This window comes from Notamacropus eugenii, chromosome 1 (genome assembly GCF_028372415.1).
Source record: "Notamacropus eugenii isolate mMacEug1 chromosome 1, mMacEug1.pri_v2, whole genome shotgun sequence".
In the NCBI taxonomy this organism is placed as follows: Eukaryota; Metazoa; Chordata; class Mammalia; order Diprotodontia; family Macropodidae; genus Notamacropus; species Notamacropus eugenii.
This window is the reverse complement of record NC_092872.1, coordinates 754,905,866-754,977,954: the sequence shown is the minus strand read 5'-3', so window position 1 is coordinate 754,977,954 and position 72,089 is coordinate 754,905,866.

Here is a 72,089-nt window from a genome sequence, read left to right as displayed (position 1 = left end):
CTTTACTTCTCTGTGTGGCTCAGACAAGGCCCTTCCCTCTCAGGGCTCCAGTTTTCTTCTTTGTCAACCCAGGGGGGCTGATAGAGGCCAAATGAAGTACCTACCTAGTCTCACATGGCTCTTCTGAAGCAGGGTTTGAACATGGGTCTTCTTGGCTCCTGGCCTGATACACCACGGCACACAGGCCACCTTTACTCACAGCAGATATGGGTCTCCAGGATCCCACCTGTGAATGTCAGTGTGGATCCATGTCCCCTCCCTGTGCCCGCTTGTTGAAACCCCTTCTCCTCCAGGTGGCCTAGCTCAGGACCTGGCTGACTCCCCCAGGAGACTCCTTCCCTGATCCCTGCTCCCCTTTGTCTGCCCTTTGCTTTCAACTCAGTAGATGGTTAGCCCTTGGAAGACAAGAATGATTTTGTCTTTGTATCTTCGGCACATAAGAGGTCCTTGAGGAACATGGATTACATTAGCTCAGCCAAGAGGCCGAGGGCAACAGAAACCGCCAGCTGACCCCAACCAGCCTTCTCTGGTCTCCCCAAGGGAGAGGCTGCTACTCCGAGGCCAGGGGGAGAAAGAGGTAGGCCACAGCTCTCCCTGGTGACCCAGGCCAAATCCATTGTTTTCACCAGACCTTCCCTGATCACTCTGGTGCCAGGTTGTCCGTGGCCTGTCCAGAGCCTAGTTGTCTGCAGAGCGTGACCTTGGGAGGACTAGCTGAGCATTGAAGGGCAATTTCACAATTCTAGATCATAGAGAGAATGCTTATGAACCAGGAGCTGCTCTTGAAGCCACAGAACCTCAGAATCCGATGGGTCCTCAGCGGCTCCTCAGGTCAGCCCAGACCTGGGAAGGATCCCCAGCTCCTAAACAAGCCAGCTAGCCTCTGCTCAGACATGTCCAGGGAGGGGTAGCCACCCTCCATCCATCTCCTAAGGTAGCCCAGCTGGCTTGGAGGCAGCTGGGAATGTCAGCCACACTCCCTGATTGACCTCCAGTCACGATTGGACCTCTTGGTGGCTTCCCCCATTTCATTCAGGGTCCAAGGAGAACAAGGCTAATTTGTCCTTTCAACACTGGCATGCCCCCATGCTCATGGGCAGAGTGACTGACCGCTGATCCACTCACTGTCCCTATATACATGCCTGTGCTTCTCCCTCCCTGAAGACAACTGCTATGCACCCATGGGGTCTTCCCTCCTCTGATTCACTATCCCCCCTTCTATCCCTTCCTATGACATGAACTCACAGCTTGTCTCTGGCCTGGCGGACTTCTGGACTCCCTCTTGCTTCTCTGCTGGGTCCTTCCTCCTCAGTGGGAGCAGAACTCAATTCCCCAGGTGGGGGACGATGAGTGTACAAGGGGGGTCCTGCAGAGCAGAATAAATTGGTGACATTAGCTTTCCCGGCAACCTTACTCTGACCTGTAGCCCATTCAAAAAAAAAAAAAACAGATTATTTTTTCAGGAATTTTTGTCTGGTCATTTGTCTTACTGTGTATTTGTGAAGTTTATTATTTGGACCCAAGTCCACAAGTTTTTACTTATCTCTATTAAATTTCTTCCCTTTAGATCTGGCCCATCCTATGGCCATCCAAGATCTTTCAGGATCCTGGTGATCTCACCCAACAGCGGGAGCAAACCATCCCACCTTTGTGTTCCAAATTTGATCAGCTAGTCATCTACACCTTTACCTAAACCACTGATACAGCACTGGGCCAAGGGCAGATTCTAAAAGGCAAAGGTCAGGAGGGTGTGCACTCCAGGCAGGGTAGGTGAAGAGACAGCATAGAGGCAGGATGGAAGACGTAGAGATTGAGTAAGAGCTAGCCTGGCAATCTGGGCGCAATTTGAAATTGGTAGGTAAAGTCCCTGGGGGTCACAGGGAAAGTGCTGTGCAAATGTTGAAGCGCCGTATAAATCATCGTCATCGTTGTCGCCATCACCACCACTGTCATCCGCCAGTCTGGGATACTGGCGAAACCATAACTGTTCATTGGGACAAATGTTCCCCATTCTAAATACCCACCAGTCATTCTTTGAATAACATATCCTAGAGTTTTCCCCACATTAAAGCCCATTTCACCAGACTCCAGACTCCAAGAGTGGAGGCCCACCTTACCCCAAGCCCAGAAGGCAGGTAGAGTTGTGTTCACGCTATCCCTCTTGGTCCTGGTAAGTCTTGTCAGGTGAGAACATGCCTCTGCTGTTCAGTCACTGAGAACAGGACCTGGCTACCTCCCTAGAAGTAAGGTATGAAACCAGGGAGCTTGTTCGGAGCCCAGGGAATCTGAGCCAGAGGCAAACCAGGAGAGAACATTCTAGGTAATCTCCAAAAAGAAGTTGCTTAGAGGAGAGCAGTCTCAACCTCTTTTATCCCTTAATGTCATGGCTGGAGGAGAGAAGAGGAGAGGAAAGGAGAGGAGAGGAGATAGGAAAGGAGCCAATGAAACCCAAGTCAACTGGGCATCTTTTGGCCATCCAAGTTCTCCTCACCCTTCCCTTCCTCTGCCTTCCCCTCACCTGCCCTCCCCTCCACTCTCTCCTCTCTTCCTCCCCTCTCCAAAACCTTAAACCTACTACACTCTGAAACTGGGACTCCATTGGGGCCCTGCCTGAGGGCTCTTCTAGACCCTCCTGGCTTTAGACTGATTATCAATAGTAACTGTTGCTGTTTCCCTCCCAGCCTGCTGTCTTTCTTTTCTTCGCCTCATTAGAGGGACCATGCCCTGGCTTCTTCCTAAACAGGCCTATTCAATAAATGGGCGTTGCCTCACCCTACGTGAGTGCCTGCAAAGACCTTGGGCTAAAGGGCCCAAAGCCTCCCAGTGCATCCTGGGTCATCTCCAGCCATCCCGATGAATATCTGGTCACTGGATTCAGATGGCTCTGGAGGAGAAGTGAGGCTGGTGACCTGCACAGCCCTCCCTCACTCAAAACAAAGTCAAGTGCAAGTCATGTCATCACTTCTCTGATGGCGTAGTCTTCTTCAGCAACGAAGGACAAATATACGGCTGGAGGAAGACTTTGTGAATTCCCAAGAGTCTGAGCAATTTTGTCAATAGTCAATAACATTCAATACAAGAAGCATTTTGGATTTCTTGCTCTCAGTCTCAGCACATTGGTGGAACAGCCAACAGTCATCAGAGCCTGAACAAAGACCCTCGGCAGGACTCCAGCAAAAGACTTTCAGGAGGTACCTTCTATAACCGGTGCTTTTGAAACTGGCTCTCATCTCCCTGTGTTCTGTGTGGCCTGGTGGGAAACTGAGTCAAGAACTATTGGAGGGGAGGGGAAGGTGGTGTTCTACGCTAACTCCTCTGAAAAAAAGACACAGACAGACTGAGGGCTGAGCAAACTGCCAGTGGAGTCATCTAACTGTGGCTTTTTCTCCTCTCACATTACTCTCCCCCCTGTACAGCTGGGATTTGTCATCAGAATCTCCCAGCCTGGGGAATGATGGCACTGTGGTTTGAGGGAAGAAACAACGAGCTCAGCTTTGAATGGGGTGAGACTGGGAGCCAATGAAATGTCCACTGTTGGTCAAAGAAAGGACTTCCATCTCCTTACTGTACAATTAAGGAAACACACAGCACAGGTGATGAGGATGATAATTCACATTTTCTGATTCACAAAGCCCCTTCCTCACCATGGTGCTGTGACATCAGCACAGCAGACAGCATTTAAATCTGAGGACACAGGAGTTCAGAGACTCACTCACCATCACACAGAGCCCAGGAACACTGGCTAACAAGTCTTCTGACTTCTGAAGGTTCCATCTTGGGTGGAATGAGTGAATTCCCACAAGGTCTCAGACAAGCCATGTCATCAGAGTGCATTGACCATCCCCATGCTCAAGCTGTTCACTAATTCATTACTCTCAAACATCAAAGCTTTTATCCACAGAGATACTCCCTGCACTGATAAAGATAGCCACCCCCTCCTTGACTCTGATATTTCTGAGTTTCTGTGATCCAGAAAGTTCATCCCCTCTGGTGCTGAGCTTCACCAGACTTAGAGAACACACACACACACACACACACAGAGTCCATCTCTAGACCCATAGAAGAAGTCTTTCTAGCTTGATGGGACTTGTGATAGCTTACACTCTACTGGCAGATTTAAGGACCCCAGAGTCCTCTCTAATCTAAGGGAGAGATTGGAAGAGGACTTTGACCAAAGTCTTCGGTCAGTAGCATTCTCATAATAATTATCGCTACTCTGCCCATTCTCATCTTATCTTCAGCCACTAGCTTTCTATCATTCTTTTATATGTAATGTTCTTTGAAACATGGTGCTGGTGTGGAAAATGATGGGTTTTTTTTAATTGCATAAAAGGGTTGGGACGTAAGCTCAGCTTCTGTTGGCTCACTCTTTTGGTCCAAGGTAAGAGCAGTCAGGATCATGGGATTGACACATATTTCATCCTGTTCCCACAAGGTTTAACTTAGGGTTTTCCATCTCATGCAGAGTGGATGCTCTAAGGGTTCAGTATGATATTTATTCCAAGCATTCTTAAATTTTTACGGATCAAGGTCAACCAAGAGACAGAGAGTGACAGTTTTGTCCAGGACCATTTATTATTGAATTCTAAAGATATTTTGTGGATTTGCATTTGGAGTATGGGGACTTTTTTGTTAGTTACGGAAGGACCATCAGTTCCTGGGATACAATTCTAGCCAGCTGATGGTGTCCTGACAGGAAGGCGCTAAGCTTTGGTCACCTGCAGGAATTGGTTGCACAGTTTATGCCATTTTCTTGCATAATCTGCCTTGATGAACTCCTCAGAAATACCCAGGCTGTAATTTCTGGTGGCAATGACTTGATCCTGAATTGCCATTATTCGTTTTTGTAAATGCATCCACACGACTCACTCATGAGCTCCATACCTTTTTGTAGACAAATTGTTAGTTGAGTTCATGTGGTTGTTTCCCGTGGAAAGTCTTCTGGAAATAATGATGACAAGAACCACATCATTCTAAAGATTGAGTACGAAAAGATTCATTTGCTTGGTCACCAAAGGTCAGGAAGAATGTGTACCAGTACCCTTCTCCTATAGAACTGTAGATTCTTGAAACAGAAGGAGTATTTGTAGCCCACAATTTGCAAACAGTTTGATTTTCAGTTTGGGGAAAGAAGGAAGCTAAGAGATGATCACCTTTTGGGGTGTTTTGACTATTTGTATAGGGCCAGGCTTTTTACGGTTACCTGGTGACCAGGAGGGAAACTAGGTCATGAATTCAAACTTAATTCAGGGCTTAATCCAAAGGCTCTCCTCCAGAAAACAAAAGAGACTTCTCAGCTTTCAAACATGGAGAACTGTGGAAATGAGCTCCTAGTATGTTAGATGTCACATGGGGGCCCTTCATCTCTTAGCACCAGGGTCTGCTTCCCCCCTGCTCATCTGGGCTCCTTGCTGGGCTGCTCTGGTTTCCAGCCTGGGACTCCAACCACTCAGCAATTTCTACAGTAACATGACTCCGTTTTTCTCATTAAGATAAAAGAATGGTCCAAGATGGCAGACAGCAGCTGGTAAAACGAAGGCTGGAAAGATGCCATCACTCATTTTCTTGGTTTCTTGTCAAGGGTACGAGTGGCGCCTGGGGCCCTAAGGAGACACCAGAAGACCAGCTGAGATTTGTCAGAGAACAACCATAGCTTATCACTACAATGGGTCTGGAACACTATGGGGGCAATCAATATCCATGAAAGCCCAGTGTCCCATCTAGGAAAAGCTGATTTTAACTGAGCTAGCCACACAATGCTGGGCCTTCATCCCCACCCCCTTTCCCTAAAGGGGCATGATGAGAAAACCCCTCTGTAATTTTGTCTAACCAAAGATTGTGTTACAGTTATTGGTATCGCTTTCTTATCTCCTCTAATCACATGGGAGCTCCTCCAGGTCAGGAGTCTTGTCGGGTCTTCTTATCTCCTTAACTATGCCAGTTCAGGACTGAGCTCACAGCAAATTCTAGCACCAAAGATGCACCACAAAGTCAATTCTTTATGGGTTTGTGTCTTGGGTGTCTCTAGCACCATTGTAGTTCTTCATGGTATGATTTTTTTTTGGTCTTTGTGTGTTTATTTGCTTAGTCATTCTTCCACCCTTCTCAAATTTGGGCTTTATATTAGTCCTAGGTTCTGTGCATTTCGGGAGGAACTGCAGGGACTTGTTTGTTTTTATTCTATACTCTCTGAGGGCGTGGGTCTGCCTCTGCTTTCTCTAGCTACTGAGCCTGTGTTCTTCAACGATGTTAAGGGCATCTCAGGCCAGAGACCTGCAAATTATCCGTGTAGCGTAAGTGGACTGATCTGGAGCAAAGTTTAATCACTTGCCACCTGGTTAGATCTTGGCAAGCTTCTGACTCTATTTTGGGGAATGGGGGACACACCTGTAGGCTTGCTCCTGGTTGGAGCTCCAGTAGACTTCTGCTGGCTCCAGCCCCAGTCAGATAGCTGGAAGGTTTTGCAGATTCAAAGCAATGGAATTTCAGGCTTCTGGGAATTCCTTTTCTGGGTCACTTCACTGCAAGCTGCAGACCAGGCTGGGGACTGAATCTCACCTCACCCCTGTCAGTGTCACAGAGCTGCTGCTACTTCTGTTCTCACTCCTTGCTCAGGACACAGCCTCAGGCTATGTCTGAGATGGATCTTCTGCCAAGGTCACCTCTTTTTGCCCTGGAATGTAGCTCTAAGCCCCCTGTCCGGTCCACATTGAGTCTGCAGCTCAGATCTGGGGTAAGAGCCACACAGCTGTAGGCCAACTCATTTCCTTGCCCAGTCCCTACAAGAGCTGTGACTGCTTCTTGCCCTGGAACTCTGCAGGAGGTCAGTCTTGCCTGGCCCCAGGTCCCGTTCTAAGTCAAAGCTCAAAGCTGCAAGCCAGCTCTAGGGTCAGAGAAACACAGCTGCTGGCTGATTCCTGTTTCTGTTCCTTGGGCCAGAAAAATGGGCCACTCACAAAAAACTGTTTGGTTTTGCATGCATTTCCCAATCACGTTTAGTTGGGTGCCTGTCTTGGTGTTTTGTTGGAAGGGGAGGAAAAAGGTATTTATATAATGCCTACTATGTGACAGGCATTTTGCTAAGTGCTTTACAAGTATTATCTCATTTGTTCTCTGCTGGTCTCTACAAGATCACTTCCAAACCTGAGATTCCAAGGTTCTGCGATTCTAATGTCCTAGAGGCGTAAATTTTTAAAATTATATGCTTCTAAGATCCAGCAATCATATGGTTCTAAGATCTCATGTTTCAAGAGTCTGTGATTCTAATAATAAGATCCCCAAATTCTGGAATTCTCTTCTCCTAAGATTGTGTGATTCCAGCATGGCGAGTCCTTCATAAATGCTTTCTCTATTTATCCATCATCCTGAGAATCTGTAATTCTAAGATTCCATGATTCTGTTATAATGATGTATAGTCCTAGGATTATATGGTTCCAAGGTTCTGTGACTCTAATAATGTGACTCAAAAATACTCTGATTCCAAATAATCTGGAATCTGCGTGATTCCAGCATCCTAACATCCTGTGGTACTAAAGACGGCAGTTTCAGTGTCCTAAGATTCTCTGCTTCTAAGATTCCATGATCCCGCCATTCGAAGATTCTCCGGGTCCATGATTCTAGTATCCTAAAATTCTCCAGTTCCAAGATTCTAAGATTTCTCTGAGACTCAAAGATTCTCCAGTCTAAGATTCTGTGATTCTAGAATTCTAAGATTCCATGATTCCGGTATTCTAAGTTTCTCTGGCCCTAAGCCTCAACAGTTCTATGAAATCAACCCCTTTGAGAGCCCAAAAACACATCATAGACTTTTTTTTTTCCAGGCAAATAAAAACTGTGAACATTGGAAGCAGGGAGCAGGCTGCTTGTGGTAATTGTGGGACTGCTTACTTTAACTCTTTTTAAAGAAAATAAAATCTTTATTGTTGGGACCAAAAGGTCTTATAAACCATAACGAGTGGCATATGTGGAACACACATAAATATGTTAGTTGTTTAAAAAATATTTTCCAGCCCAGCTTCTAGAACATTAACTTATTATTCTAAACCTGAAGCACGCCTCACCAGACGGTCTGAACCAAACCCCGATTGGAGATAATTATCTTAGCAGAGTTCCCCAGGTCCCTGAGGGGTTCAGCTTGAACACATGTACTAACTTGGACTGCCTTTGTGTACATAACAAACATGAAAGATTGAGTTTCCGGAGGCAGGAGAATTCAAGCTCTTTCAACAGTGACCTCAACATTCGTTCCGGTGAGTAGGAGCAAGCGCATGGAGAAATATTGGGGACGTGCTCTGTGGATGCCACAGTCAGAGATTAAGCTTGTAAAACACCCATGAGGGAGACCCGGCACTTAAGTACAATTTGTGGCCAGAAGTCAAACCCCACAAATGTGGGAAGTTAGGAAATCTGGTTACTTGCAGATTGGAAGATAAAACCAACAGCTTCTATTTACATCCCGTTTTGTGGTTACCATCATTCCACCTGATCTTCCCCCAAAACCCATGAGGGAGGCAGGTGAAGGGTCATTCACCCTATTCTGCAAATGAGGAAAGTTAGCCGTGGAAAAGCCAAGTGGGTACCTGAAGTCACATAGATGCCAAGAGCTAACACAAGACCCACATCTAGGTATGTTCTGCCACCAAGTTCAGTGACCTTCATACCATGCCACATCACAGTGCTCAGGACTAATATCAACTACCCTTTGACTTGACTCTTCTCTTAGACCAAGGAGTCTTAGCTATGTAAGCCATTTCCTTTTATTTAGACTTAAGAGATCTCCTTTGGGATTGGGAGGAGGGGTTTCCTGATCTTTCTTATCCCATTAGTAGATGGGCAGATCTGTATTCACTACTTTGTGAATGTGGCATCCTAGCACTGGAGAAAGCTCAGAACTGGAAGTTGGAAGATGGAAGCTACTAGGTGACCTTAGACACAGCTCCTTCCACCAGATCATAAACATCATGAATGCAAGGTCCCTCTCTCTAGATACCTTCCTCCTGATCTGTGTCCTTCCTGAAGTGTGAATGCAATAAGCTACATAGATCCCTGAGATGGGCTGGGGTACAATGGAATCAGCAGGCCCTCCACTCTCCACCAACAGGACCACTTGAAAGACCTTGCCATCAGCTCTTTCAGCCAGCTCAAGAGTTCCGTCATGACAGTGGCAAGCACACGTCTCCCTGTTTCCTGCCTCAGTTGATTGTAATAAAGTGTCATTGAAGAAAGTCATCTCCTATTCGAGCTTGACCCCTGCATGAAAGGCTCCTAGAGGTAGGCAGACCTTTAAGGCTGAGCATCACTCTTTGGAGTGCATTGGCTTCCAACCAAGTCTGGCACATTTTGTGTGTCACTGGTCGTGCAGGAGAAATAGTTCCAAAAGTGTTTTGGTAAATGTTTTACAACTGGGCTGTCTGGGAGAAACATGTCTGCATGCCGCCCTTCTTAGTTTAATATGCATTATGAATATTTTCCCCATCACTTTCTAAAGTCTAGACAATTAAGAGAACAATAAGCCACTCCCTAATCTGTAGCACTGGCTGATTTCTGAGGTGTAAATTTAACAACCAGCCCACTTTGAGCTTGTTCTAGCACACCCTGGAGGAGCTCCCAGGTGGGGGAGAAGACCCAGGCAAGGGTCAAGGCTGGAGGCAGAGCTTCTCAAGAGAGAACTCTAGGGACAAAGGAGGGCCTGGGAGAAGAGAGAGACCTTGGAAGCTGCAAAGGGAAAGTTGACTCTTCCACAGATCCCCTTCTGCCTTGCTACCTAAACATTTCAGAGACTTTCTCTTGGCTAAGACACAGCAGCCTCTCTTGGTCTGAGTCAAGAGCTCATCTCACTCTGAGCTACAGAGTCCATTCACTCTTGTGCATCTACCGGTACATCCTAACCTGGAGAGTTTCTGCTTGGCTAGAGGGGCTTCCTGGCCAGTCACTATTGCCGTGGTCTTTGTGTAGCAGCGTTGGGTGGGAAAGTTAACCCAGTAAGTGTAAACCAAAGGGCCACCGTTCTCCTGAAGAGCCACCATGAAAATGACTCCTGCTTTGGTTTTTTAAAGCTCATATCCCCAGGTGAGTCATATTTGAAGGAATAGATCCAAATCTAGCCTGTGCTCCTCTGGGGCACAGGGTAGGGCAGAAGCCAGCACCACACTCAGCCCTTGCCTTGTTTCCTCCAAGGTAGAAATCATTCTCCCTTTGAAGGGGGTGGTCCGGATTCCAGAGACAGTGATCTGCATTGCTCAAGAGCCGTGTCTATACGTTTAGACAGCTCATAGACCGCACATCATCTTCCTGGGCATATATTTCTGCCACCAGTGAGATGCCTTTCTTTGCCCTGCTCACCCCACCTTCCAGCTGCCTCAACTGCCTCCTTCCTCCAATCCATCCTCCATTTGGCCCCCAAAGGGATTTGCCTAAAGTACAGTTGTGACCCTCTCATCCCCCACTCAGTAAGCTCTGGGGGTTCCCTACTGCCCCTAGGATCAAGTACCAATGCAGTTTGGCACTTGAACCCAAGGTAGCCCGGCTCTCTTCCAGTCTTCTTATGCTTCGTACTCTTCATGGCCCATGAACTCTGACCCAGGGACACTGGTTCCATGAGCCATCCTCCCCCAGGCCTGGAAATCTCTGCCTCTGCCTCCTGGCTTCCCTCAAGTCCCAACTAAACCTGTCTTCTGGAGGAAGCCTTCTCCCTCCTCTTGGAATTCTAGTCCCTTTTTTCTTTTATTATTTCCATTCATCACACGCACGTGTGTGTGTGTGTGTATGTGTGTGTGTGTGTGTGTGTGTGTGTGTATGTGTGTTGTCTCCCCCATCAAACAGTGAGCTCCTCAGGGCAGGGACTATCTTCTGCCTCTTCTTGCATCCCCAGTACTCGGCACAGCTTCTGGCACATAGTAGGTGCTTAGCACACATTTGTTGACTGCTTGACACAGTCAGAATCCTAGGTCACGCCCTTATTCCCTGCTCTCTGGAGGATGGCAGCATCCTTCTAGCTGCTTCTCCTGTCTCAGGCCTCTCCTCTCCTCTCTGCTGTCCTTCACTCCCTTGCCAAGGTGACTTTCTTAACTGATCAGTCTGATGGTGTCATCCCCTCCCTAATAAACCTCAGTGGCTCCCCATGGCCTTCAGGATTAAATACAAAGCTGTGCTGGAAGTCAGAGCTCTTCCCCTCCCAGTCCCATTCCCCATTTCCAGTCTTCTTGGACCTTCATCCACTCCACGCTTTCTGAAACCCGGCTGCATGGGTCTCTTGGCTGATCCTTCCACACAACACTGGGAGATGCCTCCCCTCTCTGCCCCTGGTGTAGTTGTAGCTCACACCTAGATGGCGGTCCTCCTGATCTCTGCCTGATCCACCTCAGGATCTTCCTTCTGCTGGAGACTTCTCTGGTTTTCCCAGTGCTAGTGCTTTCTCCTTTGAGATCTCCTTCACCTGTTTTGGAGAGGAAAGCAACAATTCGAATCTTGTCTTCCCTTTTAGAGGGGGAAGCTTGAGGTTAAGGGACCCATTTCTGCCTTTCTTTACTTGCCCAGCTCTTAGCAAAGTGCCAGGAATTCTAAGTACTTAGGAAATCCTCCCTCCCTTCCTCCCTCCTTCCTTCCTTCCTTCCTTCCTTCCTTCCTTCCTTCCTTCCTTCCTCCCTTTCCTCACAAATCTCTTTCCCAAACCAAACTGCTCTCAAAGCCTCCCTTTATAGAGGGCCCAGCACTTTCCGGCCAGCTCCTCATTATTTATCAGCTGCTCTGCTTGGTTGCCACTCCCCAGAGCATCATACTCCTTCGCGGAGTGTGATGTTCTCGGGTCTCTCCCTCCTCTCCACCCTTCACTCAATGCTGAGGTGACTGGACCATGCCAAGGCACTGACCATGTCAATCAACTCCGGTGACTCCCTTGGGCCTCCAGGAACAAGTACAGAAGGCTCTGCTTAGCCTTCCATTCCCTCTCCATTTCCCATCTTCTCAGCTTCCCTTCGTTGTCCTCCCCATTATATTGTAAGCTCCAGGGCAGGAGTCTTCTTCTTATACTCATATCTCCAGTGCTTAGCACAGGGCCTGGCACATACTGGGCACCATATAAGTTTATTGACTGTTGACTGACTCATCCTTATTGGCTAAGACTTCTCAGAGGCCAGACCAAGAAAGTGCTGAAACAGAGAGGCCTCCCCAGTCTGAGGAGAGGGCCAGCCAGTCCCAGGTGGCTTTGGGGAGCTGGGATACCCAGCCTTGAGGCAAATGGGGGCACTGACAAAGCTGGTCATCCATGAACATGATCCGTCCCAGCATTCAGCAATACCAGCTGCCTGAGGAAGACCAGGAAGATATAGAATGTCTCGGGGACAGGCCTATGCTTCTCAGTAAGATGGGTGCAGAAGGGAGAAGATGTTCAGGAGAACGTTCATGTCGGTTGCCATGGTGACAGACTCCCACTGCTGCAGTTTCATATCCTGCATAAGTACCCACAGCAGTGAAGATCAGAGTGGAGAAGGGCCCAGTACTATTCATTTGTCCATCAGGGCAGATCATCCCATACTGATCTCCCAAAGACAGAGGCTTGGATGGCATGAAGCAGTGTTGCTGAGCAGATGCAGCTGCCTCGCCCTTCACCAAGGGGGTCATTGGCTGCCATGCATCACAAAATAGGGCAGTGGCCCCCATGTCCAGACTGATGATGGGCTCAGGGTCCATGTCTGCTGTTCTCATGAGGGCATCATTCTTTATAGTAAACTTGGCAGAGGGTGTGTGGCATCTCTGATGGGCGCTGCTATGCCAGGCAAATCTCTGGACAGAGTGGGAGGGATCCATCAAACTTCTCCATTCATCCTGATCCCAAAGAGGAGAGTGAGCCTTTAATTTTCAAATCCCCTTCTTTCCAGGTGCCCAGACCACTTGGCTAGACCCATGGCTAGCACCAGGAACCAGCAAAGATAAAGATCTTTCTCTGGCCTCTTCCTTCTCATACTCCAGGCATGTGGCTCCTGCTTATTCCATGGTGAGGACTCTTTAGGAGTCCCATCTCTCTGAGTGTCCTTCGTTACTGAGTGAATGGCTGTCAAGGTTCAAGCACTCATGACTCCCACCCAATGGGCAGAGCCAACAAGGAACCCAGACACATGGAATTCCTCAACAACCAGGTCATCAGACATGTGCGAGCCCATTGGACTAGTAAAGTACAGAAGGCAACACCCTGGGTCTGAGACTAGGTATTTATATTCTGAGGAACTTCTCTGTTCTGATGTTCTGTGTTCTATGTTCCAGATAATAATTAACAGGAGGAAGGTGCTTGAATTAAGAGAGATTGGAAAGGCTTCCTGTAGAAAGAGGGATTTTAGCTGGATCCTAAAGGATGCTAGGGTGACCAAAAGGCAGAGATGAGGTGGGAGAGATGTCCAAGCATGTGGAGTAGTCAGAACAAGTGCCTGGAGTTGGGAGATGGAGTCTTGTTCCTGGAGCAGTCAGGAGGTCACATCACTGAACTGAAGTTGTCAAGGAATGAGGGAGAAGACTGGAAGGGGGGGGGGGTTGGGGTTGGTCTTTGAAGGCCTTTGAAGGCCAAGCAGAGCCATCTGTACTCGCTCCTGGAGGCCTGAGGAGTTGATTGACATGGTCAATGTGTTGGCATGATAAGACCTGCACCTGGGGAAATCATCACAGTGGATGAATGTAGGATGGATGGGAGTGGGGAGAGACCTGAGGCAGACAGAGGGGATGAGGACTTGCACCAGGATGGGCCAGTGTTCAAGGAGAGCAGGGGGCTCATCTGAAAGATGATGCAAAGGTGAAATAACAGGTGCTGACAACAGCTTAGATATGGGAGTGTGGGAGGGCGAGCGAGAGAGTGAAGAGTCCAGGATGAAGCTTGGGCTTCGTCTGAGGGACTGGGAGGGGGCTGTTGTCCTCGCCAGTAACAACGAAGGGGGGAGGGGGCAGGGCTGAGGGAAAGATCATGAATTTCAATTCAGATGTGTTGAGTTCTAGATGTCTGAAAGGCAGCTGGAGATGGGAGAAGAGAGGTCAGCAGAGAGGTGAGGGCAGGATGGGTAGACCTGAGCATCACCAGCAGAGAGAGGTAATTAAGTCCATGGGCACTGATGAGATCCCCAAGGGAAGTCCTGTAGAGGAGACAAGGAGAGGGCCCAGGACAGACCCCTGTGGGAGGTCTACAGTTAGAGACCATGACCTGGAGGAGAATCCAGCCAAGGGGACAGAGAAGGAGCTGGCAGAGGTTGGAGGGGAATCAGGAGAAAGAGAGGATGGACTGAAAAGCCAGAAAGAAGAGAGGACATTGTTGGGGGGGGGAGGTTTAGAGTGACCAACAGCTTCCAAGGCCTCAGAGAAAAGGTCATCAGATGTGGCACTTAAGAAAATCATAGAATATGAACAGCCGTCCAGCCCAGGGGTCAGCAAACAGTTGCCCACTGGGGTGCTAGAGTGTGTTAAGTCTAAAGCGGAGTGCCCAGGACTGAGTACAATGGCTCAGGTCTGACTTGGTCGGACAAGAGTAAAGAAGGACTCTCGCCTCCTTGGCCCTGGAAGTTCTGGTCCTCTACATGTAGTCCAAGACTCCATTTCCTTTTTGGCTGTTCTCTCATGTTGAGTTAACCCTGAGCTCTTACCCAGAACAAGCACTGTCTAACCATACCCCACCCAGCTCACTGGGGACCTTTCATGTCTTTGTACCCAAGAGCAAGACTGGACATTTCTCCCTGCTGAATCCTAATTGCAGTTTATCAGATTCAGCTCATTGCTTTGTCTAGTCTGTCAAGAGATACTTTTGGACCCTGACTGGCCTCCAGCATACGAATGCTCATGTCCAACTTGGTGCCAATGTGGTGCAGGTGCCTGTGCCTTTAAATCATTGATGCAAACGTGAAACAGCCTTTAGCCAAAAGGGCCTCTACAGTTCTCCTGGCTTTACTTAGGACCTTGATGTGTATGACTCCCAGGTTTGGAATCTTGCCCAAATCTTCCTTGAGCTCCCATCCAATGCCATTATCTGACTGGGACATCTTCACCAGGGTGGACTCTTGGCTCCAACTCAACCTCTCCAGGCTGGAGCTTGGTTTTCTCTGAGCCCCACATTCTCCAAACATTTTGCAAACATCCTGCTGAGAGCTCCACAAATCCCTGCAGTCATCCAGGTTCCCAATTTCCTTTCTCCTTCCTCCTCGACCACCACATTTACTTACTTGGCAAGACTGCTCTGAATTGGCCCAGCCTCCCCTGTCCTCCAAAGTCTTTCCCCTCATGCTGGCCCTGTGCAGCTCAGCTCTCATGGCTGCCAGGCCCTCCAAGACTCAAGGATGAAATCTGCCTGAGATGGGCGACCTGAGCTCCCGGGGCCCCGAGGGACAATCTTACTAACCCCTTACTTAGTATTGGCATGAATCCCCACTTGTCTGGTCCTTCCCATCCCAAGGTTATGCCCCTTGGCAGAGAGGACAGAAGCATACTGAGAGGGAAGCTGCCCTGCTGGCTTTCTGGGCCGGTAGGTGGCACAGCAGAAAGGGTGGTAGAGTCAGAAAGATGAGCTCAAATCCCACCCTAGACACTGATTGGTGAGGTGACCCTGGGCAAGTTATTCATTCTCTGCCTCAATTTCCTCATCTATAAGATGGGAATAATGACACCTCTCTTTCAGGATCATCTTTGGGAAGCAGTAAGCCTGGTTCTTGGCACAGAGGAAGTACGAGACAAATGCGCTATTATTATTTTTACTGTGTGCACTTCCAGGAAGATGCACATTTCAGATAATTTAGGATCCCTGACCTTGCAGGGAGCAGGTCAGACAGAAGGCTGGAGCCCCAGCGCACACTTAACCATGAGGAGTGCCCAGGAGAAGCTCAGAGCCAGCGAGCACCAGCTGAGGCCCAAGAGAGACTTCCCTGGCTGCCCTCCTCCTCCTCAGGCCGGGCCTCCTCAGTCTTCTTGACTGGATCATCATCCGCCCCTCACCCACTGAGTCCAAAGCTCTGTCCTTGGTCCCCTTCTTCTCCTTTATATCCTCCTTCTCACCAATCTCATTCGTCCTCTCTGTTCAGATTCCTGCCTTCAAATACACACACACACATACACAAACACACAGACACACACAGACACACAGACACACAGACACAGACACATACACACACACACATACACACGCACACTGACCTTGAACCTCAGTCCACCTCTGGGTGTCCACATCCCCTCACTGCCTTACCCTGGCCCCCCGGAAGCACCCACCCTCTTAATGAGGCTCGCCCTCGCCCTCCCTTCCTTGTAATCCTTGGCGCCCAGCAGTGACATTGATTTACTGGCCGGTGTTTGGTTCCCCAGCACAATTCAAAGGGGATTTATGGCTGGGGAAGTCCGGGCCTCCCCTTCAGAGCCGTCCTCCCTCCTGTAAATCTCCCCGATTCAGGCTGAGGGCCTTATTTGGGTAACCCTTCGGTGACCCTCAGCATCCTCCTCAGGTACATCACAGGACGGACACCTTGAAGCCAAGACAGGCCAGCAGAGACTCGATTGTTTTTCTAAAAATTCCAGCCTGACCGAGAACAGCTGCTGGAGAGAAAGGCTCCCTGAGCCACATGCTGGGACGATCTTTGCCAGCCGCTCTGCCAGAGCAGAGTCCATCTTTGATCAGGTCACAGGTTCCACTGAGGCGGCCCAGGGCCCAGGGAGGCATTTCCTTTTTGGAAGGGCAGGGGCATGGAAGAGAGAGGGGCAGCTGATTGCTTGTCCTTCAGCCCAGACTCTGGCTACAAAAGCAGAGGGGAAGAGCTGGGAATCTGTAAAGGGAGAGTTAAGAGATGAAAGTGGACTTTGGTCTAAATCTGGAGAATCACCAGGTCAGCATCAGAAAGTCACAGAAATCAGCTTGTCCAGCCTGGACAGGACAAAGAGGCTCCTCTGTGAAAGCTCTGACGAAGTTGTACATCCTCTGTTTGAATACCTCCAGAGATGGGGAGCTCACTCCCCTACCAGGCAGACTGCTGGACCGATCTCTTTGTTTTTTCTTTCATCATTTGAAATTTCTATCCGTAGCTCCTCATTCTGTCTTTTGGAAGCAAACAGATGAGTCTATTCCACTTTCCATTTGTCAGCCCTCCAGATATTTGAAGGCAGCATGTCCCACCTCCAGGCATGCTGTCCCTATTTCCTTTCATTGATCCTGACCCAGTTGTTTTCCTCAGACATAATTCATCTCATCCACACCCAGGACCCCAGAAGTGGGCTGATCAAGACCAGGGCACAAATTCTTCCCTCTTTGTCCCAGACAGCTCATCTCTCAGTGCACACGTTAATTCTCTTGGTTGTCATCCTCTCCCTGCCAGCCCCAGCTGCCAGCTAGGACCCGCAGGCAAGCTCAGGAGCTTGGGTTCAAGGAGCACGGCTCCCATGACCACCACAAACAGGAGCAAACCTTTCAGAGATGGGACCTGGCACAAACGGCAGCCACAGTTACTGGAGACCCAGAAAAGTGCCTTTGTGCCACATGAGTCTTTGGCTTTGCCCAAGGACAGCATCAGAAACAAGCAGTCCGAGAGGTGAATCTTCATTGAGGAAGAGGTGTGCCCATCAACCTCGCAGAGCCCTTCTCCTGATGGTGCCTCCCTTGGTGGAATGTGGGCTCCCGGACAGCAGGGACTGGACCCCTCATCCTGGGCACATAATAAATGCTTCCCACAAGCTTCTTCATTTATTTATTTACTCTGATCACATGACTGGGTCTCATGTGCAGGTTGTGGTCCACTAGGACCCCCAGATATTTTCCATGTGCCCAGGTGTCTGAATCATTATCAAATATCACTTGGGATCACAGTTATTTGTGAGTCTATTTATGTGGGATTTTCTCTCTCTCTCACGTCCCAGTTTCTTCCCATTGATAATAATTCTATAGTTAACCTTTATGTAGTGCCTACTGCATGCTGATGCTGAGCTTGGTACTTTACAGTTACTGTCTCTTCTGATTCTTACCACAGCCTGGCGAGGCGGGTACTATGATCATCCCTATTTTACAGATGAGGAAGGTGAGTCAAACAGAGGTGAAACGACCTGCCAAGGGTCATACAGCCAGGAAATGTTTGCGGCTGATTTGAACTCAGGTCTTCCTGACTTCAGGCCCAGTGCTCTATTATCCGCTGCACCACCAGTGAGGGCGTTGGACCCCAAAGGGACTCTCCATCTCTGAATCCTGTGGTCTCATGTTTTCCTGACTCACAATGAGATTTACTTATATTATTTGTCATGCACAAAGGATTTCCTGACTAAGAGGTAGAGAAGAGAACAAGAGTTGAGTTCGAGTCCAGGCCCAGATCATTTCTGACTGTGTAGCTTGGAGGTAGGCCCTGTCCCTCTTTGGGCCTCAATGTCTTCATCTGAAAACTGAGAGGATTGATCTAGATCATCCCTAGACTCTCTCAAGGTTGTAAATCCTGGGAGCATCTCTGGAATTGCAGGGACTGAGGGCAGTGTCTGCATTGGTCAGAGCCAAGGCCACACTGGGCACACCAAGGAACAAAGGAGGCTCTCTGAGGAGCCTGGTAGAAAACCTTTCCCATGCCTATGGGGAAGTTCATGAGATTCTCATGAAAGGGAGCAACAGCCTTCCAGGAATAGAACCCCCCTGAGTCTCCCTTAGCCGTACATGCCCTCTCCACTGAGCTCTGTACACATGTCTAAGAGTATGGGTCCAGACTCTTGAGGGATTGTTAATACTAACTCTGCTTATGTGACTTCAGTAAATACCTGTTTCTAGATACTAATTAGCTCTGGCTGCCTAGTTGGCATCGGCTGATAATCCACAGGGAGACACCAATGGGGGTCGTAGGCAATAGTACTTTGGAAAAGCCCCAGACCTTGAGGTTAACCCTAGAAGGCCTAGGGGAGAAGTAGCAGACACTCTCTGGGGACAGGCCTGCTGGTTTGAGTCATGGTCCCAGAGGCAGATAGGTAAAGGGCTACTAAACACCTACTGTGTGTTAGGCTCTCTGCTAGACCCTAGGGGTACACATACAATCAAGATGATCCCTGCTCTCATTGAGCTAAGGTTCTAATGGGGAAGATCACAGCTAGAGGGAATCTGGGAAGGGGTAAGATTGCGGGGAGGTATGGAGGGCATAGGCAGAGCTAGGGAGAATGAGAAACTCATGTACAGGGCAAAATAAAATGACACATCAGTGATCCATCAGACCCAGGCTGGTTTGAGGGGCAGTTTGCAAGCTACCTTCACCTCCCTTGGTTAGGAACTGTTCCTTGTGAAATGACCTTGGGTTGGTCTTTCTCTGTGTGCTGTGCCCTGGCCCTCAGGAGAGCAGGCACTTTCTGCTGGCAGAGACTTTGGCTTCTTGCCTGATACTGCCAGCAGCTAACCCAGGGTTTTGCATATAATGGGTGCTAGGTAAATGTTTGCCAAGCTGAACTCCCCTTTCCCTATGAACATTCTTGCTCTGGAGACTTCAGTCTCTGACACCCATCATCCCCATCCCTCTGGGGAGATTTCCTAACCAGATTCGCCTTCTTTTTCCAAATAAACTCTGAGCCCTAGGCTGATGGGGAGACTCAACCCTGGCCAACAGACTGTGCCCGAGCAGGGCTGCCTCCCAACCTCAGGTGAGGACGTCTCTAATCTGTCTCTACTGATGTCCAGACAAGGGTCCCATCAGCTCCAGGGAGTCACCTTCCTTCAGGAATGTCCCTTTTGTCTTCATGCTTTTCCTCCGGAACTTGGACAAAATCTTTCTTCTATGGGTACCTGCCTCTGTAGAATGGGAATAATCTCACAGGCTGGCCACAAATAAGCAATTTAGAAAGTAGGACAGGCTTGGGCAGGGCTAGTGTGTGGAGCACTCTTGCCTCATCTTTTATCTTTCCCCAAGCTCTTAACCGCCATGCTGGAGCTCTCCCAATATAGCCCTTGGATGGTCCATTCAGTGAGATAATGTCAGCTAAAAGCCCTGAAGGATCCTCAGACATATGCACAGAGACGAGGGGCCTTAGGACCCCAGCACACCAGGGTGCATGTACACACATGCTCTGAAGTGATGGTACCACCTGTGTGTGATTGAGGACATGCTTGGAGTCCACAGACTCGATCCTGATCACCTGCATGGCCTTGTGCCAGTCTCTCCCTTTCTCTGGCACCCAGGATTTTCACCTATAAAATGGGAGTGATGAACCCTGCCCTTACCTAGGGTCATTGTAAGGAAAACACCATAGAAAAGGAAACTACTCTTATATAAAGGGGAACCAGGAGAAGGTTCTTATTAGCCAAGTTGGTGGAGTCATGAGGTTGGAGTTAGCTGTGTGCAAGCTGGTGCACGCAGGCACACACACACTCACACACGCTCATACTTCTCATACATTCACACATGCCTACACTTACACACAACACATTCACACAATTACACATATACACACACAGACACATTCACATTCTCACATACTCACACATATACATTCTCATACAGTCACACATATACACACACAGACACACACAGAGTACAGTGTAAGTCCTCTGGGGGCCAAGGCTATTTCACTGTTGTCTTTGCATCTCTAGTGCTCAGCAAGGGCCTTGAACGGTGTGCAGAACTGGCTGGTTCATGGGCATAAGGAGTTCCCTCGTACGAAGAGTCTTCACAGACACAGGGCAGCTATACACCCTCGATTTAGAACAGGTGCTGTCTGAGGCACCCAGAGTCTGAGTTGCTGGTCTATTGTCACACCACCAGCTTTCATCTGAGGCAGGACTTGAACCCAAACCCAGGTCTTCCTGATTCCAAGGCCAGGTCTCTAATCACTACACCACACCGCCTCTGTTCTGGACGCTCCATTAATGTTTGTTGCATTTGCTGTGGACTCTCAGAATTGACAGAGAAAATCTCCACCCAGGCCATCCTAGTCCTCCTCCCACATCATTCATTTAGCATGAGAAGGGACTTTAGCAGTTGGCTCCCCTGGCAAGAGGTCACTCAGCCTCTGAGGAGGGGGAGCCATTCCAAGGCAGGACAGCTCTAACTGGCCAAGCCCTTCTTTTGTGATGGGGATCCTGAGGTCTCCAGAGGATGCCTGACTTGTCCAAGGTCATCAGACCAATCTGAAACAGAGCCAGGCCTCAGGTGCTGCCTGAGCCTTTCCAGTGTGTTCTTTCCCTCCACCAAACACACACTTGAGTGAATGAAGACAAGCCCAGGCCATGGCTGGCAGCGTGGTTTTCCAGCTCCCAGGATGTGCTGGCTGGTGAGACAGAAGGCCGGTGGGTGGGTGTGGGAGGGGATTTGCTTCCCTGAGGGACGGGAGGTGTCAGTGAAATGCCGCCCAAGGGAACACATTTGAACAGAAGGAAAGGGAGGGGGAGGAGGTTCAAAGCTCTCAGTAATTAAGGGAGAAGGCTGCTCAGGAAATTAAAAAATGACCCTTGGAAGAATGTGCCTCCAAGCTCCCCAAGGTGGACTGGACACGCCAAATCACTCCCTGATGTTCCTGATAATGGACAGGACCATCAACCATGCCAGCCCAGCCCTGTGCTGATCATTAACAGTTCTTGGATATGAGTTCTAACATTTGCCTCTAATGAGGAAGAGAGCACACTGGCCCTGGAATGCATGTCAACTCACCACAGGGAGGGCCGGCCCCAGGAAAGCCTTCTGGCCCTGTTCATGTCTGTTCAGCTCCACCACACATGTGCAACCCCTGCTGGGCCCCAGCCAACCCACCATGTCCCACGGCATCCATCCTTCCATCCCAGGAGGCCTCCACTCACTCCTCAAGGTGGGTACTATCTGGTCTCAGGATGCTCTGATAGAACACTGGGCTGTGGAAGATGCTTCAGACAGGCACCTCATTCTCTGGCACAGGAGGCAGGGAGTTTATGTCTGGAACACTCCCCATGGTTCAGTAGAATTAAGACACTCAACAGCCAGTGAAGGCCATCCTGGGTGGGCAACCTCGAGCATGTTTGCCAGCACTACCTGCAGGTATGGAGAAGCAGGGGAAAGGTGTGGGAATCCTCACTGGCTTTGTTAAGGAGTTGATGAGTGACTTCTCCTTCCTGGGCCCCAGCTTCTTTTTCTAGAAAGTGCTGGGAAATGGGATGGAGAGGATTTACCAGATATTAAAGACCAGGGCAAGAGTGAAGGCTAAGCCAGTTCTGACAGAGATATGGCCAATGTGGAGGTCAGAGGTTCCTTAAGTCATAGGATGATGAAACTGGAGAAGGAAGGGGATCATCAAAGAAACTAAGACCCAGAGGACCTAATTGATTGCCCAGGAATATGATTTAAACTCAGATCCTCTCACTCCAAATCTAGCACTTTCCTTTACATTTATTATTGGCCTTTTCAGTTGGAATTCTGAGCTAGCAGGGACCATGGAGAATAACCTTCAGCACTAAGTTTCAGAACTCCAACCGCACCGTCTCTGACAAAGAAGTTCTTACATAATCATCTCTAGCAATAGGAAGTTTGCTTTCTCGTGTCACCCTGGTGATTGCTAGGGTCAAGGTGCCTTGGGTTCTTGCAGGCAGAGAACAAGCTTTGGCAGGACATAACAAGGAGCAAAGGTTTCAAGTGATGAGCATCAGTCCTGGAATTGGAGCAAAATTCTTCTCATGAGAGGATGGTTAGAGAATCCTTAGAAAAGTCACTGACAGATCACAGAAGTCCCTGGCTTCATCAGGAACCATCCGTGCCAGTCTGATCCCTGTGAACAGGGTTAGTGGTCTGGGAGATCAGAGGAAGGCTGGAGACATTGCTGACCTAACTGTTAGCCAAGTCTCCCAAGATAATATTTTAACCTAGAAGTGCCTCAGGGATCTGTATTTAGCTGTGTCCTGGTGAACACTTTTGTTAACGACTTGGAAAAAGTCATGGTGTCATGCTGACCAAATTGAGAGAAGGCACTAAGTCAGGAGTGGTAACCATCATGCCAGATGCTGGACTTGAGATCTGCAAACATCAGGAGAAGCCAGACCCTTGGGCGGAGTGGAATAAGATGATATTCTAATAGAGATAAATGGAAAGATTGATCCCTCTGCCCAAAGCATCGGCTTCACTGACATTTCGTCCATGTCACAAAATGGGAAAGGAGCATTTGAAAAAACATCTGGAGATTTCTGAGAGCTGGAAGAGTCGTAGGAATCAACATGAGGAATGGAAGCCAAGAAGCACGTGATGAGCACCTTCTACCAGAGGTCAAGGGAAGGCGTCTCTCTGTTCTCTTCCCTGCTCAGATGATGTGTGTGGGACCATGCTTGCCTCTTCCTCCCCTTCTTTCTGTCGGTCTCTCTGCCTCTGTCTGCCTCTGTTGCTTTCTCTCTGCATGCCTATCTCTGTCTTTTTGCTTTCCCTTACCACCCACCCTCTGTGCCCTCCCTCCCCAGTCTAACATCAGCTGTCAGACCTGCAGCCCAGCTGGGCTCCATGTCTGTCACACACAGGCAGGGGACACAGAGACACTTATTGGTGGGAAAGCCAAGGCAGCTCCTGGGTCTTTCGGTAGTTGTGCTCTAGGATTAAATAATTCCTGCTTGGCTCGGTGTTTTCTCTTTGGTTTCTGTTGTGTTTTAGCTATTAGATACCATTACCTGAATAAATCTATATTCCCAATCAGCTCAAGCCCGTAGTAGAAAGAGCTCTGGTCTTGGAGGTCAGAAGACTTGAGTGTGAATCCTGCCTCATACATTCATTAGCTCTGTGACTTTGGGCAAGTATTTTAATCTCTCTGGGCCTCAGTTTCCTTATCTGTAAAAAATGAGAAGGTTGGACTCTAGCTTCTTAGGTCTCTCCTGGATCCAGATTCATGATCCCTGGATCCTCATTCTAACATTCAAGACTCTAAGAGATCTGACCACAGTGTCCTCCATTTTCATCACCAATTCCTCGTTGATCTGGCCTCCAATCAAACTGCTCGACCCTCCATTTCACCAAACATTTTGTACTGTCCTATGTCTGTTACTTTGGTTGGACTGTGCCTTATGCTTGGACTGTTCCCCCCTCCTTCAAGGCTCAGCCAGATACCCCCTCCTCCGCCCTTCTCAGACTGTGAGCCACATACACAGGCTCACCTGCTTTTCCTCTCCATACGTACACTTTGGAAAGTTGTTTTCTCTTTGCCCCTTGTCTGGCATTTCTCTCTGTGTCTCACCCTCTGAAGATATGGAATTAGGGTTAGACACACATGTTCCTCTACCAAGAAGCTCCAACCCCAGTTCCAGCCTCTCCCCCAGAACTCAGTGTGACATGCTGATCAGCATTCTCTCATCCAGTTTGGAGTCACGTCTCCCTTCACATGCAGAGCATGGCACAAATACCTGAGACTTGGTGGGAGGTCCACTCACCCCCAACCCCGCCTCCCATCTCTGTGCCTTTGTCCAGGCTCTCCTCAGCATCTCCACTGCTGTCCTTCCCCACCTCTGATGACTAGACTCGACTGGGTCGAGCATTCACACACAGGAAGCAGAAGAAGCTTCATCTAATCAAATTGCAGGAGTACAAACATAAACAACAAATCTAATGAGAGAAGGCAGCACCCAAGAGAAAGTGATGGGGCAGGGAGAGGTGGAATGTCCAGAGAGTTGGGGCTGAGTCAAGCGAGGATTCTTTCTCTCCCTGTAGAGCTCTCGGTGGGGAGGTGGTCCAGTGGCTAGAGCACCAGAGCTGCAGTCAGCATGACTCATTTTCCAAGGTGCAGATCTGGCCTCAGACATTTAATTTAATCAGAACCTCAGACCCTGGGCAAGTCACTTTACTGATACCTGCCTCAGTTTCCTCATTTGTAAAATGAGGGGATTGGACTCAATGACTGTAAGGTCCCACCTAGCTCTAAGCCTAAGATCCTATGATGCTCCAAACAGAGGTCATGTGTTGACTTGGCAGTCATACCCCAGAGGGCATCTTTGTTCAGATATGGATTGGGACAAATGCCCACCAAGGTTCCCACCCCCACCCCCACCCCACCAGCCCTGACGTCTGAGAGTTAGTGAAGCAGTGAAGCGTTCTGCTCAGCCCCCAGGGGCAGACTTAGGATTAATGTCAGGAAAGAATTTGAATCATGGGAGAGTGGAGTGTGCTGCCCTAAGAGTCCATGGGCTCCCACCTCAGCAAAGGCCAAAGCTCACAGAGCCACAGAACTGGAGAGGTGGACAAGACCCAAGCAGCCTTCTAGTCCAACCCATGCCCTACAAGAATTTCTACCATAACTTCTTGACCTCAGTGGGATGACCTCCAAGGAGGAGGAGCCCACCATCTCTTGAGGCAGACTGTCCCACACTGGGACATCTCTCTGACATCAAATGGTCCCTTTATCCCATTTCTGTCCATTGATCCTGGTTCAATCAACCAACAAAAGGTGAACATTTACTAGTCACTTTCTGTGTGCCATGCATTGTGCTCAGCTTTGGGGATAGAAATGGAATGAGTCTTTGCATTTAATCTCTCAGACCACCCGTGTACTCACAAGGCACATTCCCAGATCAGAGTTCCATCTCTCCCTCAGAGTTCTAGGGGACATATGCTTGAGGGGTTATGGGGTTTTGCACTGATGACACTGACGCCAGCCCCATTCCAGTGGGTTCTCCCCAATATCAAGCTCCAGTTGTGCCTTCAACATCATCTAATCAGGGCCCATTGATATCTGTTTAATAGCATTAAGGTCACTATGGATTAACACTCCAGGTCATTTAACCAATTAACATCAATCAGCTTTTACAAAAGAAATATTTACTGAAGCCTACCATGTCCCTCCAAACTGGAACTTCCATTCTAGAAAAAGAACAAATAGAATCCCTTTCTACAGGCCAGGCCTTCAAAGCCTCAGAGATGACCATCATTCTACCTCCCCATCTTCCCAATCTTAGCTTCTCCAGCTCCTTGAATGAATGTTCCTTGGCCTGGACTCAAAGGCCTTTACCCTCCTGGTGACCCTTGTCCAGACACTCTCCAGCTTATCCAGATATATGACACCTTTCAGACTATGCTTGGATTTCCTCTCCTCCCAACTCTAAGAAGAAAGGACCACCTTCCTCCAAAGTTCCCTTCATTTCCAACCCAGCAGCCATCTTCTCTTTGCTCATGAAAATCAGATCCAGGCAAGCATCTCCCCTGTTGGCCCTGTACTTCTGACTTACTTGTCAGTAATGCTGTAGGGGAGATGCTTGTCCAGGTAGAACTGGACTGGGTGACCTTGAGGTTCCTTAAAGGTCTGGGTCTCTGTGGGCCTGAGCTATTCTCCTCTGTGTGTCCCAGACCCCAGCATCTACCTCCCATCATCTCCTCTCTCCTCTCTTCCCCTCTTCTCTCCTCGCTACACAAGAAACCATGCTCTTATAGGGGTGGGACATTTTTAATCCATCAGATCTTGAGCTACAAAAATTAGTGAATCTTGAATTAACTTCCTTCCTTTTTTCTACCTTTCTATCTCTCTGTTTCTTTCTTTTTCTTTTTTCACCTTCTCCTTATCAAGCCCTTTCAAGTTGAAGGAAAAAGTATTTATCCTTTAGGAAGGACATACAGGAAATTAGGCTTATGTGTTTAAAATGGCATCACTTCCAACTTTCTTTAATACTAATCTTAATCCTGATCAGTTGTGAGCTGTGGGTTTTGACTTGAGAAGGTTTTTCTTCTTTTTTTTAATTCATTTTCAGCTGTACCACATGAAACATGGGAGTTGGAGGCCTTCCAAGAGGTTTCAACTTGTTTGAAAGTTGCATTTGTTAGCATTCCAATTGCCATCTTCTTGGCCTCAGAACTTCCTGTCCCCAAGGGGAAGCATGGTGCTTGGCCGATGCTCTTTCAGAAGCCCAAGGTAACAAAATGACCCTGCTCTTGGGAGGGCTTGCTTTGCTGAATCTGGGTCCTGTGTTGGCCTTTAAGGGCCTCCATGGGCTTGGCCAGCCAACTGTGTTCCTATGACCCTCACTGTGAGACTTTGGTTCAATTACAGGGCTGTTTTCTCATCTGTATGATGAAAGGCTGAGCTAGATGGCCTTGCTCAGCTCATGATTCTTCATTCTGTACACACACACACACACACACACACACACACCCCATACATACACATACCATACACGCACATGCATACATACATACACACATACATACATACACATACTCTATACATACACATAGACACATAATACATATACACAGAGACACACATACACACATATACATACCACATATACAGCATACATACATGCATCATACACACATGCATCATACATGCACACACATATACACACCATACATACACACACCATACATACACAGACACATACCACACATACACACATACCATACATACACATACCATACATACACATACCATATATACACACACACCACACACACCCCATACATACACACCTACCATAAACACACACACACATACACACACAAACACGCCCCACACTTGTCATTATCTGTTACCTTATACTGGTCTAGAATTGGTTCAAGTCTGTGTGTCTTTCCTCCCCATCTCTCTCTCTCTTCTAGCAGGGAGTGTCCCTGATTCCAGGCCCAGGGTTCCCAGTTGCCTTCTTCGTCTGTCCGCCCTCTGTGTCATACTCCTTCAGTGTAGTCCCGCCACAGCTGATTTGTTCATGTGTGGCAGCTATTTCTCCCACTAGACCAGCAGCTCTGTGAGGACAAGGACAGTCTTTGGCCTTCCTTTGCATTCCCAGCACTTAGCACAGTGACAGGCATGGAGAAGGCACTTCACACATGCTGATCTTCCCCCAGTCAAGCGTGCTTTCTCCCTCTTCCGTCTCCCAGAGCAGTTTATGTTGTTGTCTGTATATGTGTCTTTTCTTTTCCCCAAGACTGTGAGCTCTTTCAGGGCTGAGACTTTGAGGGTTTATTCATCTTTGTGTCCTTGGTGCTGAGCGAGGAGCTCAGAGCACAACAGTGGCTCAGTCACTGTAGAGAGAATGAATGAGGGAGGGTGGAGAGAAGATGCCATGCTGAAGATGAGGGGAGGAAAGAGAAGGCTGAGTCTGGCAGGGGGATCTCAGACTCCAAGGGAGATGCCCTCATCAAGTCTTCAAGGGAAGTGGGATGGGGCTGACCAACGGGGCCTGCAGGTGGGAGCAACCAGAAAGGAAGGCAAGCTAAGATAAAGGAGGAAAACCACAGAAGAAAAGATCAACGCACATGAGAGGAGGTCCGGAGGGATCAGCCCTGCATAGGAGAGGGTGCCATGAGCATCCCGGGTTCTAGTCCCAATTGTCACCATCTAGATGTGTGTCCTTGGCCAACTCGTTTTCCCTGTCTAGGTTTTAGCTCCCTTCTCTGTAAAATAAAGAGGTAGCACTGGAAAGTCTCTAATTTAGACCCTTCTAGGTCTAAATTCCACAACAGGGCTTTTTTCCTGGTTTCAAGTTTCAGTTTTGTCACTTCCTGACTATGAGACATCGGGCAAGTATCTTTTCCATTCTCAACCTCAGAGTCTACATCTGAAAAATGAGAAGTCGGACTCTAAGGGTCTCTAAGGTCCTTTATTTCTCACTGAGATTGCAAGTCAAGGTCACAGCCATGGTGATAGCTAGGACTGGAACCCACATCTCCTGACTCGCAGATCAGGGATCTCTTTTCTACATGTCTCCCAATATGTTTTTGGATTGTTCCAAAGAGCAGAACTTGTTAGCCAATGGGCTCAGGAGCCATAATCAACTCCAAGTTCAGCTTTCTGGATCCCAGAGATGTCAGTATTCTCTCCCTCCACACCTCTTCCTGGTCAGCTGGTACATCTTCCACATACTCTCCCTTCCTAACTCCCCTTTACGTTTTGTCTTATTCCTTCTAGTTTTGGCAGTAAGGACTATGTTTGCTTCTGTATTTGTACTCTAGCTCTTAGCACAGGGGAAGCACTTAAGAAATGCTCACTCCCTCACTCATTTACTCACTTGGTCTGTTTGTCTGTTCGATATATCATCTATCTATACATTTATCACTATCTATCTATCTGTCTATCATCATCTATTGTTTATCTATCACCTATCTATTTGCCTATCTATCTATTTTACTGAAACTTTCCAAGAAGAACATTTCAGGGGATCGATCCCTACATATACAGTGTGACCTCCAAGCCCTCCAATGTGGCGACATCTGTGGTTTTGGACAATGAGACATGGTGTTCAATAAGGTGCTTTTGAGACAGTCCCCTCACGATCTACTAAACCAAAACTAAATTAGATTTGCTCAATTTTGCTAAGATAGGAAAGGGATGCAGACTCATCTCTCCAGGGTCTCCTTCCAAGTTAATGTTCAGTGAACCTTCCCAGGCTCTGAATCATGTCTCATTAAATTCTAGCAGCTTGGAGTTGGCTAGAGGCTCAGCAGCTATGTGGTCCTCTCATCGCCATCACTGTGCCCAACACCTTTTCATTTCTTACCTGGGCTATTATGTAGGCCTCTGCTCTGCTCCTCTTTCCCTCCTGGGCTTTTACCCCTCCTTTATTTCTTAATCTTTTCCTTTTCTTTTTTTATTGAAGGTGCAAAAAGCCTGAACTGGGCATCAAGAGACTGGCTCCAAGTCTGTCCCTAGCTCACCCACTGTGAGACCTTGGGGAAGCCACTTCTACAGACCAAAGTTTCTACTTCTATAAAGCAAAGGATTGAGATTTGTGTGTCTCCAAAGTCCCTCTGAGCTCCGACGCTCTGTGGACCTACGGGGCTTGTCCTCAAGTTCAGTCTCATTGAATCAGAGAATCTTAGAGTCAGAAGTCAGGTCTCTGGTCTACTAGTCTCAGCCATGCCTGACAAAGAGAAGGAGAAAAAGAAAGAGGGGAAGGAGGAGGAGGAGGAATCCTCTGAATCTGTAACATCCCTGGTTTCCACTTAAGGAAGGGCCCTGGGAGCTCATTCGGTTTGGAACAGTTCTCATGGATAGGAAACCACCTTCTCTCTCATTTCCACCTTATTTTGCTGGTTCCATCATTCAGAGTCAAGTAGAATAACACCATTCCCTCTTCCCTATGATGATTCTTCAAATAAGTGACCATGGCTCGCATACCTCCTGAGTCTTCTTTTATCCAAGCTAAACTCCCCTAGCTCCTTCAGCTGGTTTTAATTTCCAGTCTTCACCATCCCATCCTCTGGACATGCCACACACTCCCAGTCACAATCAGTCTTTTTTTTTTTAAACATTTCAGCTTATTGGTTTTTTTCTAACATTACTTCTTTTTTATTTTTTAAAAATTAAATTATTTTATTTTTTTCAGTGTTCTAGAATCACTTAGTCATGATCATTCTTAAGATATGGGGCTCAGAATTGGATGGAGTCTTCCCAAGAGAGTCCATTTAGCCTCCCTCTCTCTAGTCACCATGATTTCCAGTGGAGTGTACTAGAATGAGAACTGTATTTGGAGTTCTAATGTTGACTCTCCTCGGAATTGTTATAGAAAATCACTTTCTGTCTCTGGGCCACCCTTTCCTCATCTGTAAAATGAGAAGACTGGTCTGTTTCTAAGTCTCTGCTCACTTTAAATCCCCAGATCCCATTAACGCAGCCAATAATCACATCAGATATCGTTGGTCACCATGTTGCATTGTGGACTCACATTGAGCCCACAGCCCGGATAGTCTGTGTTGTCTGGACATTTCTCCCTTAGCTTGTACTTAGTAAGCTGATTTTTGAATCTCTGTTGACTTTTATGTTTATTTGGCTTAGATTTCATCTTTTTCAGTTTGGCTCCAGCTTGACAATATCTTTTTGTCTTGCAATATATCAGCTGTTCCTCCCCACTCTGGGGCATCTGCAAATCTGAGAAGCACACCACCGATGCTTTGAAGCAAGTCTTTGTTAAAGATGTTCTAAGGGGCCAAACAGATCCCTAGGGCACTCCACTGGAGACTTCCCTCCAGGTTTATGTCGATTTATTCATCGCTATGTTTGGTGATTCACCAATCCTTGGGCCAGTTCCAAATCCACCGGACTAGAATCCAGCCCACCTCTCTTCTGGCTTCTTGTTGGAGAAGAGGTAAGAGAAGACCGAAGAACTTGAAATGAATTAGGAGAAGGAAATTGGTGAAAGTGATTTACAGAGGTTGGAAATATGCTAACAAAATTCTAGGCCTAGTCCTTATCTCTATGATCAAGAAGTGTAATTTAAAATTAATATTGTATTCATGCAAGTCAGACTTGTCCAAGCACACTCAGTTTGCCCAACTCTGAGCCCTTGGGTGGGGGCAGCCTCTGCTGAGACTTCATCTTTAAAGCTGGAAAGACTGGGCTAATCTTTTTCCTTTATCCACCATTCTGCATCACGTGCTTTGTCAGAGGATGAAGGTCCCAGCTGCCCACAGTAAGGATGCCATGAACCGAACCACTGAGAGAAGGACTTCCCTTCTTTTACTCTAGCTCCGAGAAATGATTTTGGGGGCCTTTGTCAACTCTATGCTGTCTGTCCTCCTCAGTTTCGGGTGCCAGAGGTGATCCCCGCCAGCCTCCGGAGTCTGAGCCCTGGTGACCTTGGAGCCAGGATTCCAGGTGGAACCATGTAGTGGGCCAGCCTGGCAAGGAAGCCCTAAGAAGCCAGGCCACCTGAAATGTGAGTTCTGTGACTTGAGACTCTGGTTGAGTGATGAACCTCCCCCTTCTTCTCCCCTGAGAGCTGAGTGACACAGGCTGCCCTGGCCCTCGTTGACTACCTGCAGTTAGGTAGGACTGCACTTTTAGAAGGACTATTTTTTTCAGAAGGTAAAGTCACAGATATTTAGTGCTCTCTCTCTCTCTCTCTCTCTCTCTCTCTCTCTCTCTCTCTCTCTCTCTCTCTCTCTCTCTCTCTCTCTCTCTCTCTCCTTGCTCTCCCAATATATAGGAGGCATAGCCCTCTCCTCCCCCTGCCCTCCCATCAAGTTCCTAGAGAGTGTAAGAGGAGGTTCCTAGCTTAGCTTGATTCCCACTGGGCACACAGCTCCCGCTCAAGGCCTGGGCACCTTGGCTGCTGAAGGCTGCCATGCTAGGCTGTCTGACTGCATCATCCTCCCTACAATTCTGGCTCCAAGGTCATCACGGCTCATATTCCCGGGTCTACTAGGGATCACCTCATGGGGAGGATCTGAAACTTCCACAAAACAGAAACAAAAGCACCCTGACCCATTTCTCAGACGTAAAGTGAGAGAGAGGGAACCAGGAGGAAAGTGCTTCTCCTTTCCCTGGTCCAGCTCATGGTGTGCATGCTTGGAGTGACCTAGGAGCTTCACCCTTGGGATGCAACAGAAAAGACTGAATGAAAAGAGGAGCAAGGAGAGGTGAGAGGTAGGGTCTCTGTAGCTTTAAAGACATGGGTAGCCCATTAAAGGAGGTCATTGAGCTCCCCTACCCATGTGGTAGAGGTTACAGAGTCTCCAACAAGTCAGGGAGGTGGGAATGTTATGGCGAGGCTTCTTTTCAGGAATGGGTGTAGTAATGGTGGTGGTGGTGGTAGTAGTAACAGTAGTAGCAGTGGTGGTGGTATCAGTAGTACTAACAGTAGTAATAGGAGTAGTTACTCCAGGCAGCCTTTCAAGAGAAGACCCTTCTATGCATAAGCCTCAGTTTCCTCCTCTGTAAAATGAGGGGGTGGAAGGAGACCATCCTTACCCCCATGGCCCAGGGTACAGTGGCTTCGAGGATACACTTGTCAGGTGGCAGAGTCCCCTATGTTCCTCATTCTGGAGCTGACACAGCACTCCCCTTCATCTGCAGCATTTGGAGGGGCTACTGCCCAGGTTTCACCCAAAAGAGATCTGACTGCCACGTTCCATTTATCGTCTTGCTCTTTTCCCAGATTGTTTCCTTCCTTTCCGCCAGAAAGCTGCATGTGCATCTCTCCCCAGTTATTAATAAAAGCAGTCCCATGGTAGTGGCTCAGGCAGACCGCTGCTGGCACACGCTGATGCCTTTCATTTGCTCCACGAACAGATGTTTCCACCCCAACCACAGACACGTGCCAGCCCTCACACATCTGTCCTGGCTCTCAACGAACACTCCAACGGGAAGCAAGAAGACAGATAAGTCTCCTTCCTTCTGAGCCCTCAGGCCAAAGCAGTCCCAAGCAGACCATCAGTCTGGACAGTTCCCAGGGTGTGAGGAGCAGGGAGACTGCTCTAACGGACCAGAGTATCCTTGATGTCACCGTCCTCACATGGATCATCTTGTTTGATCCAGTGAACTCAGCAGAACAGGGGGTATTATGTCATGGAGGTTCAGAGTTGTTAGATGGCTGCCTTAGTCAGGACTGGAATCCAAGTCCAGGGCTCTGTTGGTAGAGCCTTGACATTGGAGGGCTCACCTAAGTGATGCAGAGGTGGTGCCGTACAATGAGAAGGCTGGAGTCAATAGACAAAGAACCTAGGTTCAAATTCTAACTTTACCACTTGATAGCTGAGTGACTGTGGGCAAGTCACGTCCCCTCTAAAGTGAGCATTTTGGATCAGCATGGCTCCCAGGGTCTTTTCCAGCTCGGATCCCCAGTTCCTACTTTCAACAACCTGAGGAGCTCCAGGGTCCCTCAGACTCTCACAGCTGGAAGGGACCCCTGAGGTATCCAGCCCAGCCCATGCCCAAGCCAGAATCCTCTTGTCTAGCCCTTGGGGTGGGGCATTGACCTGGGCAGCCTGGCTATCAGGTTCCAGCCACGTTGGCCGGTTGACTGCCCCCTCTCCTCCATACTTTTGCCCAAGTTATGGCCCATACCTGGCATGCCCTCCCTCCTCACCTCCACCTCATGGAACCCTGGGCTCCCTTCAAGGCTCAGCTCAAGCCCTTTTCCCTCCTCAGCACCCTCTCTTTATGCACTTTGTGTGTATGTTTTGTATTTACTTACCTGTAAGTGAAGTAAGATCCCTGAGGGCAGTTTTCCACTTTGTCTTTGTACGTCCCCCTCACCCAGAGAAGCATCTGGTACAGAGGAGGCACTTAATACCTGCATACTGATTAACAGTCTGAACAGACCAGGTTCTCGGCTATCTACACCTGTGCTTCCCTCTGTGTGAATGGAGGAGCTCTGAGCCGGGATGAGCTTGGTGGTCCTGGCTGAGCTCAGTATCCTAGCATTAGAAAACCAAGTCATGCCCATGGTTTGGTGGCACAGAGACCAGTCTGCCCAAACCTGGGGGATCCACAAAGCAGAGCATGAAATGCCGAAGCCAGACCAGTCTGTTCCCTGGGGGCTCCCGAGGTTCCAAGGACTTCAGTCTAGTCCGGGTGACAACATTCTACTGAGCTGATGTTAGAGAGCAGGAGGGAATCAAAAGGCATTTGGGAGGGGACCTTCTAGGCAGAAAAGAGGGGAGGTCCGAGGCCTCTCAGGGAGCACCAGGCAACACCTGGGACTCTCCTCCTCAGCTACCTCCTTTCCAACCCTCCCATTTCATAGAAGAGGAAAACAAAGTGCCGGCAAAGGCGCAAGATCATAGAGAGCTGGCTGCTTAGTAGCCATGGAGTCCCACTCCCTTGTCTGACAGATGAGGAAACTGTAGGGCAAACATGTCACTGCTCCATGAAGAGTTCGAGACATCCGTGCTCCTCTCACCCGGCATCACGCCAGAGTCTGAACTTTTCCAATCTCCACCTCCTCCCCTCACTTCCAGCTACTTGGAGGCAGGGCATGTGTTTATGTTCCTAACACTTAGCACAGCACCTGGCACATTGGAAGCACTTACAAACGCTCTGTCGTCTGTCTCATAGCTAGTAAGTATTGGAGGTGGAATTTGAACCCAGTGTTCCCTGATCTCTGAGACTGACTTACTCTCCGCTCACAGCATCACAAGGGCGTGCAGATAGGGGGAGGCAGAGCAGGATTCCTCCCAGGCCCCCTAACTCTAGACTGAAGTTTCTTCACACTTGCCCACTGCACAATTCATGCCCTTTGGGGGCCCTGGGAAGGCTCCAGTTGAATCTGAAGAATGTTGCTGATGCCAGGCCCAGTTTTCATCTTCCTAGCTTTCCTCAGTTCCACTGCTTTGTCTTCAGTGACAAATGCATCTCCAAATGACCGTCTTCTGACGCGGAAGCACTGGCAAGAGAAAGGGCTGATTGTGGGGACAAGCCTGGCATTGTACGTCATTGGGCATGGAGCTGGCACCAAATGTCAAGGAGCTGGCTCAGAGAGTGAGATAGATAAGTGTGTAAAAAAAGCGGGACAGGCAGGGCACGGGCCCAGGCAGCACTGGGGCTCTCATTGTACCCAACCCCGGCCAACAACCACCCTGACCTGCGGAGGTTCAGAGAGAGGCCCACTCAGGGCAGGCATGTGGGCTCTTACCCTTGGGCTGGGGGGCAGCCAAGTCTACATTTTAACCATTAACTGGATAATTGAGTCTCCTCAACCCTGTTTGGCTCAAGGTAATGGGATAATTAAGGAAAATGAAAGCGGCAGAAAGAAAGATTTGGGGTAAGTGATTCTGATCATTATCTATCTGACCTTAGCCTGGAGGGCTGTGTGGAGGTCTGGGCCCAAGAGTTTAGAAAAGACTTTAATGAGCTGGAGAGAGTACAGAGGACAGCATCCAGGATGGTGGAGGGCCTAGAGTCCATGACGTGTGGAGATCGACTGAAGGACTTGGAGATGGAGAAGAGGAGGGTCAGGGTGGTGGCCTCTGTCCCATAGAAAAGGGATGATTCCTTCTGCTCGGGCCCAGGGGCTAGAACCAGAAATGAGAGCTAAGAATTAACAGAGGCTAATTAAGGCTTGAAGGCAGGGAAACTGCCTAATTGTTGGAGCTGTCTAAACTGGAAAAGATCTCTTCAGGAGGTGGGCAAACCCAGACTATGGATGGTTCCTGAGGCACCTTCCTAGCAGAATCCTAGGGGATTAACACCCCCTTGTAAGGCTAAACCCCTGTGAATGCTGACCCTTGACATTCACCTTTACATAGACGTCTTCAATGATGAGCAAGCTCCCACTCGGTCAAATCCTCCCCTTTGCAGTGATTCTGACTCCTTAGCTATCATGATTCAAACCCCTTCTGCCACCCTTGGCCCATCTCCCTCCACCCAAGCCCCCACTGTCCCACTCTAAAGTTATCCACCCCTTCCGCTGCTCTCTCTGGGACACCGATTCCACAGGTGATGACTTGCTTCCATCTGACATTGTCCTTTCCCACTCCTTCCATCTTCTGGCTCTCACTGAGCCCTGGCCTCCTCCTGATGAGGTGGTCTCCCTGGCCCCCTTTTCTAGCACCGGTTTCACCTGACTCACTGGTTGCTCCTTGCTTTCCTTTCCACTCCTCCATCCCTCAGTAACCTCTCCTTTGAGGCTCACGCAGTCTGTGTCAGTGACCCAAATGATGGGCTGGCTGGGGTCTGCAGACCTCCAGAATGCTCTCCTTCCTCAATGAGGTCATGACTTGGCTCATAATCTTCAACACACGCACTGATAATCCCTCAAATTCCCTGACATCCCATTTCCCATGACCTATCTGTCTCTCCTCCCCTTCAGCTCCACACTGATGGTCATAACTTGTCTCTCCATCCCTTACCACAGTACTGCCTCCATGTTCACGAGCTCTGAAATTCCCTGATCTGATCACCACCTGTGGTCTTTCCCCCTTCATCTCCCTGTTGGACCTCTAATCCCTCCCTCTTTCCAGTATTTCCCAGGTCATCTTCCTGCCCTGATTGCTCTCTCATCCCTTACCTATGCTGTCCCCTTGGTGAACCAGGTCATCTACGACCATGCTCTTTTCTCAAGTCCCTAGCTCCCTTCTCTTATCACCAGCCTTGCCCTGTCAAGTCTTAGCCTTGCACTACTCCACCCAGCATGCCAACAGTGAAAGACACACAAGACACAGACAGGGTGTCCATGGGACCTTCTGCTAGGAGCAGAATGGATGGCAACCAGCTTCATGGACAGACCCAGAACTGAAGGAAAGAGAGCAGGCTACAAAGCTTTGGAGAAATTGTTCCCTGCTTCTGGTCATGAGAGGAAAACAGAGGCTCTTCTCCTCCCCCTCCCCACCTTCCTTTCCCCCCACTCCACCTTTCATTTCCTCTCAGAGGCTTGGCTGGATTACTCTCACTCCCAGGCAGCCAGATACTTCAAAACCATATCATTATTTTGTAAGAAACTCACAGGGCACATTCAGCTAGAGTAGAAGCTATTTCTGAATTATTGTCCAATCAGGAAGTCTGGACCTTCTGAAATTATTGAGGTAGGTGCATAGGACCCCCCTTTCAACAGTAGGATCTTGATAAATAGAGGTTTCTGATTCAGGTATGAATTTGGCTTGATGACTTCACAGGGAATTTCCAGCTATGATCTTGTGGGATTCTCTCCAACAATGGAACATGATGCCTCCTGAAGTAGTGACCTCCCTGTCACTGGAGGTGCTCAAGCAGAAGCTGGCTTTACTGCCTTTTGGCAATGATGCAGCGGGGCAGTGACTATGGAGGGCAGCAGATGAGACTGGAGGCCCTCCAAGTCCTTGCCCAGAGAGAGGCTGTGTCCCCAGCCCATTGAGGATGCCAGGTTGGGGCTCCTTGGGCTCATGGCCTTGCTTTGGGGGCTGCACATCCTCACGGTTTTCTGAAGCAGTCCAAAGTTTCTTCTTTCCATTAGTTATTTCTGTGTAAAAATTCCAAGCCGTCTGCTGCGCTCTGTTAAATGCCCTGTAAAACACGAGGTCTAATCAAGGCACCGAAATCACAGAAGGGCCGCGAGAAGCCAGGGAGGCCAGGAAGAGGCGTTTGGTAATTGCCCACTTTGATTTATAATTTTATCCAGATGTTCTCTGTCAATTGGGGTGGACCAGCTTGGAGCTGAGTCAACAGGATGTGCAGCTCCTCCATCTTGCTGGCTCCCTCTCCCAGTGAAAGGCGGCTTCGACCATGAAGAAAATAAATACGCATTCATCCCTCCAGCTGATGGAAACTGCAAGGAGATGCTTCCGGCTCCACGGGACAGCCTGAGGCTGGGGTGTCGGGCAGCAGAAAGGGAGATAGAAGTGTTCCTGACCTGTAGAGTGTCCGAACTGAGGGATAGCTTAGAACATCGATGACCACAGATGAAAGGGGTCTTGGGACCTATGATATCAGAGCTGGGGGTAACCTTGGAACCTAGAATGCCAGAGCCAGGAAGAACTTTAGACTCCAGAGTGTCGGGACTTAGAGGGAACTTAGACAGAGAACATCAGAATTGGGAGGGACCTATGAACTTGGAACATTAGAGCTGGGAGAGACCGTCTGAAAGAATGACTCAAGAACATAGAAAGAAAGAACCAGAAGGGGCCTTAGACCATAGGACAGAGGATGCCGGAGCTGGGAGGGGCCTAAGAACAGGGAACCCAAAGATCATCTGCTCTAATCCCCTCATTTTACTGTGGAGGAAACTGAGACCCCTGGATCAGACAGGATTTCTCCAGGGTCGCTCAGGAGCATCAGAACCAGAATGCGGACTCCTCCCTAACATACCACCTGCTTCTGTTTCCAAATCATTCAAAACCCTTTTTTTGGATCCTGAATTCCAATCTAGAGCGAACCAATTGCTCCCATGTCCATCCTTGTGTTTTTCTCCTCTCTGGATCTCCTTCAGCATTTGGCAGAGGGTCTTGGAGTCCATGGGCCCCTAGGATCTAGAGTCTCCACCCCCAAAAATGTCACTTTACAGATGTGGAAACTGAGGCCTGGGAAAGTGAATTTTCCAGGCCCTCTCACTCTGTGGGGCAGGATTAATGCAGCTCATAACTCATAACCCCCCTGACACTTGGCTCCAAGTCCAGCCAGCCCTGTGCACTCCTACCATACCAGAACTGGAGACTCCAAGGCTGTCTGAGAAACACTTTGCATGCGACATGAATGAAAATCATCATAGCTAATTCTCCTCCACCTCACACTTCCCAAAGCAGCATCAACCACAGAAGAAACTTGTCTTTTGCTCCGAAGGTATCCAGGGGCCCACTTGGACAGTGCAGGTGGGGTTTCAGAGGCTCTCCTCACAGACGCCACAGGAGGGGAGCAATGGAAGCATCTTTATGCTTAGGTTACAGATGAAAAGCAGGGCCCCAAATATGGAAAATCATTGGCCCAACAACTGCTCAAGATTCAGGCCCAAGTCTCCCAATGCCAAGTCACCCATTCTGTTCTCTACCACACACTACCTCCCTGAAAAGGTGCCAGGCAGCCACAGTCTTGGTCATACAGGTAGCATGTTCCAAGAACAGGAAAATGGGTACGCAGCCTGGGCAGGCCAAAGCTGGGGAAGCACATATGGCTAGTGCCAGGCTGATGTTATCAGAGCCGGCAGTTAGGGCTGCGGGTCCATCATTTAGGGTCCAAAGAAAGGGCTTGTGTAGTAGAGACAATCCCATTGGCATATGTGCTTATCCCCCTGCGAGGGGGGATGAGCTGGGAGGTCTCTGGTCAGTCCCTGTATGCCCCCTTTCAGTAGCTCTGTAACCAGGACAGTTGGCCCCTGAGTAGCCAGAAGGCCCACTTGTTCTCTCCCCCCTCCCTTCTGACCCTGAGGCTTGGGGTTCTGAGAGAGCTTTTCCTGGGACTTTCCTCCTCTTTCACCCAAGCACTGGCAACTGCTCCCACACAGACAGCCCAACCATGTGCTCATCACAGTGAGCCTGAAGTTGGGTCTCAAGGACCTGATTCCTTTCCTTTCCCTGAGCACAGGGGACCAAACAGCAGTCTGGAGATTGCCGCTTACAGGTCCCCAAGCTTGAGTGATTGGAGGCTCCAGTGTGGACGGCAGGACTGCTGCAACGTGCCTCGGAGTGGAAGACGACCACAGACCAGCCAGGCTCATGGGGAGGAGGTACTGCTCAGGCCGGGAGAGCCAGGCTGGAGGGGAAGCAGCTGGACCCCAGAATGAAAATCCCCCCATGGGAGAGGATAGTGGGAGTCAGCACTGTGCTTTATGTCTCTGTCCGTGCACATTTGGGAATCTCTTGGGCTTTCAACCTTTCTTTGTGTGGAGGAAATAAATAGCTGTCCTCTCTCTGATCCACCTTGGAGAAGGAGGATCTTTGGAGAACAGAGCCATGCCAATGCCTGTGGGAGAGACCCTCAACTTGAGTTAGACCTGGGCTTGCCATGATTGTCTCTGCATCACTCAGTCAGTCCACTGTATTTACTAGGCACTTACTATGTGCCAGACACTGTTAAGTGCTGACACGCTTACACATAATTACATGCGCGCACGGACACACACAGACGCACAGACACACACACAGACACACACACACAGACACACAGACGCACAGACACACACACACAGACACACACACAGACACACACAGACGCACAGACACACAGACACACACACACACACACACACACTCTGGGAAAGAAGCATTCCATGCACCAGCTCACTCCCTCTCGAATGACCCCTGCCCTAAGTGAGGAGGTAAACATGAAGCATGGTCTCGTGGCCGACAGATAGCAGTGGGTGGGTTTGAACTACTAGAAAACGTCATTTTTGTAGCAACAACCCCTTCCTTTTACAAATGAGGAACTGAGGACCAGGGCCATTAAATGGCTTGTCCAAGGTCACACAACTAGTATCTTTGATCTTAGGTCCCTCCACTTCCCTGCTGGGTCTCAGTTTCCCTGTTTGTAAAATGAAAAGTTAGGACTGGGCAGTCCTGAGATGCCCTCCAGCTCTCAGCCTTTTGTTCTCTCTGTCCTCCCTGCATCCTGGCTGTTTTTTTCCATCTCTCCTTCACCTGGCCTAAGTGTTGGAGGGGTCCTTGGTGTGCCCTGGTCTGGGGATCCTCTCCTATCTGCAGGGGGCTTAGACACAAGACCTAGTTTCTGCCTCTCCCTCCACAGACTCACAATTGGGCCTTTGAAGGCCTGTGGCCAAGGGGGCAGGGCGCAGGCTGGTCCACGAGGCAAGAAGGAATAGTCGGCCAGAGAGAAGCCTGGGGAGGGAGAAATGTTCCTTTGTGTGGGGAGGAGGGCAGAAGGTGATGTGGAGATGCCTGGTGGATGTGTAGAGACTGGTTCTATTTATGCAGAGCTATTTCAGGGACCCCAGCCTAACTCCAGCATCCTCGGGTCACTGAGGGCCCCTGACCCGGAAACTCATTGAGGGCATCTCTGGCTAGGGGGCCTTGGGGTGGGGGCTTGCTCCAATTAACCCTGTCTCTGGCTGACAAACAGGGCTGTGTGGGCTTTGGTCCAGAAAAGACTGAGACCCGCTGCCCAGTAATAGAGCCTGTTTTCTGAGGGAGAGCTAGGGGCTGGCCCCAAGAAGCCCCTGGGACAGGAAAGGCCTGAGCAGCCCAGCAGCGTCTAATGCCCCAACTGTTCCTGTCATAACTGACCCCCACTTTCACAGAGCACTTTACAGTTTACAAAAGGCCTTACCATAAGAGCCCCCTGAGTTGGGTAGTGACCGGATTGTCATTCCCATTTTACAGATGAGGAAACCGATGCCCAAGGAAATAAAGTCTCCAGCCCTAGATCACAGTTAAAGGTTACCCAAAGTCACACACAATACAGTGCAGCCGGGAAACCCCAGAGTCCTGCCTGCCACTGAGGCATTCTGGCCTGTGCATTTGGACCTCTCAGTGAAGGCACTGACCTGGATTGGGAATCCCTATACCAAGGAACATGGGTAGCTCCCTGTCAGTCAGTCAACATTGATTAAGCTCCTCCTGTTTGCCAGGCACTGTGCTGAGCACCAAGGATACAAAGAAGGCCAAAAGCATGGTCCCTGGCCTCAAGGAGCTCCCAGTCTAATGGGGAAGAAAGTATGTAAATGTACATATGAGACCAAGACAGAGCAGACCGAAGGTGAGAGGGATGGGATGCAAGAAAAGCTGCCTGCAGAAAGGGGATTGGAGCTGAGCCAGGAAGCAGACACCAGGAATGGAGGAGAAAGACAGCAAAATGGAGGGGTGCATGTGATGACATCCCAGGCCCTTTCCACTCTCCATCTGTGACCCCAGATCTGGGGCTGTGGCCTTCGGTCTCCCCACCTTCCAGCTGTGTTGGGAAGAAAGCTTACTCAGCACTTACCGTGTGCCAGGCATGGCTCTAAGTGGAGGGGAGAGAGAGGCAGAAAAGCCTGCAGCCTCAGCAAGCCACTATCTAAGTGGGGGTGCATAGAGACCGTCAGCTCTGGTAGCAAGAATCCCCGGCCTCTAGGACACCCCCAAAGAGCCAGCTTCCCTGATGGGCAGGAGAGCCCCTCCTCAGCGCCCACCCCCAGGGTCTCCTGCTGCCTGCTGCCAGGATCTGACACCCCCCTTCCACCGAACCAGTTAACATCAATTAGCTTTTAGGAAGGGATTATTTATTTCAAAGTAAATGGAGGGAATTGGGGAAGGAAATAACCACTTATTAAATGGCTACTATGTTCCAGGCTCTCTACAGTGATCTCAGCTGATCTCCACAACGGCCCTGGAGGTAAATGCCATGATTATCCCTATGTTACAGATAAGGAGACTGAGGCAGGCAGAGGTTAAATGACATGCAGGGTCACACAGCTTGTCAGAGACCACTACCCCACCAAGCTATCTCCTCCAATAGGAGCTCGTAAGATGGGCATCATCCCTGGGCCCCACAGTGGGTACCCCATAAACCAGCTTCCTCGCAGCCTGGCCTGATGCCCTGCTGGGTTCCAAAGGGCCATTACAGATCCTCAGTTCCAGGAATCCAAGCTCCAGGACAAGAGTAGGACATCCATCTCTGGCCTGGCTATTTTACTGGACGCTGCCCTACCTCAGACCGTAAGTGCTGTCCTGTCTGTGGAGCCTGGCCTGCCCTGCTGCCACTGCCAGCCTCCCTGCAGGAGGTGCAGGAGCCTCCCTGCCCTTCAGGGTGCAGGCGGGAGGCGGGCATCTGTCTGTTCCCAACCATGCATGTAGTTTGAGTTTTAGGACTGGCTTCTGCGGCCCTGAAGAGCCTCCCCCACCCTCCACCCCCAAGAGCACTCAGACCAAGAGAACAGGGGCCAGGGAGCCCAGGCCAGGGAGCCCAGGGATGACCAGGGAGCTGGCATTGGTGGCTGAGGAAACAGCCACAAACCTGAGAAGGCCCGAAAGGCTGGCACTGCTAGCTTCCAAGTAAGGAATTTCTGCTTGTCAAGGCAGTCAGCCCTGCAGAGCCTGGCTCCAAGATGCCAAACTGGCACCGTGGACAGCCCAATCAGACCCAGGAGGGGCAATGTTACTGCCCCCCCACCTTCTGCCTTGGTTTCCTCATGGGTCTTATGTAGGGTCAGGATCACAGGAGCTGGAAAGCTCTGAAATCACCCAGTCCAGCCCCCTCCATCCCCTCCCCCTCATTTTAGAGAAGAGGAAGGTGAGGAGAGGAGAGACCCTCCCACCCAGGTAAGTCTTCCTGACTCCAAATCCAGGCTCTCTGCTCTCTGCTTTGGCAGGATTACTAACTTCTCATCTGGGAAACATAGGGATTGGCTTTGGTGGTCTCAGCGGCCCCTTCCAGGCCTCAGGCAATGATTGTCCGGTCCTTGTGGGAGCCTCTTCAAGTCTGTGACTCAGTTTCCTCATCTGTAAAGTGAGGGGGTAAGACTGGACTGCCTCTAATGGTTCCTCCCTCCCCTCCTCTAGAATCTGTCCATCTCATACCCCCCAGCTGAGCCACATCGTCCATGGTAGGGACAACTTCTCCCCTCAAGGCATGGCTCATTGACCCTGGGAAGGCAATGAAGCTATCCAGGACACTGCACTGGTTCAGGGTCTCCATGGCTTGGGAGCCCAGCTCAAGCCTCCCTGGCCCAGCTGCCATCTCTCTGCCCATGCGGTCATTTAGCAAACCTCCCTTTGGTCTGTCTAGAGCGAGTCATCACTGCTGGACCTCCCTTCCCTCCTGGCCTCTCCCACTCCCTTCCCTGCTCCATGTGGCTCCCTGGCACAGGAGCTCTCCATGTTCCAATCACACTCCAATTTCAGTTTTAATTTCAGCCTTATTTCCCATCATGCTTCTTCCTTAGGTTTTCTGTATTTCAGCCAAACTGGATGACTCCCTCTTCAGTACCCTGCCCTTTCTAATCTCCAAACCTTTGCTCAGGATGAGTCTGTGCTTGGACTGCCCTTCCTACCCATTCCTCAAATAGCAGTTCAAAAGCTGACCCCCTGCACTGATCCTCTTCCCTCATCCACCCTTGCTCCTGTGACTCCTCAATGGGTTCAGTAAACATCTATTAAGTGCTTACTATGTGCAGGCACTATGCTAAGTATCCGGCTACAGAGAGAGGCAAAAGACAGTCCCTGCCCTCAAGGAGCTGGTGCCTCTTTTGAGCATTTATCACAGACTCAGGCTCAGGGGCTCGTTACATTTCAGAGCTGGAAGGGACCTCAGGGAGAAGAAGTAAGCCCAAGATAGGAGTCTAAATCACACAGTAGGACAGCGAGGAGGAGGGGCCCCCAATCACACAGTAGGGCAGTGAGGAGGACGAGCCCCCAATCACACAGTAGGGCAGTGAAGAGGAGAGGCCCCCAATCACACAGTAGGGCAGTGAGGAGGAGGGGGCTCCCAATCACACAGTAGGACAGTGAGGAAGAGGGGGCCCCCAAGCACACAGTAGGATAGTGACAGAGGCAGAAGCAAGGCCCAGGTCTCCAACGGGGTCAGAAGGCCTCCCAGGACAACTGGAGTTGCTCCTGCGTGTCTCTGGTCCCATGGTGAATCATGACATTTCCTTACATGCCTATGGCCTTTCCTAAATGATGAGACGCTTTTACATGCTTTGTATCATGGGAGCTTAGAAGCAGCCCTGTAAAGTCACTATGGCAGAGGCTGTGGTCCCCATTTTATTGATGAGAAAACTGAGACTCAGCGGTGGGAAGTGATCTCTTCAAAGTCCTGCAGCTGCATGAAGAGACAGCAGTAGGAAGTGTGTGCTGGACTTGCCAAGTGGCTTTCCTGCTCCTGGCCTCAGTTTCTCCTCCTGTAAAATGACCTGTAAGGTCCCTCTGAACTCTAAGTCCTTGGTGAGCGAGCTGGCCAGCTGACTCCAGGCCAGGGCTCCTGCCCCTCCTTGACCCTCATATTTCTAATCAAAGGCATCCTCTGTCTGAATGGACAACCAACTGCCTGTGGGACCCACCAGGGAGCTCTGCTCACCCTTCCAATCGTGATGGAATTCAGGACCTTGGAGCGCATCTCCTCCATCTCCCTCATTTTACAGATGGGGAAACCAAGGCCCAGAAGAGCCAGAATTCAATTCCATTTTGGCCAATGCCAGATCCCCTGCTTGGCTCACTTCACTCCTCCACCTCTCCGACCTCATCATGCAACCAGGAGGGGAGGAGGGAGTATCGGGCAGAGGGTCCAACCCTCAGGCACAAAAGGCCCCCAGAGCCCGGCATGGTCTGGCTTTTATAAAGGCGCTGGGGAAAGGAAGCTGCACTTCGTTAACAAGCTGGAGCCGCTAATGGGTCGCAGCAGAGAAAGGTTGGAGGGAGCAGCCCTGGCTCATAAAGCTGCCTCTCCCTCCTGTCCAGTTTGATCTCTGAACACCGAGTCATAAACTAAGACGCTGCAAAGCAGGGAGGAAGTTTACTGGACTCCTGACAGATGCAGGGCCACGGTCAGCCAACCTTGGAGGCATTTCTCAGCAGCCTTGCGTGCGCCCTGGCAACCTTCAGAGGCAGAGAACCCGATCTCAGTGCCAAGACATGCCACCAGCGCTTAGCATTGCACTTGGCACACAGTAGGCAATTCAGGAAGGTTTATTGACTGGTCTTACGCAAGTCAGCCCTCTTTTCTTGGGCCTTGGCATCCATAAAGCAAAGACCTTTAAGGTCCCTTCTAGCACTACAATATCCTGTATTCTTAGAAGCTTTCCCAGAATTCCTTCTTTCAATAAGATGCCAGTGATTAGAGAGAAATGTAGACTCTTATGCTTGGTTCAAATAATCAATTTCTTTTCTTTTTTTTGGAGGCAATCAGTTTGATGACCTTCCTAGGGTCACAAAGCGAGTAAGCATCTGAAGTCAGATTCAAACTCAGGTCAAGTAACCAGTTTCATAAGGACAGGATGGGGGTGACCCCAAACAGTACGCATGAGAACTTCCCTCCCCTGCTCTCTGGGGTTCCGAGAGTGTAACCCTGCAGCAGTGCCAGGACACATGAAGGCTGTGGCTGGTCTGACTGAGGTGGTTCTTTTTCCCCAGGGTAAAAGCTCAAATGGGATAATATAGTGCTGTACAAATCTCAGAGTACTTTATAAATGTTAGGAATCTTCATTATTTTTCTTTATTGTTGTTGGGAAGGAGGGAGAGAGATTTAGGAAATGGATGTACTGCCATAACCAAAAATGTCAAATTAAAATGACTAAAAATTAAAATCAGATGAAAAACCAAACAGGTACAGGATGTCAGAGAGAGAGAGAGAGAGAGAGAGAGAGAGAGAGAGAGAGAGAGAGAGAGAGAGAGAGAGAGAAGTCCTCCTAGAGTCTTCTGGTAGAATGACCTACCTTGAGAAGTAGGGAGCCTGCCTTTCCTGGTGGGGGGGGCTCCCAAAATATCTAGTCCAGCACCTTTGGGTGTTCCAGGAGGATTCCTAGGTACATGTGAGTTGGATGAAGTGGGGCTAGGGGTCCCTTTCCTCTCTTTGATTCTGGAGGTTCAGCTCTGATACTCTAAGATCCAAGCTCCCAACACACTCAAGCATTTGAGGTTTTGACATTCTGTGTTCCAAGGCCCCTCGGAGCTCTGACCGCCTGCGTACTCCTAGGTTTTTTTTTAATTTTATTTTCATTGTTGGTTCCAAACTCTCCCTCCCTCCATGCCCTCTTCCACCCATTGAGAAGGCAAGAAATGTGTCACCTATCATCCATATGAAATCATGTAAAACATCTTCCTGCATTAGCCACTGCCAGTTTTGACATTCTGTGTCCTAATGTCCTCCTAGCTCTGACATTCTGGATTCTAAAAGTCCCTGGCAGCCTCAGGCACTCACTAGCCGTGTGACTTTGGGCACATCTCTTCACCCTGGTTGCCTCAGTTTCCTCATCTGTAAAATGAGCTGGAGAAGGAAATGGCAAACCGCTCCAGGATCTCTGACAAGAAAACCCCCAGTGGAGTCACAAAGAATGGACGACTGAAACCACTGAGCCACAAGGCGTGTTGGCCACAGGTCCAGCCAACGGGTGTGGGGTCAGGCTGGTTTGTATCGGCAGTAACCAGAGAAGGCTCCCTCCTGAAATGTCCCTAGGTCCTCTGCCTCCTCTCTCACCCCACCTTGGACCACACTTGTTCGGGGCATGACTTTCTCCCTCCTTAGATTTTAGGCTGTAGCTGCTGCAGCATCCCTATTGCCTAGTTTCAGGCCTTGTATACACTAGACATTTAATAAATGATCACCCAGTTGAAAAGCGGCAGCATGGCTTCACACCCTCAGAGCCCCAGCCAAGTCACTCAAATGTGCAGGAAGATTTCCAGTTGTTTCCCCCTCAATTTCCACAGTCATCTCCCCAGCACAGGGCGTGAGGCAAGAGGGAATAAGTGCTGGCTTTGGGCTCAGAAGACTTGGCCTTAAGCCCTAGTTCTCCATCTCAGGGTCCATGTGACCTTGGGCAAGTCCCTTCTCACCCTGAATCTCATATGTAGGACCCTTGGTCTGGAGTTAGAAGGGACCCCAGGGCTAAGCCCCATGTTTTACAGATGTGGAAGAGACCGAGCTAGTGCCCTGTCCAAGGTCACTCAGGTGAGTCAGGGATGGAATTTGATCCCAGGTCCAGAGTCACCTTTCTTTCCTCTGGATCTAATTGCCCGTCTGTAAAATGAGAATGGGAGGGCCCCAAAGGCAGGCTCGTGGAGAAGAGGGACCGGGGCCTTCTTCACTCAGTTTTTCCATCAGCACACCTGGTTCAGAGTAACTTAACTCAACCCCCCACAAGCAGACTGTGCACTTACTGAGGGCTGGGCTCAATGATTCAATGACAAACAGGGAAATGGGGAGTCACTGCCCCCACTGAGGGGGACGTGCCAAGCGTGGACAGAACAACCACCACTGCTCGAAGTAACGCAGGAGTCCCCCACACAGGAAGGTCCCCAGCTCACCAAGACCTCACCAGTGTTCTCTTGGAATCTTTGCCCCATCCGTGCCAGGATGCTCCCACTTCCCCTTTCAGACACAAAGATGAATGGCCCCACATCTCCAGCCCAAGAAGGACGCTCTGCTCACCCATCAGGGCAGCCATGCTGGTCAGGATGGGGTCACTCCCTCCCCTGGTCAGGGCTGAGAGCTGATGGAAAAGCACTGGGGGTGCATGACCCTCCCGCTGGTTATCTGTGCTCAATCTGTAAACAGAGGCCAACGGGGCCCCCTGGGCAGTGTCAGGATCACACTCAGTGTGACATGGTGTTTGGACTTCAAAGTCTCCTCTGGGGGGGGCGGGGGCTTAATAAAGGTCCTGCTAAAGCCCCTGCTCCCGATAAGCTGACAAGACAGTCTGTTAGGGTTACTGATGACACACAAGAGGACGTGTGATGAATCGGGGCCTCAGCCAGCTTCCTCATTTCAAAAGGTGGATTGGCCAGGCCTGGGACAAATTTGGTTCTTAGACTTCGAAAATAAACACTCCTTCTCCCCTTGAGCCCAGAGATTACAGGAAGATGAGAGGAGGCAGCCACTTAGGAGCAGAAGGAGGAAATCTCCCCACATAGGGAGCGAAATTGCAGGAGTAACAGCCCTCACTTCCACAAGACTTTGAGCCTTCCAAAGCATCTTCCCAATGGCCACCCAGGGAGGGGGCCCAGGCAGGATATTAGCTCTCTTTTTTAGGAGAGGAAACTGAGGCTTACTTAGAGGGGCCACGGGACTTGGCTACAGTCTCCCAGCTCAGAGGTAGAAGAAGCAGGAGTCACACGTAGGGCTTCTGCCAGGATCCATCAACCAGCTAGCATTTATTAAGCACCTACTATATACTGCACTGAATCCCCATGGAATAGATACCAAGCAATCCTTGCTACAGCTGCTTCCACTGCAGGGGAGCATCCAGTCTAAAACTCACCTGCCCCCTTTATGTAGAACTTCTGCTGAAACTGAGTTAGGATAAATGCAAAATCTGAACCCTCAAGTTCAAAAAATCAGTGTTTCAAGCACAGGATCAGGGACTCCTCACTAGACAAGAATTTATGTGAAAAGTGGGTGACACAGCCAAATGTGAGCCAGGAGTGGGACAGGGCACCTCAGACTTCCATCTGCGGAAATCCAACTAGAGGCATAAGAACAGATGTCCTGTCATTCTCAGCACATGGGCTTCCCATACAAACAGGCCAGGAAGTTGCTAGTATAGAGGACTGTTAGCTCATTAGCCCTTTATGAAGGAGGGGGCTGGCAGTAGTTACATGCAGACACTCTCTTTTTTCCCTCCCCTGTTATCAGAGGAGTTAGAGAGAGGAGGTCCAAGAGCACATCTGTGTCTGACCCCAGTCCTGGGCCTGGCCACTTCCTGGGCTCTCCCCCAGCGGGGCACCCTGGAGCATTAAGGGAATGGTCAGAGGTTCCCTGGTGGGCATGCCTCAATCCCAGGGAGGGGGATGGAGAAAAACCAGAGAGGAAGACCAGCCTAGGGCTAAGAGCCCCAGGTCAGCCCCTGTTGCTCAGGCAACAGAAAATCATCCTGACAGAAACTAATAAACACAGAAGTGGCTCAAGAAAGTGCTGACAATTTTCACAAAGATGAGGAAACGCTTGTTTCAGCCCCCACATCCCTTCCTCCAAGCCCTGGAAGCCGCAGTGACTTGGTGGTACTGGGGGCGCCCTGAGTGGTCACTCTGGTACCAGGCCTCACTCTCTCTGATCTCCTCTCCCGGTGCACCTACAGTCACCTAAGTGACTGATGCCTGCTGGCTTTGGCTATGTAGCAAACAGGTGCCTCCCAAGGAAGGAAGGAGAGAAAGAGGGAAGGAAGGAAGGAAGGAAGGAAGGAAGGAAGGAAGGAAGGAAGGAAGGAAGGAAGGAAGGAAGGAAGGAAGGAAGGAAAGGAGAGAGGGAGGGAGGGAGAGGAGTGGAGTGGGGGGCCTCCAATGAGGGGGAACCCACCACCTCTCCAAGCAGCCCCTTTCCCTTGGAGAGGGCTCTCATGCCTAAATCTTCCACTTCTACCCCTTCCATCCTCTTCTTCCTCATCATCAGATCACCTAGAAACAGGAAATCCAAAAGACTCCAACCCCTCATAACATTAGGCAGCTGATCAGAAGCCTTTTCAGCTCTATATCCCATTGATTCTTAAATCACTCATGGCTGGAAATCAGATCCACCAAAGTTCTCTAAGTTAGATTGGAACCAAGTCATGATTATCTGCCCTGGTTCACTGGAGTTCACCAGGAAAGGTGGGTGAATCTGAGCATTCTCTAAGGACTGATTCATTGGCCAAGTCTACAAGCCTTTTTTAAGCCAACACCATGTGCCTGGCACTGTGCTATGTGCCAGGGATACCGATGAAGGCCCAGAGCAATCCTTGCTCCCAAGGAGCTCCTACACAAATTGATGGCCATACATTTATGGCATCCTCCTTGGAACTCCTTAGTCTTCCCCCATGATGTACCAAGCCTCTGTCCCCCTCATCTATGCCTCACTTGACATGGCTGAAACTAACACAATTAGAATTGGAGTCTGCCTTCTGTTTGTTATCCAGCATCACCCCATCCCAGAATCTCTGAGCTAGAGGAGCCTCAGAGTTAATCTGGTACAACTTAGAGTTGAACAAGAATCCTTCTACCACACCATTGACAAGCCGTCAGCCAGAGTCTGCTTGGATACCTTCAGGGATGGGGAGCTCACCACCTCCCGGAGATGTCTGGCTCCAGTTTCCACCCATTCTGCGCTCTAGGGTCAGATTTTATCTTTGCCTCCCTGTACATCCCAGTGCTTCAAAAATATTTGTAATGTGCCAGATTAAGCTATTTACCCTTTGGAAAGGGCTCATCACTCTCCTTCCCAGGGGCTGACTACCTCCACTAGGGATCCAGCCACCTACCTTGTGGCTGGGAGGCCTGTCTTCCCTTATGGAATGATGACTCTTCCATGTGATTCTCCCCCTACCAGAGGTCAAGCCCCTCCCTGACCCTCTTTCATATGCCATGGTGCTAAGTGATGCTTAGCCAAGGGGAAGCTGTTCTGACTGCCCAGACGTCCCTCCAGCAACCTAGGTCTTGTGTTCTTGTCTGACCACCACGACAGGAGCTCCAGCCAAGGTCTTCAGACATCTAGGTGCTTTGTGGTGCCATCCTGTGTCCCTACTTTAGGGAGTGAATTAGAGAACTAGCTTGATCTGATAAAACAGGCATGTCCCTTGTGCTTTGAATCTATAAACGCAGACCATAAAATGCCTGGACACAATGGATGCCATATCTTTTGCCCACATGGCCAGCAATGCATGGCATTTCACATGGACCACAATTTCTGTTCTTCTGAAATTGGGAACTGATTTTGGAACACATTGACTGGTAGCAGCTAGAGCAGATGAAGTGAAGGAAAGCTGGAACCTGTGAGCCTTCAGAAAGAAACCTGGGGTGCCCAGAGAGAGCTGGAGAGCCCCCCAAGTCTTTGCCAATATGGAGGAGAAGGAAGAACCTTGCCCTGTTTGGCAGCAGACAGACAACTGTGGAACCAGGAGGGGGAGATGGTGGGGAAACAGGGATGGTCCATGAGCCTGAGGACCAGGAGGGGGAGATGGCAGGGATGCAGGGATGGTCCATCAAATCTCTTTTGCTTGAAGGAATTTGTGCACTCTGTCTTTGTCTATGTAATGCCCCTCAGAGCTCTGATATTCTGTGTTCTTGGTCCTACTATCCCTCCTAGGTCCTGGGCTCCTTTCCAGAACCTGGCAGCCTGGGATTCTCCTGTTTCCTCAGCAGCGTCTCTCTCTCTCTCTTAGTTGAAGGGATTCCCGACCCTAAATCCCAGGCCTGAGCTTAGCTAAGTTGACAAGCTGGAGTTCTGGTCTATCTCAGACCCAGTCCCCAGCTTTCAGGAGGTGATTTTTCCACAGGGAATAGCCTATTTGTTTTTCCTGATGGACTGATTTATGGGGCTGCTTTGTTCTTTATCTCTTGGCACAGATTTAGGAGAGTAGCCAAGACTTGGGTTTTTCAGAGTTCAGAGGATTCTGTCAACACCTTCCAGTCAAAGGTCAGCGTTACCTTCCCCCAGAGAAAGCCAAGTCACCTGGAGTCCTCCTGGCCCAGGGAAAGGGAAGACCTGGTGAGAGCCCTGGGGTCAGCAAGGGAGAGGGCAGAGATCTGACTGTGCTCTGGGGTGAGGCATGGAGCAGCGGTGAGCCTGGGAGGGAACTGAACCCTATTCTGGTACCAATTTGTGACTGTGTGGCCTTAGTTAACTTCTCTGGCCCCCCGAAAATTAGCAGTCTGAATGACATGGCCTTGAAGGTCACTGCAACCCCAGCACTCTCTGGTCTCTGCCTTTAGCTGCTGCCCAGTGCCGACCTTCTCTATTCTAAGGTCCCTCCCAGTTCTGACATTCTCCAAACCCTTCCTCGAGGGAGCTATCACCCAACATCTTGGGGAATAGATTGTGGATGGGGCCAGAGGAAGGGCCCTTGGCCTCCTCCTGCTCCCCTAGCCTTTTCTCTTGCCTAACTTTCTGCCTCCTCTGTGGTCAACTGCAGCCCAGCAGGCATCGGCTTGGCCCTCTCTCCCACTGGGTTATGTCTCAGCGCTGGGTCACCTCCTCCCAGTTATCTCCTTTTCCTTAAAGCTGGAGGTCTTTGCAGACCCTCTAGTCAACAGCTGAAGACAAACACCCAAGGGGCCTGCGGGGTCATGAACACTTCAGGCAAATAAACGTACCTGCATGTCCTCCTAGAAGAATAAACAGGTGGGAAGGCCTATCAGCGTCCAGATAAGTGACCGAGACCTCTCCGGGGTTGGGCAACAACACTGGAATCTTAGAAAGGCAGGTCTAAGAGACCACCGAGTCCAGTGCCTGCCTCGTACAGATAAGGTAGAGGTGACCCTGGGGGGTGCCTGGCCTGGCCCAAGGTCATGCAGGCAGTATAGAGGCACAGGGCTTTCCAGCCAGGTCCCCTGACATTGAGCACACCACGCGTTCAGGGGACTCCCAGAACTCCAAGCCTGAGACACAGAACACACACCAGCCCAGCTCAGTAAAATATAGAAATTCAGGCTGGGATGGGATCTTGGAACTAAGAATGGATTAGAATGTCAAAGCTGGAAACCTAGAACATCAGAGCTGGGACAGATCTGAGAACATCAAATACATAATGTCTGGGAGGGGACTCTGAACAAAGAACAGACTCTGTGAGGACTGGGAGGATCCTGGAGGTCACCCAGTCCAACGGATCCCAACGGGGCCCTGGTATGCGGTAGCCCTGGGCCAGTCACTGATCTCTCAGTGCTCTAGGCAACTTTCCAAGACTCTAGACTTGAGAATAGTGCTGAGCTGTGGAGGTAGAGTTCAGCCCAGTGCCTGGCATACGGTAAGCACTTAGTAAATGTTTTCTGATTGATTGATTGATGGGTTGGTAGAGGGAGTTTTCTCACTGGGAGTATTTTCATCAATGAAATCCCAGGTCCAGTTTTTTAAAAAAGAAACTATTCATAAAAGAATTTGGATCCAAATCCTGACTTTACCCTGTATCTTTATTACCCGTAAGCACCCCACTTCACCTCTTAAGGCCTCAGTTCCCTCATCTGTAAAATAAAGGGGGTGGCCTAGATGTTCCCTAGGAACCAGTCAAGCTCTAAATCAATGCTCCTATTGGGGGTAACCTGTCACACTCCCCAAACCCTCAAACTCAAGGTCCAATGAGGAAGCCAGAATTCTGGGGCCAAGCTTGACACGGTCTACCAAGTCAGTCCTCTCAGCCCTAGTTTCCCGCTGTGGAAAAACTGATGGCCTGGCTGCAGGCACTGTCCTCTTTCTCACCATTCAGCCTCAGAGCTTAAGAAAGCTCAGGAGCCAGAGTGGTCAGCATTTCCAGAACCAGGAGATCCCTGAGGGGCTCAGGGAAACCAGGCCACGGGCAAGGGGGCATGGCCCTAGCACCCAGCTGTGCAAGTGACCCAGATGTGGCCGAGGGGGCAGAGATAAGGCCCTGACACCTTGACTGATATTGTGTGGGAGATGGGGAACAGACCCTGGACCGCAGCAACCCCTATCTGTGTAGAGGGCAGGCCTTTCTCCCTGACTCTCCACCACCCCTGCCCCAAGATAAAGTTAGTTACACCCCTTGGTACTTACTGAAAACTAGAAAATTGCTTGAGAGGCCTATGAGTTCATCAAGCCCATTCACAGAACCCAGCCAGGAGAGACTTCATAGGGATCCCCTCTCCACCACGCCCAATGGACTTCCATTTTTTCCTTGAAAATGTGCATCCCTTTCCCTCTATGAGCCTCAGTTTACCTTTTTGCAGCCTCCCCTCTCCCCACTCCCATTGCCCCTTGCTCTGCCCTCTGGGCCCAAGCAGAATGAGTCCATGGCAGCCCTTCAAATTCTTGAAGATGCTCAGGAGTCTGCAAGCCAAGAAAACACCCCGAGTTCCTCTTACATGCCCAGGTACGGTCTGGTCTGAAGGCCCTTCACCTGCCCAGTCCCCTTCATTCATGCTGGAGGGTGATCGTGGGAGGCTTCCTGGAGGAGGTGACAGCAGGGCTGAACCTGGGTGAATGAGGAATATTTCAGCAGTAGATATCACAGCTGGCATGGCTGCTGCCTTGTACCATTTTCAGCATGTTTTTATGAACCCCTTGTTTGAGCCTCCCAGCTCCCCTAAGAGGGACACTACTATTATTACCGCCTTTTATAGATAAGGAAACAGAGGCTGACAGAGATGAAGGGATCTGGCAAGGATCGCCAAGTCAGAGAGCAGCAGAGACAGGTAGGATCTGAACCCAGTTGTCTCCTATGATAGCAAGTTAGAAAACAGATGGAAAAGGCCCCTTGGCTCTAGATTCTGTCACCTGCTAAGCACCATGCCAAGAACCAGGACTGCAGATGGGGGGCTGCAAGGTAGATGGTGAGCCCCATTACTCCTTGGGGTGCAGCACCAGAGTGGATGGCAAGGCCCTGGGGCCCCAGGGCATAGCAGCCAAGCAAGGTGAAGGCGATAGCAAAATGAAGGTTGGAAAGCACTGCATGTCATGCCCAGGGCACCATCGGAGGGTTCAGAGTGAGAGAATGACCAACACATTCCTTATGTGGGGTCAGCTAGCAACAAGGTAGTGCCTCCCATGTGCCAGGCACTGATAAGTGCTTTACAAATATTATCTCGCTTGATACAATAGCCCTGGAAGGGGCGGGGTGTGCTTTTATTATACCCATTTTACAGATGAGGCAACTGAGGCAAAGGTTGCTACCTGCCCAGGGCTAGGTTCTCTTCCAGTTTTGAACCCCATCTACCATATTGACAACAGGAATGAAAGAATCCCACCTCCCTGTGCAATAATCTCCAGGGACTCCCTCATCTCCAAAATGGAATATAAAATGCCCTCCAACCTTTCCAGTGTGCTCATACCCTCCTCCCCTCCAAATGCAGAGGTCCAATACCTCTTGGCTGTTCCTAACACGGATCCTCCAACTCTTGCCTCTGGGCATCTTTTCTGACTGTCCCCCCATGCCCACCCTGCTCTGCCTCTTTGTTTCACCTGTTTTCTAAATTTTCACCTTCTGCACAAAGCCTTCTGGATTGCAGTATCTTCCTTTTGAGATCATCCCAAGGTCCCCATGCATAGAGTATTGGGGGTTTTTTCCCCACTAGACTCCTTGAGAGCAGACACTGCTTTTTTACTTTCTTTGTAGCCCTGGTACTAAGCACAGTGCCAGGCACATAGAAGCTGCTTCATAAATGCCTGCTGGCTAAGGACCAAATGGAGAAGTTATGTGACAGATGTTGGTGAAGGAATTTGCTAATTGCTAACTTGGCAATTTGTTGGCTGGAGTGGGGTAAGAAGGAGGGGAGAGGGGCAGGTGGGCAGTCAATACTGGGGCTACCTGACTTGGATGAAGCCCTCCACCAAAATGGGGAAGCTGGGAAGAGAGGAGGGTCATTCTACCTCGGCGGTACCAAGTCTGAGTCGTCCAGGAGGAGATAGATGCCCAGCAGGCAACTGCTGATGCAGGGCTAGAACTGGGACAGATGAGGGCTCCAGATGGATGCTGACCACAGTCTTCAGAGAGATGCTGATGGACCCCAAGGCAGTCCGAACATGTGAACCCATGCAAGGCTTCAGGCTCACTTCCCATTATCTGCCTGTCTCTCCAGGAAGCCCCTCTCCAGAGGTACCGAGCTCTGGGCACCTTGGCACGGGCACCAGCCACAAGGGGAACACTTCACAAAAATAATTGCCGCTGGGATTTTGAAGTGGGATGGGGATGGAGGAGGGGGTGGATGTTAACAGGACACAAAAATGCAGAGAATCTGTCCCCTCAGGGCTTGCAGGTATGGACAGAGGAACCTAATAAACACCAAGCCATTATCTCAAATTCCTGCCAGGTGGAAACTTTTTCACAGCCCTCTGCCGGGTGGGTTTGTGAGACAGAGAGCGGCACAAGGCTTTAGAAGTTAAGGCTTAGATCTGCACTTAGGGTTAGAATAGCTGAGCTGGGGTAGAAGAGGAGGCCCTTCAAAGCCAAGGATTCCCAGGAGCTCAGGGGTGTCTGCTCTGATCACCCCCACCAATGCCGCTGACTCGCCTTTGTTTGAACTGCAAAGCCTTCTCCCTCACTTGGCCCCTCCTCCCTGTTCTAGGCTCTGGCCTCTTCTCCCTCTTTAAAGCTCTGACCCCTTCTCCCTGTTCTAGATTCTGGCCCCCTTCTCCTGTTCTAAGCTCTGGCTTTTTCTTGCTGTTTTAGGCTCTGATCCCTTCTGCCTGTTCTAGGCTCTGACCCCTCCTCTCTGTTCTAGGCTTCTTACCCTCTGATCCCGACCTTGTGCTCTGCCATCCAGCCACCCCACCCTTGCCACCATTCTCTGCCCAGGATGTCCCCCTCCCATCTCCACACCAAGCTCTGCTCTGGGTATCCCTCCTCCCCTCTCTGACCCCTTGGTTTCTTGTCTCCCTTCGAGACTCAGCTCACACATGAGGCCTCCCTCTGAGATGGCGCCATTTGCATTGTCCTTGTCTTGTATGGGCAGCTCTTTGCACGGGCATTCCTAGAGGCAGGGTCTGTTAACACAGAGCCTGGCACACACTGAGCATTTCATAGATTTCAGGTGACTGATGGTCTAACTGTGCGACCCTGGGCAAATCACAGAGAAAGAGCTGACCTACATTGGTGAAGGGATATCACAGGTCAAGTACAGAGACAGCAACAGAGACAGAAAGAAGGAGAGAGACAGAGACAGAGAGAGAGAGAGCTCTTACTGGCTTGGGCCCACGGTTCTCACCTGTCAAAACCTTTCGGGATCCTGACTCTGTCACGCACTATGTTACCTTTCTCACCCAGTTTCTGTCTTCAGTAAACTGAATAATCATCCCTTGATCTAAGCCATCGCTATAGTGTGGAATAAAATAGGGACAAGCAGAGATCCCTGGGGCACTCCACCAGATAAAAATAGATCACCCTTCTTTGGTACAGGAAATACCCAGCACCATGCATGGGGCCTGGCACATAGTAGATGCTTTAAAAATGCATCATGGTTAGTTAAGATGAACTCTTCTGGGCACTAAATGTAGATAGGATGTCGATAAACTGGAGTATATCAAGAGAATGCCTCAGTTTCCTCATTTCTAAGATGAGGGGGGTGTTATCTGTGGGCATTCCATCCCCAGTGACACAAGTGAGCTCATGACTGCTAGAATTAATTATCATCATTATTATGAATATTCTGGGAGATATGCTTTGTCCCAAAGTTCCTGCACGTCCCCCACAGAGTGTGAGCTCCTTGAGAGAAGGGGTTGTCTTGGTTTTGTCTTTCTACTGAGGACTTCATACATGATTTCCATACATCTGTCCAGCCATTCATTCTTCATCATTCACCCACTCATACACTGACATTAGGAGTGGGGGGAGCCACATGAGCATCTCTTTGATTGATCCTCCATTTACCAGTCCTTTTGACGTCTCTCCTCAGAATCCAAGGGGATGAAGAGTACCCCTCACCAGCCACGGCTTGAATGAGCCTGGAGTGGGTGAGGAGTCTGGGACTGTGGCCTTCTATGGCCTAGTGACGCTAGCCCCATGTCAGGGACAGATGGGCTCTGAGGCACCCCGGAAATGATTGGGCTGCCATTCCACCCACAGGGACCAACTCTCCCCCACATTGTCCATGCCCGGACAATGGTGGGATTCAGAGATGGTGAATGCCCACACGTGCTCCCCAGACCCTGCTCAGCTGTCTATCTGCAAGGCTAATTCTTATCAAGTCAGCCGATGCCAGCTCTCAGGCCATGATGTTTTCTAGGTTAGGGGCCATCTCCCTGGGCCCTGCACCCCTCCACATGTTGGCAACCCCCTGTCCCACTTTGCCCCAGAAGGCTCTTTCTCTGCATTGATCCTGTCTCAACCCTGGGCTTCCCACCTCCTCCAGAAAGCCCCCCCCCAGTCAAGTACTTCCTCCTCATTCGCCATCCTCACCAACCACAGCCAGCAAGGTTTGCAAGACACCTGCACTAGTTCATTGGCTCTCCTTGGGAGAGGGTTCACTCATTATTGGGACCCCTCCCTCGACACGTAGCAGAGACTGGGGGAAGGGAGGTCCTATCTCCCCAACTGGACTGTGAGCTCCCTTCAGAAAAGTGGTGACTAGGAGGCAAACATCATATGTAAGCATAGACACGCACATGCACACACACATACATATACACACACACACCAGTACTACACAATGGGCCTTCATATCACCTCTGGGTGGAGAGGAACCAGACTTGGATGAGGGGTGGGGGCAGGGGATGTGGGGGGAAGGGACAGGTAGTGGGCATGTGGGGGCTTTCCATCTTAGTTTGCCCTTCATTCTCTCCAGGGCCTGAGCTGGGCTGATCTGTAGCTTCCCAAGAGGGGAGGCTGGCTGGCAGCCACTGGTAGTGTCTCATTCATTCATTCCCCCATTTTAGGAGTATGTACTGGTGCTCCCTGTGCCCGAGGAAGTCACATTCTCATGGGGAAGACAAGATACAACAAATGTGGACAAACAAGACAAAATGAACAGACAAGCTGGGTTTCAAGACAAGAGGACCTGAGTTCAAAGTCCACCTCTGACATTACATATGAGATCTTGGGCAAGTTACTCGATCCCCTGGAACCTCAGTTTCCTCACCTGTAAAATGGGACTGAAAATACCTCTAAGGCCTGTCTCATTGTGTTCATTGTTTTGAGACGATAGAGGAATCTGACACATTTAAGTATAATTTATTTTCATTATTCATAAAGTATTTTAGATGCATTACCTTTTTCAATCCTTACAACATTTCTGCAAAGGGCTGGATCCAGAGATGACCAATGGCCTCACAGGATTTCTGGCCAGGGGATCTTCTCGGTCTCCTTGGATGGATCTTTAACCATGCCATACTCATTAACAGTGCATGTCACGCAAGACTCTTGTCCTGGACAGTCTCCTCTTCTCCCTCGATACTAGCTCCATTATTGATGTCTCCAATTCCCATGGGCCCAATTACCACCTCTACACAGATGGCTCCCATGTTTATACACTCAGCCCTAACCTCCTTTCTGTGGCCTTCTGCTGCATCTCTCAAGGCCTTTTGGACATTTCCAGCTGGATGTCCCATGCACATCTCAAACTCTGTCTAAAACATCCCTGCCCTTTGGGACTTCCCTATGACTCTGGAGGCTGCCATCAGCTTTCAGTGACCCAGACTCCAACCTCTGTGTTATTCTCAACTCCTCTCCCCCATGGCCTCATCCCACATGGCCAATCAATTGTCCAGTCTTGTCATTTCTATTTCCAAATCACCTCTCAAAGGCTTGGTGATTGATTGGTGATTGATTGATTGACTTTAGAGGTTACTTATAGAGGAAGAACCTACAATCTAGAGACAGGAAGGGGCTTTCTCCAGGTCCCTCCAGGCAAGGAAGTACCTCCAAGGTCTGAACACACACCAACAGATTCTTGGTCCGGCACTGGCCCTGATTCTTGCCAGCACAGTCATGGATGGAAAACCATCAGGCCGGAGCCAAACCAGATCCAAGCATGAAAAAGCATGCTGGCTTTGGAAGTGTGCCATTTGGGTGACTGTGTCATTTTCTACCTGTACGACCCTGGATTATCTCACTGGAGCCTCACAACCATCCATGGAGGGGGGTAATACCAATTAACCCCATTTTATGGAGGAAGGGACTTCACCTTCAAGCCTGAGTGGTTTCGGCAGAGTCAGACACTCGAGGTAGGGCTTAAACCGGAACTTTCTAAGTTCAAGTCCAGTGTTCAATTGGAAAAGGGTCCAAGCTTTAGAGGCAAGAGAGTCTCTATGATCTTGGGCAAGCTGTAAGGTCCTAAGGTCAGTGATTCGTAGCTAGAAAGGACCTTATAGGTGGAGTCCATCCCTCTTATCTTACAGCCCCAGAGAGCTTACTTAACTTGTCGATGGTCACACAGGGTGAGAAATGGCCAGGATAGTGGGCAGATCCTCTGGCCTCACTACCTCCCTTCTCTGCATCTCATTTTACTCATCTGTGGGATGGTGATGGCCTCCCTCAGAGAATCATTGGGAAAGGAGGACTCTGGAAACTGTGAAGCGCTAAAGGAATGTATGCTGCCCTTGTGAATAACAGATGCATGGAGCCCAAGGTGATGGAAGAGGCCCAGCCCTGTTGGCTGGTTTGTGTTCTACCCATTCCTTTCAGGCCAAGGGGTTAAAAAAAACAGAGAAGAGTTTGCTGAGTGGGAAGGAAACAAACACTGAGGTGATAATTAGCATCTGGTGGTGCCAAATCCTGAAACAAACCCAAGAAGGTAGACTTTCACCCTCAACTTGACTTTCTCCTCAGTTATGACCATCAGCGCCTGTTTCTTCCTCCGCCAGCCCATAAGGACCTCACATTTCACGGATGGACAGAGCTTCGGTTACTGAGATCCTGGCATGGCCCCTCAAGGCCATGGGTCATCTAGCCTCCAGTGTTCTACAGGAGAAGGCTGAGACCCAGAAGGCCCTCTGTTAATAAAGCCAGAAGGAGAAGAGACAGGCCATGAAGCTGGGGTCTCACATTCTCAGTCTGCCTCATTGATTATTGCACAGTGACTGGAAGGGAGTCCAGAAGTCTCTTGTTCTGAAACTTCACCACCATCAGAGTGGACAAGTGGCCAGTTGGTGTCTGCTTGGATGACATCCCTGAAGGGCAAGTCACTCCTTTGGAGGCCAGGTCATCCACGGTTGGATAGCTCTAAGGGATTGAGCCAAATATACTCCTGAACATAATCTTCCTCCCTCACAATTTGTCCCAATTTTGCCTCCTGAAGTTAAACAGAAAAAAATCTAACCCCCCCCAACAATAACCCCTTGATTACTTGAACTCATTTGTCATGTTCCCTCCTCCCCTACTAAGGCTCATCTTCTCCAGGTTAAATCTTCCAGAGCATCAGCAAATCCACATTGGCCTCATTTCAAGGCCCTCCACCTGCCTTGCTGAGACAGCTCATCATTCATGACTTTGCCAACCTGTGGTGCCCAGACTGAGCCCTGGATTCTTGATGTGGCCTGAGCAGGGCTGAGGACAGAGGGACAGTCACAGGGATATTTCCTGAAACTCTGACTTCCTTAATGTGGTCGAAGACAAAATCAGTTTTTTGTAGCTGTTAGATTACTATGGACTTCTTCTGAGCTTGCAGTCCACTAAGGCTTTCAGATTTTTTTCTGACAGACTGCTCTCTAATCAGTCCTCCTGCATCCTGTTCCAAGGATACTGGACTTTCCATTTATGTCTATTGAATTTCCTCTGGCTAGTGCTTGGGGCTAACACAGTCATTCATTGTGTTAGTGGCCCTTCCCAGCTTGATGCAGGAAAAAAAATTGAGCTTTCTGGCCCAAAGGTTGCTGTCTATTCTCTTTCCCTTTTTTTGAAAATCAGAAGGTTTGCCCTTCTCCAGTACAGGAGCACGACTTCTGCTCCCCACAATCCTCCACATTCCCTGGGCAGGCAGGCAGGCAGGCAGAGGCCACAGCTTCCTTTCTTTCAGGACCTAGGGAGGAAGTTCATTTGTCCTGGGACTTGATTCCTTTCCTGGCTCCTTCTTTATCTTGAGCATTAGCTCCCCATCCCCACCTTGTTCTACCCTTTAAAGTAAAAAAGTGATTCTCCTTGGTAAAGAAAGCAAAATAAGGCTATTATCTATGCTGTCCCACTTGATGGACACTCATTCATCTTTTTTATTTTAATCTCTTTCAATCAGATTTTCAAGAACTAGGAGAACATATCCTTCACAATTTTTGTAAGGCGGACTTCATTCCTGGCCAGATACCTGTCATTCCTATCTTTTCATTCCCTGTTTTCAGCCATGAACCGAGAATCCAAATCCCGTCATCAGAGGTCATCTTTAATCCCTTGCCTGCAACGGGCTGTGATGGAGATAATACCGCATTGTCTCTGGCAGTATTTTCTAGACTCCCTTTGGCCATATCATTTGTGCTCGTGTTTCACTAAGAACAGCAGTTTTATCCATAACCGTATCAGAGTCCATAACAACATCCGTAAGCATAACAGCCGCTTATCCATTTTGGCAAGTTTTCACAAGTATGACCAGCGTGGCCAGACTGGATCAACCATTCGATGATCCTGTCTATTGTTGAGTGGTTGACCGCTCAGGACACTTGAAAAGATAAAACTGATCAACCTGGATCATCTCTTATCCCCCATATCCAAGCTGTGGCCAAGGCCATCTCTCAAATACATCCTTCCCCTCTTCTGACACTGCCCCCACTCTGGTGCAGGCTCTTCTCACCTCCACCTGGACTACTGCATTAGCCTGCCTGCCGCAAGCCTCTCTGGGTCACATCAGCCACCACAGTGATGTGGAATCATGTCACCCCCTCCTCAGTAAAGTCCGGTGGCTCTCCAGGGCCTCCAGGATCAAATAGACAATGCTCTGTTGGGCGTTTCAGGCCCTTCCTAACCTGCCTCTTCCTGCCTTTCCCGTCCTCTGGATGTAAATCTTACTCCCCTTTGATCCAGTGACACTGACCGCTCCACACACAAGACCCTCCACCTCTCTGGGCATTCCTCTGGCTTTTCCCCATGCCTGGAACACTCTCCATTCAACTGCTGACTCTCTGGCTCCTTTTCAGTCCACACTAAAATGCTCCCTCCTGCAGGAGGCCTTCCCCAGTTCCTCTTAGTCCAGTGCCTTCCCTCTGCTCAGTCTTGCCCATTTGTCCTGCATAGAACTTGCTGTGTATATCTGTGTGCACACTCTCTCCCCATTAGACTGGGAGCTCCTTGAGGTTCTGTTTGTGTCTCTAGAACTTAGCACAATGCCTGGCATACAGTAGATGCTTAATGAATGTTTACTGACTATGGAGTATTGACAATCTTAGGGGCAATGGGAGCACCACAGAGGGCTGGGAGCCAAATTGGGAAGCTTAGGTTTGATCTCAGGCTCAGGTAATTTCAGTCTCATTTCCCCCATCAGTGAAGTGGGGATGATAATATTTTCAGTACCTAAATCATAGGTTTGCTGTGGAGGAAGTACCTTCTGATGGGCTGCTAAGGAGCATTCATTATCCTTCAGTACAAGAGGAAAATGAGGCCCAGAGGGTGACCTTGCTCCAGGTCCCCCAGCCAGGGCTCATGGCCATCAGCTGAGAGTCCAGGTCTCGACTCAGGACACAGCAAAGGGACCTGCTGTATTGTGGAGGACTGGGTCACTTACTCAATCTGGGACCTTGGGAAATGTGCTCCCCATCTCTGTGCCTGTTTCCTGCTGACTCTCTGGGGTCCTCTCCACTCTCAGGCATTCTCTGGTCTGGGATCTGGGGCTTCTCCTTGGACCACTTTGTACAAAGCACATATCCTTCTGCTTCAGTTTCCTCCTATGTAAAATAAGTTGAACTCGATGCTCTGAGGATCTGCCTGTGCTGGCCATTCTAGGTTCCCTGTCTTCTCTCAGCTCTGATACATTATATTCTAAGGTCCTATCTACATGTTTTGTATTCCAAGGTCCCTTCAAGTTCTCCTAGTCTACGTTCCCAGGTCCCTCCCAACTCCAACATTCTGTGTCCCATGTTTTCATTTCCTGCCCCCATCTTGCAGGCCACTTCCTAGGTCTAAGAACCCTCCCAGAAGGGCATAATGGACTTCAGGAAGACCTGGGCTCAAATCCTGCCTCAGGCATTTTTACCAGCTGAGCCACCTAAGAAAGAAAGTCATGTAACCTCTTTGTGTCTCAGTTTCCTCATCTGTCAAAAAGTAGGGTTGAACTTGGTCTGTGAGATCCACTCTAGGTCCAGGTCTCTGGTTCTGAGCCCTCATCTGGCATTCTCTGCTCTCAGGGACCTTCCAGCTCTGACCATGTGTGGGTCCTGTCCTCCAGACCTCAGGACACTCCTGAGCCATAGATGGCCTCCCCATCCCCCGACCTGACCTTTTTCCTACCCCCTGCTGAGTCATTTGCTGGGCTCCCCCCCAGGGTCTCCTTCCACAGGGAAGTTGGCATGTCCGTGTTTTCTCACTAAGCAGCTCTGTCTGCCTGCTCCTGAATGGGCTGACTGTTCCCTGCTGACGAGGTCAGAGCTGCTGGGTCTGACCCCTGAACATGGGGAGAGGGCTGGCCTCCACAAGGCTAATCTGTTCCACCTGGTGCCGGGCAGAGGGCAAGCTAGCCTTCCAGCCTCTGGTCTCCAAGCTTTCAATGGGAGAGGCCTTGGATGGGAAGGTTCCAGGACCCTCCGAGTGGGCAAAGAAGCTTAGTGCTGATCTAGTCTGAGCTCCTGCTAGTGAACAAGGGGAGCCCAAGGTGAGCATCCCTCCTCTGCACGAACACCACAAATGATGGGGAGCTCACCACCTCGCTGGGGGCCGAGCCCATTGCTGGAGCTGTTGAAAGGTCTTCACCTCTCTGTGAGTGGGGTCAGGACAAGGCCCATTTCACTCAGAAAAAGGCAGTGTGGTGCAACAGAGAGCACACTGACTTAGATACCTAGGACCCGAGTTCTCATGCTCATTCGATCCATCCTCCATAAGCATTTATTAATTACCTACTATTTACGGAAGAGAAGAGCCAGTTCCTGCCCTTGTAGAGTCACTGGGTGCATAGGATGCTCCCAGAGCTAGACAGAAGCTGTGTCCGAAGACCTGCAATCAGCACCCAGGTCATCAGAGGTGGTCCTTCAGCCCCCCCAAGGAGGCCTTCAGGAAGGTCATCATCAATCCAGGGCAAACTCGTGTGTGTGTGTGTGTGTGTGTGTGTGTGTGTGTGTGAGAGAGAGAGAGAGAGAGAGACAGAGAGACAGAGAGAGACAGAGAGAGAGAGAGACAGAGAGACAGAGAGAGAGAGACAGAGAGACAGAGAGAGAGAGACAGAGAGAGAGACAGAGAGAGAGAGAGCAAGAGAGAGAGAGACCCAGAGACAGAAAGACAGAGAGAGAGAAGGAGGGGGGAGGAGAAAGAAAGAGGGAGAGAGACAGAGTCAGAGACAAAGAGAGACAGAGAGGGGAGAGAAAGAGGGAGAAGAAAGAAAGGGAGGATGGGAGAGAAAGAGAAAGGAAGGGAGGGAGAGAGAGAGAGACAGAGAGAAAGAGAGAGAGACGAGACGGAATATAAATTCCTTGAGCAAAGACAATGTTTTCGTTGCTGTGCTTCTATTCCAGGGCTTGGCAATCCATCACTCTATAGGCATGTATTAAGCACTTGCTGTGTGCCAGACTGGGAGGGGAGTGGGGGTGGTGGGGATACCTACATTCTAATAAATTCCCTTTGAGTTGCACTAGCTGGGCGCCACACCCTGAGGAGGGAGGAAAGCCGAGAAGAGGGGATTTATGACTCCAGGTGCAGGGAAGCATCAGAGGGGTCTGGATGGGGAGGCAGGGGCTGGTCTGTTTTGGTCAAAACCAGATTGTGTAGAGGGTAGCAATGGGAAGACCACCTGAAAAGGCCTCATGGGGTTGGGTTGTGCAGGGCCTTGAATGCCAGGTCAAACAGCTGAGCTTCCCTTGGGAGGGGTAAGGTGACATCCCTGCCTCCCTGGGTCTCAGTTTCCTTGTCTAGGGAGGCTGGACTAGTAGAGAGCAGCCCATGGAGCTCCTGTGACCTCAGAGGGCCTCTGGGACAAACTGCAAACTCTTCAGCCTGGGGAGCCCCCCACTTCATGCTCTGGGGCCAGGCTCCCCCTCCTGCCTCCCCTTCCCTTACCCTCCTTTTCCAACCAATGTGGGCTATTTGCTGTTGCCTCCATCTCTGGCCTCTGCATGTTTGCCCAAGCTGTATCTCAGGGTGGGCCTGCTCTCCTCTCCATCTTTCTGCCTTTCAGACTCCTCTCACCCCCTCCTCCCTAAATTCTTCCCTGGAGGGGAGCCTCTCATCCTTATAATGGACAGCACCTAAGGAAGTATGTCCCCCATAAAGTGGAATCTCCTTGTACCAAGACCAGTGCATAGCTGGGGGAATGATGATCAGAACTGAAGTAGGTGGAATGAGACGGACCCCCCTTTCCCCTCTCAGCCCACCTGGAGAGCTGGGCTCCCACTGGGTGCTGTGGTTATGCCGCACAAGCAGCCATTGGTGGAAGGAGGAAGGCCGCTTGATCTGGAGGAGAGAGGCCACATGGGAGGAGAAAAGGAGCCATGAAAGACGTCTTAGGTCTTAGTTTTTAATTTAATTCTGCTTTATTTTTAGGTCTAAATTCTAGCTCCCCTTCCCTCCTCCCCACTGAGAAAATAGGAAAAATGAAAGGCATCCTCAAGGATCTGGGGGGGACCTTTGGAATTAGAGGCATTAGAGGCTTCTGCTCGGACCCAGGGCCAGAGTCAGAATTAGTGGGGGGAGGGAGGGGAAGAAGGGAGGGGAGTCATAAAACTGCCGATTTAGGCTGAATGTCAGGCAACTTCCTCACCAGGGTGGTTATCCCAGAAAGGAGCCGGCAGACTTGGAAGGTAGCAGGCTCCCCTTTGGTGGAGGACATGGAGCAGGCAACCGTCTCTCAGCTGTGATGTGGTGGGCTTGTCCTGGGGTGCCAGGGAATGGCCTGGATACGGCCTCAGAGAGTCCTGCAGCTCCCAGAGTCTGCGGTCCTGGGGGAGTGTCAGGCACCATTACTGTGTGCGTGTGCTTAACATACACAGAACACAACACACATACACACACCATGCACACACATGTACACACACATACATATACACACCACACACACCCACAGCTTTTCATACTCCTGATTCCACCAATAAAATACATTGGCACAATTTCTAGCCCACCCAGCCTTTGCCACTCTGAGCTGACAATCCATTCTGAGATTCTGTGAGACACTCAGTTCCTGGGGGACCCAAGGCCAGAGCCAACGTCAGCCCGCATCTGGTACAACGACGCCAGTCTAGGAAAAGATGAAATTTGAATTTCTAAAAATTCTTTGAGGACAGACAGCCAGCTTCTGGCCTGGGGCTAGCCCCTCAGACAAACTCTTGGGCTCCAGGTGCTGGAGCTGGAGGGGACACCATCCCACTCAGATCCCCCATTTTACAGATGAGGAATCTGACCCTCAGAGGCAGGATTTGGAGTCAGGTGATCTGACTCAGTGCTATGGTCCCTTCCATTGTGCCATCCCCAGCCATCAGATGGAGTTTAGGCGATGACTCCGCTGGGCTTGGCTGCCCATTTCAATCAATAACCATTTGTAGCACCTGATATGTGTCAGGCACTGTTCTGAGTCCATCCTGCCCTCCCAGTTGAGAGGAAGATCAGAGTGGGGATGAATTCCAAGATTATCCTCAGAATGGCAGAATCTCAGAGAGACTGGGCCTTAGGGGCCATCTGGTCTTGCCCATGTGTGAATTGGAATGCTCTGTGTCCGTCCAGCCCTACTTGAAGGTCGGATCGCCTTCCAGAAATGACCAAGCTCCATTCATGACTCCACACGGCTCTCGGAAACATCTTCTTAACCAAAATTCTAGCCTTTCTGTTATAAGCCTGTAGGCCTTGGGTCACAGCTATCTCCAAAAATTGGAAACCAATGTGCCCCAGAGAGTACTGGAGAGATACAGGGTGGGGAGTGAGAGCAGCATAGAACTGATGAGGAGAGGAAAAGGAATGAGGAATGTGTGATGGAAAGAAGGGATGGGTTGTGTGGAGTAAGAGATACTGAATGCTTTACTCAGCCCCCTTGCTATCCAGACAAGGCTGTCAGCTCAGGATGGCATGGATGTCTTATAGAGAACTTGTGGGAAGATGCAGACAGGAAAAGTCACACAAAACAAGCAAGGATGGGCTGCAATCTGCATTATTGGAGGGACCATCTACATTGAGGAGCACATATCCATTGGACTATTTTGAGCTGAAAATAGAATGTGCACTTTCCTGATGTCTTCCCCTGATCTCTCATTCAATGATTAATCAATGTTTGTAAACCCCTTAAAATGTACCAGACACTGTACTAAGAGTTGAGCATAAAAAGACAAAAATGAAGTCATCCCTGCTGCTGACTGGCATGGTAGAATCAGGATGGTCACACTTTCTCCACTGTGTCACCTAACTGCCAAAGTGGGAAGACATGAGTTCCATATACATTTCAGGCATTGGAAGTGGTGAAAGCCAAGGTGTGTGAGGGGTAAAGGTGTGAGAGTCTTAGCACATTAGCTCCTAGTACTTAAGAGTCTTGGGATCATCTCACCCAAAGAGTATGACTTATGGAGGGAAAGGCACTTGTCTCTATGACCTGTAACCCTACCCAATACAAGCTATGACTGTCACCTCCACCCTCATGCCTAACTTCATGAAAATCCTGTAAAATTTGCCTAGGCTGGGCCTACTGAAAAACCATAGCAGGTCACCATTTTGTTTCAAGAGGGCAGGCTGAACTCCCTACCAATTTAAAGTACATCTTGAGAACATGAGGTAGATTTGGTTCAAATCGATCAAGTCTTGGGAAAGTTTTTTATGGAACATGAAGATAAAGCACACACAAACACACACGTGTGCATACACACAGGGAATCGGTGTGCAGTAGGGGAGGAGAAACAAAGCCCACTTCATTCCCTCCCAAAGAAACAGAGGGGGCTTTCTCCTGTCCAAGCCTACTCTAGGGAAGTGTCCATGTGGTTTTTTCTTCTCCCAGTTGGCACCCAACTGTGTGGAGTGGCGTAGAAAATGAGGTTGTTCGCCTGTGAATTACAGAGAGTCAGAGGTGACTTCCTGACAGGTCTCCAAAAGAACAACCGACCCTTCTCTTGCCTCCTGTAGCCCCTGAGCATCAATCATCCAGGGACCAGAGGAGGAAGCCGACTCCCGAACAAACACGCCGCCTGGCTGTGCCTTTCCAACACAGACCAGTCGTCCAGGGGAATGGGAAACGCCACACACACACCCAGGCCACCGAGCTGGAAATCAGTGAAGGGGATTGGGGAGGGGGGCTTCAGGCAACCCCTTAGCAGGATGTTTATTAAGGTTCAGGGACAGTGGTAGCTGAGGAGGGAGGAAGGACAATTAAAGGTAATAGTCTCTGTCAGTTTTGTGTCTCCAGCCCTGGCCTCAGCTCCTTCTCATCCTGCCCTCCAGGGGCTTACCCAGACTCAGTGCACCCCACAGGATCTTTGGCCAAAGAAGATCATTTCAGACCTGGGGAAAGATTCCAGAACATAGAACCTGGAACGTCAGAGCTGGAGTCAGCTACAACCTACAGCCATTTCACAGATGAGGAAACTGAGGCCCAGAGAGGCCTCAGGGACCACCTAACTAATAAGCAACAGAGGAAAGATTTGAACCCATGTTCTCTCAATCCAAATTTAGTATTGGTTCTGGACTGACGCTGCAGAGTCAAAAATCTTTTCACCATTTCAAGAACAAAGAACGATAATCAGTGGCTGAGGGAATGAATGAGTGAATAAATCAGAGAGTTTTCATTTAGTGCTTAAGCTGGAAGCAGAAATCCCAAACAAAGTGGATCCCTGCTCCCACATGCCTCCATGGCACACCTGGGAAGGGCAGGTTGAAATCACACGGTGTCCATTCGCTGCGTCCTTTCCCGAGAGCAGGAATGGAGGGCCCTCGGCCTGTCTGGGTGTGTCCCCAGAGCCCTGGCCTGGCCTGACACACAGTTGTTGTTTAACAAATGTGGTTAAAATGAATTGGATGGAAGTTAACTGTGAGGTGGAGGTTTGCGGTGGAAAGACCAGAGGAGTCCAGGACCAGCTTTGTAGCCCCAAGACCCTGGGGAAGGCTTTTCAGCCACCTGACCTCAGCTGTGCAATAGGACCATAACACTGTGAGGGTCTCCCTCACAGAGATAGGTGATGGTGTCATGCCACAGTCACAGAACCTCCCAGCTCTCAGGAGGGGACCTGGGGGTCACCATCCAGTCCAACACACCTAAGAAATAATCCCAACCTCAACACCCCTAGCAAGTAGCCACAGAGCCTTTCTTGAAAACCAGGGTTGGGGTGGGGGCCCTTTATGAGACAAGGTGCCAGAGGAATGTCAGGTCTATTATAAGGAAAGCCGAGGAGATGCCCAATGTGCTTTGGAATCCCAAGGACCAAGAGATTCCTGCCAGGGGTGGGCATCTGGGAAGGCTTCTAGAAGGAGATGGCACCTAAGTCAGGGAAGGGAGGATTTCAACAGTAAGCCACGGGGGGCAGAGGGGGAGGAAGCCGAGGTTCACAAAGAGGGCTCCTCATCCAAGAAATGTCCCAACTGGATTGTGCCGTGATGGGCTGTGCCCCACACCCACTTTGTACACATGTGCACACTCAATCACACACACTCTTACACACCTAGAGATCAGTTCTGTCTGCATGGGGCACTCTCCTGTCAGCCTGAGAAGTGAGTACCCAGGGTTCCCTGGTTAGCACCCAGCACTCCTTGGTCAGTGCCCAGCATTCCCTGGTCAGGGCCCAGCATTCCCTGGCTGTTCCATTGGCTCTACCTTCAGGCCCCACTCCAAAGACAATGTTTTCAATGTCCGCTAACAAAATACACAGCCTCGAGCAGCCCTTCAGAAACCTCTGGCCACAGTTCAGCACATTCTGATTTCAAACACTCTAACAATTTGACTGCTGTTTTCCCCCTGAATTCTTTTGTATTCTCCAGTGAGTGAGTGAAGCCAGGTGGGATGGAAAGGGAGTAAGCAGCCTCAGTGGTGGTCAGTTCCCAGGCCTGGGATTTCCAGGACAAACCAACCAGGACAACAATGAGAGTCCTTTAGGTAGTTCCTGAGGTTTTCTTCTTTAGGGGTCTCCCTTCCAGACAAGGCTGGGTGGCTTCTTGCCTCTGAAGTCTCTCCCTGCCAGCTCTGGGGTGCTAAGTTTCTGAGCTAGATGTGCATTTCCCAGATGCCCTTTCCAACAGAGCGGTGATATGGTAGTGGGGGAAAGAACATGGAGTTTGGAGCTGGAAAAGACCTGGATCCTAGTCTAGTCTCCATCGTTTAGGAGCTGAGTGACCCAAGGCATGGGGCTTCAGACTTTCTCCTAATTAGTTCCTCTCCAGCATTGATGGATCAGCTTCCACTTGGACTTCTTAGGGAGCATTGAGGGACTTCAGAATCACTGCACCTTCAGGGCAGATGGTTTTGGATCCTCGACTCCTTTCTGGGGATCATGGAGTACCCCTTGTGCTGTTAATAATTGTGTGTCAGGATGAAGGCATCCATCTCTCTCTTTCCTCCTCTTCCTTCTGCAACAACATACAGAACCAATATTGGCCCTCAGCAGTAGGGAGCATCTACTTTTCCTCTTAATTATGGACCTACATGTTAGTCCTGGGGGAGCTTGGCCTCTGAAGAAGAGATTGTACTCTCTGACTCTAAACCATTATCCCAGAACCCCAGGGAAAATCCCTTAAGTTTAGGTTTGAGTCATGTCTGGAGTCTCTTCAAAAAGAGGTTACCACTTACTTTATAATGTAGATCAGATATGGGACAGCTATTTATTTTGTGCTCACAAAAGACACACTTTAAACACAAAAGATTTATAGATACATGTTGACAAATACTTGAAAAACAAGAATCTTACAGTTACAGATCCTCTCCTGAGAGGTTAGTACTTGTGAGAAGTTTTCTTTACTTTTAATACTTTTGCTAGAGTCCACATTGAATATGAGCCCAGGAACAGGAATGGGGAATAGA